Source organism: Cupressus sempervirens, chromosome 11 (assembly GCF_028749045.1).
Source record: "Cupressus sempervirens isolate cs-2001-9-10 chromosome 11, ASM2874904v1, whole genome shotgun sequence".
Taxonomy (NCBI): domain Eukaryota; kingdom Viridiplantae; phylum Streptophyta; class Pinopsida; order Cupressales; family Cupressaceae; genus Cupressus; species Cupressus sempervirens.
In genome coordinates, this window is record NC_143128.1 from 248058110 (window position 1) to 248130198 (window position 72089).

The window sequence follows — 72089 nt, forward strand, 5'->3', positions numbered from 1 at the left end:
GATAGTTGTTCCATCAGGTGTGTTCAACAATCCAAATGCAATTGCCAACTTCTCACTATGATGGCAGACAAATAAATATTTTTCCTCCTCCTCGACATCATTAAGTACTTGTCTTGAATCTGGAAAATAACCTGCCGCCTTCATCTCCGAAGACAATTCTTCTAATTTTGCATAGATCTCTCCTGTTTGTGGATGTGATTTGTCTCCTACACAAAATATATGCACCATTTTATCACTTTCAATCCAACTACATCCAGGCATCTTTTTAATTCCCCCGTCTTGCATCAATCTCCTTACCATTTGAACCTCAGCCCACATGCCCATTTCTGCAAACATATTTGACAGAAGAACGTAAGTTGCAGAGTTATTAGGATCAATCTCAAACAGTAGATTTGCAGTAAACATTCCTAACTGTACATTCTTATGTGATCTACAGGCACCAAGCAAACAGATCCATATGATAACAACAGGTTTAACTGGCATTTTGATGATAAAGTTTAGACTTTCCTCGAGATATCCAGCACGACCAAGAAGATCAACCATGCACATGTAATGATCGATTGTAGGCATAATTGGATATGAATTGCTCATGTCATCAAAGTATTTACAGCCATCGGCCACTAACCCTGCGTGGCTACATGCAGATAAAACACAAGCAAAGCTTACATGGTTGGGATGTGTTCCTGATTCTTTCATTAGTTCAAAGAGTTCGAAAACATCCTTGCACAAGCCATTTTGTGCATATCCAGCAACTATGGCATTCCATGAGATGACATCTCTTTCAGGCATTTTGATAAACAGTTCACGTGCCCTGTATATGCTTCCACATTTCGCATACATGTCTATTAGGGCATTTGCAACAACGACATCTGAAAACAATCCACTTTCAATTATTCTTTGATGGATGTCCACGCCCAATTCGAAAGCTCCCATTTTAGCACAGGCCGGGAGGATGCTGGCGAATGTTATGTAGTCTGCCTTTACATCTGCCAATCTCATTTCCTTAAAAGCTTCCAATGCCTTTTCAAACAGTCCATTTTGTGAATATCCTCCAATCATCGCATTCCATGAGATCACATTCCTTTGAGACATTCTGTCAAACAGTTCGCGTGCCTTCTCTATAATTCCACATTTTGCATACATGTCTATCAGTGAACTTGCAACTATGACATTTGATAAAACCCCACTTTCCATGATACTTTGATGGATACCCACACCTTGTTCCAAATCACCCGTTTTAGCACACGCTGGGAGTATACTAGCAAAGGTTGTGGAGTTTGGATTTACCCCTGCCAATTGCATTTGCTTATAATACCCCATTGCCTGTTCAACAAAACCATTCTGTGCATAGCCTGCAATCATTGCAGTCCATGAGACCACATTTTTCTGAGGCGATTCGCTGAAAACCCTTAAAGCCTCATTGAGCTCACCATTTTGTGCATATCCCGCAATCATCGCATTCCATGAAATCACACTCCTTTCAGGCATTTTGTCGAACAATTCGCGTGCCTTGTTTAAATTTCCACACTTGGCATACATGTCTAGCAGAGCACCTGTGACAACAATGTCTGATAAATATCCTCTCTCCATTACGATTTGATGGATGTTGATTCCCTGTTCCAAAGCTCTGATTTTGGCACAGGCTGGGAGTATGGTAGCAAAGGTAAACTGATTAGGTTGGACACTTGTTCTTTGCATTTTCTGAAAAAGTGCCAACGCTTCCTGAGCAAACCCATGTTTTCTGTAAGCTGCAAGTATGGTATTCCATGAGGAGACATCTCGCTCCGTCATATAGTCGAACACTTTGCGAGCATCAAACAAACAACCGCACTTGACATACATATTGATAATGTAATTCTTCAGAAAACGTGCTTGGTGCAAATGCAAATGCAAATCGCCTGCGTACAAAGAGGCAATGGATTTGTTTACCTTGTGAAAACACATTCTCGAGGTTGCAGAGAAAATATGTAGAAGATGCTCCAGGGGAGCTGTCTCTGGTAAGCAGAATGTCTAGTGCCTCCATTTACTGTAGATATCTATCCCTACATAATGCTGTGCAATGGAGATCGAGATTGACAGTAGATAGCATTGCATTGGGTTTATGTGATTTATGAGTGATCTAACTTCTCGAAAGACAAGAAGGCTCTGCCATGGAGAATTCATTAGCATGCCTTTTGTAAAACTGTTCAAAATGAAGTCAAAGAAGGTAAGATCTATATGGATCCACTATATTCTGTTTAATAGTATGTTGATGTGGCACTACATGAATGGTTGTTTTTTAAAATTTAAAGGTATCTTTTTGGAAATATGTATTGATGGGATATTTTTTAGTGTATCATTATAGATTTTTTTCTTTTTTGAAATAATGCAAATAATACAAAGGAATATTACAAGTAAGGCAATAAAGGCTTCCATAAAAATATATATTATTGTCACATGTATGTACTTATAAGAAGACAACAAGTATAAAGACTACCAACTAGCACTTGCACATTAATGTGTGTGCAATAATTAGTCGATAGGAGGTATTTTGGAAAGAATATGATAATGCATAATGCAACGAAGTCAGCACTAACTTAACTTACAACTATAAAATAATACAGTCATGCTATTTATTATTGATAGGAATTTTAATTATGTGTTTTAAATTAGGAGCAATTAATATGCTATCATAGCTATGATACATAGTGAGAAGTTGAAAATTTGCTCTGAGAAGTTGAAAGAACTTATTACCCACCACAATAATTTTAAGAAATGAAAACTCAAAGCCAAGATAAGGTAAACTTTAAAATTACACTTTTATAATAATATATACTTAATTTAAAGTAGGCTTTAGTGAAAAAAGAGATATGTAATTAGTAAGATGCATATGTATAATTATTCTTTATTGAGGAAATATATGGATGTGAATTTTGTTTGAGATGATTCAATGTCATGTTGGAACTAAGAGTTTGCTAGAGGGGCTAATTTGTAACTCTAAATTCATGGATAAAATAATTAAGTAGCTAAAAATAATTATGGTAAAATGTATGTAGCACTACTAATGTGAATAATACTTATAGTATTTTATTGGAGAAGAAGAATTACAAATAATCTTGATAGGAGGCTATGCAAAATTTAACAAAAAAGCATGTTGGTAGTGTTGAAGGTTGTGATGTTGTAGTACATGCAATCCTTTTTGAAATCCCATCATAGACAGTTGAAGTAGTATTCATTGTTCTACAAACAAACATTAGAATCGTATTATGTCAGTTGAATTTGTTTTCAATACAATTTGTCATAAAAAATTTGCTAGTGAAAAGTACACTTGGACAATGGAAATAAGAATTGTGTATTAAAAAGTTTGTTTTCAAAATAGTTTAGTGAAAGAAGAAAATTGGTAGTGGATATACTTACTTTTGCCATTGGTAGATTTTGTAGAATGATAGTTGTAATCTAGATATTTTGTGTTTGAATTGTGATCCATTGTGTGCTTGCATGTCAAAGTTATTTTTTGTTAGAAAGTAATGGGAATTAAATGTGTCTAGAATATTTTTTCTTGAGAATTAATTAAAATGACATGGATATAAGATTTAGCTCTTACCTTTTTTGGGTAACGTTTCATGTTGTAGGCTGTGTTATTTGTTGAAGTGGTGACAACAACTATAGACGTGCTTCTTCCTTCTTTATGGCAGCTATGTAAAAATAATTTTGCATTTCACAATATCTTTCAAAAGAGAATGGTGGTTGAATCCGAAGGTCGTCAATAGATTTCACTCTTGATAGTGTTGTAAATGTCAATCCTTGTCTTTCTCTTTTTCCAATGTCTATTGTAGCTTTTTCTAATGCGAGTCCTTGGGAATTGTGTGTTGTAATGGCCCAAGCCATAGCTAGTGGTAGTTTTGTATGGTTTCCTCTAGTAATTTGAGTAATGGGTACATTGTTTGGGTTATGTGTATCCTAGGCTAGCCCAATATAATTTTTGAAATTAACAACATTTTTTGGTAGATCTGGAGGGTTTGAATTTGCATCATAGATGGTTGATGTTACTTGTCCAAGTGATCCATTTACAAATCCATTTTGTATCCATAGGTTTGTTGTTAACATGATTTGTTGGCCAATGCATAGTAGGACCTCTTGTTGAAGTTGATTGTCTTCATTGTATTCATTTGATCTTTGTGCAGCAACTCTAGTAGAAGTAAGTACTATTGGATGGTTCAACTATTTTAGCAATTTTTTAAATGTAGTTTCACGAATTCATTAGTTGCAAATAGATGTGTGGCTTTATCAAAATCTTCTATTTGTTTGGAACTTAAGGAGTTTTTTGTTCGAGTCATGAGTGTGTCCTAATCATCTTGTAGTGGTTTTGCATTTTGAATATTTTGTAAGATTTTCCAAAATTGTTGTTGGGATTCACTTTGTCCTTGTTGCCAAAAAATTGTGTCCAATGTAATTGCAATAGTGAATGTTTGCCATAACATGATTGTTGTAGAGTTGGAGGCATATATTGGCTTATCGAGAACTGGCGCTAGCTGGCCTAAGTCACCAATGAGGATGATAGAAAGCCCACCAAAAGGTTCTTGTTTTTTATGTGGAAAAACCTCACGCAAGCAACTTTTAATTTTGATAAGAAGTTTTGGTCCTAAAAAAATCATTTCATTTATAAGAATGTATTTAATATGTTTGAAGTCTTCTTGAAGGTTTGTTAATGATTGGCCTTGTAAGGGATGCATTTCTTTAATAGGAATTCAGAGGCATGTGTCGATTGTCAATGCTTGAATATTATAAGTAGCAACTCCTATAGGTGCTAGAGCAAGCAATGGTTTCTTGTCATTATTTTCTGTAATGTTTATGTTTTTTCTAATGCAATCAATAAGGTATGATTTGTTAGTTCTTGTTGTTCCCTAGATAATCATGCATAGTGGCTTATTGGGGAATGGGTTTGTATGATGTTTGGGGGCTAGTTGGTAGTTTGGTTGGAAATTTGTTGAATGGAAAAAGTTTTCATTTGTTTGTAATTTTCTTTTAAGAATGAATTTTTTGCCAATTCATTTAGTTCATGGGAAATGGTGTTTGTATTTCATTCGTGATTAATATCAATATCTCATTTTCTTAGGAGATTGAGCTCGTTGATTGTAAAGTTTCTGCAGGCACCCATTTGGGATAGTAACTCACATTTGTATAGGTTTGTTTCTTGGTCAATTTCAAGCTCGTCAATGTCTGTGTTGTCATCTTCTTCATTTGTTGGTGTGTTTTGAATTCTCTTTACATGCCAAGGAGAGTAATTATTAGTCTGTATCATTTTCCAATTTGATATTATTTGTTCTTTTGTAATGCTAATGTTTATAGGAATATTTTGAAAGCTTTTGTATAGTAAGAGTTCACTCCAACAAAATGTTTCAAATTTTTTATTAGTTTCATCAAGAATACTCTTGAATAGGGGGTAGACACTAACAATTGCATTGCTTTTTCTTTTTTGCCATTGACCTTTTTTTTCAATTTTTAGAGAATGTGTACATTTGGGCTATTTCAGTGAGTGATAACAAATCTAGTTCTATGGGGCGTTCTATGTATGATTGGATATAAGTGTTGCCCAGTTCTTCTTCATTGTTTGAATTATTGATTCGATGGACTTTTTTTGTGACATTCAATGAAATGAATGAACAACTACAAATTACAAGGGGCAATTTTTGGAGCATATGGCATGTCTCTTGAGCCCCAATATCACGATTTGCAATGATTCCCATCATGAACTTTTCATATGTTAGCAATGCATCATCGTTTGTTTGGCTTGTATTTGCTATGTTTTGTAATAATGTATTGTAGCTCTCTAAATTTTTTTTCTACTTTAGAAGCATATTTTGAGATGTAGTTGAGAACTACTTTTCTAGATGTGATTAGTTGGCAATCAACATTAGCTCGCCAAATTGCAAGCATTTATGGATTGTGGATGTTTAGGCAATCATAATTTCTCGCTACATTGTAAATAATATTTTTTTCATCGTCACAAGTCAATGCAGATGTTGGTTGCTCTTTCCATGGAGCTTTGTAGCATTATTGTGTTTTGTTTCCTTGTTTTCGTAAACATGTTTGATATGTGCATTTTGTATTTCTTTGTACAGTATTTAGTATATGTGCATAATCGCAGAGAGGATCTAATGATAAGATTTATGGAGTGTTTAATGTACAAGGGTCATTGTGTGGCATGTGATGTGATCTATTTTGTCTTTCTTCCTGATCACGTGGATTCCAAGCTGAGACATAGATGTCGAAGAAATTTTTGGCTCAGTCTATATCATGTTTGTTATTCCAATCTAATGTGTCCATATTAGGTGCATTTGGAAGACATATAAATCCATGTACATGACTAGATCCTCAGTGTTTCCATTGATACCTATACCAATAATCTTTTGCTTGTAATAGTTTTTCTATCACTTCTTCACTAACGATTGTGAATCTTTGTTGTGTATAGTGATGTAACATGTGGGTTTTGAATAATTTTATCTATCAATTATTTTCTTGAATTTCATATTGTAGGGTTTTTATTTTGTGGGAACAATGTATGTAAATTTGCCCACTTTGTGTCAATCAAACTCAAGGTGAAGAATAGTGTAGGTGCTCCTAACTGGTCTATAATTGTTGTTAAGTCTAATTGACTTTTGTTCCAAAATGCTTTTATTCCTCATAATGAAGTTCCAAATCGCACTAGTTGATTGGCCAATTGATTGTCAAGGAGATTCTATATATTTTGGTGGAGAGTTTCAATTGTTTTTGGGACTTGTTTGTGAAAATTAGATTTAAGGAAAACAACTAATGTTTGTTGGCTTTGATGTCTCATAATTAAATTGTAAATGTAACAGCGAAATTGTACATGCTTTCCAAACCTGTTTTCATAGTACCTCAAAAAGTGCAAAGCATATTCATGTACGAAAACTTGTTTACTTCTAAGTTGAAGTGTTAGTGCGCATCTAGTTGGAAATAGTGTGGGGAAAGCCATGGTTAACAACCCCTTAGTGTTGTATTCATTTATTGGTGAGTTATAGATTTTTGGCCATGGTACAATTTGTAGTTCTTTCGTTGTGAAACCTAAGAGTGTCTTAATGGTATGTAACTCACATTCTCCATTGGGTAATTTTGGAAAATAATTTTGTCTATTGTAGTTTGATGTCATCGGTAAGGGTTGTCTCCTAGTCATTACTTGATTTAGAATCCTAACATTGGAAAGGTAAGTTTCAAATCATGTAAGATATGTCAGTGGTTGTTTCTGGCAATAAGTTGAGAGCATCATGATCAGTTTCAATATTTTTGTAGTATGGACCATTTCTTATTTTGTACGGTAATGCATTTAGAACATTGGTTTTGTTGACATAGCAATCATAATTGTTTCCCTATAGATTAATTCTGCATCTTATAAAAAGTTCGAGATCTTTTACTTTTCTTGGTAAAAGTTGTGCAATGCTTGAAATTTCTTGGGGGGGACATACTGTATGACTAGTATATTTATATTGTCCTCCTCTTGCATTTGTGACTTGTAATACTGGGTTCACACTAGCAATTAACATTTCTTCAATGTTGGTGAGTATTTTGAGCACATATAGTTGTATTCTAGGGTCCACATTGTTTCCTATAGAAAATCGATGTAATTCTTTCTCTGAGAAATATCGAGAGCATTTAGTGTCTACAATATTTTTTTTCATGGACATTCATGTGTCGTGTTTGTTACATATGGTGCATGTTGAATGTGTTCTCTAAATCACTTCATTGACTTGTAGAATGTTGTTGTCAATTGTGGTGGTCTCTGAAGAATATATATTGTTGGTTGTGTTGAGTTGATGAAGTTGTCATTGGTGTTTATATTTGATGCGAGTGGTATTGTTTCATTTTGCTTTTGTCTTTTTAGTTCATTTATTCTATCTTGGTTTATTGATGATGTAGAACAATGTCCAATGGTTGTCATTTGACACTGTGTGAAGGCTCTTTTATTATTTGTTGATGGTATAGATTGTGAGAATTGAAGTTGTATTTTTTTTTTTTTTGTAGTGGACTTTTCATGTATCCTTTGAAGGCTATGTCTTGCTGAAATTTCCTCTCTGTGTCAATTGTAATATTTTTTTATTTTTCTCACTTGTTTTCATTTTTTTCTTTCAATATTTGTAAGAGTGGGCTGCATGTTGGAAGACATGGTTAGATATTAAGAAATTCATTTTTTGTCACTAATTATGAAAGTAGTAATCTTGCAAACCATGGAAACTTTAAATATAGTAAACAAGTACTCAAAATCTACAAATTAAGGCATTGCAATTTTAAGAGATATGAAATCAACTTTAATTTGTACAAGTTAATGAAAAATAGTATATATAATTTAAATTAAAAAAATTATAAAATATAGGGATTTATACAATTGAATATTGACTATAAAACAATAGCAAATAGAGAACAATAATGACAAATTAATTACAAAAGACTAAAGATTGGGAACATACAATTTTAGATGAAGAATTTGAACTCAAGTGATAGTAATGAGAAAGAGATAACCATTTTCAAATGAGACAAAGTTAGGTAAATTGAAAAGCATTTGTACAATGTTATTATTTAAAACTAGCACAATTTGTAAACCAAGTGATACTAAGTTTCATATGGATTACATTATTCTGTGAAATATAAGTAAGGAAAAACATAATACAAGTGTACTTTATTTTTCATTTCTTTGAGGAGTTATTACTGCATGGTGATAGATGCTTCATAATATTCATTATTTTGAAGCACCAATATCTAAAATTTGAGAAAGCAAATATTCACTTTCAATCTTGAAGTCTAATTTTGTAGCCTTCAAGATTGTAGTTTCAAATCTTTGTTCAAAGTTGTAGATTTCAGTTGTAATTGTGTTAGTACCCAATATGGACATGGTTTTAAAACTTGTAATTTGTGCTTTCAAACCCCTTTGAACCTTAGTTCAAAGTAGTTCAAAATGGTTCAACAGTTCAGATGATCCATCCTGTAGGTTCAACACAAGCAAAGTTTAGACTCATGGTTCAAAGTGCAGAATGGTCGACTTAGAAAAGTTCACAATTCATGATCAATTTTCGTCAGTTTAGTAGTTTCAAAGGTTCAACAGTTCAAACTTCAAGTGCAGAGTCTTGAACCACTTCAAACTGAAGTTCGAAGCAGTTTAGACTAGTTCAAAATAGTTCAATTTGTTCATGCAGGTTTAATGATCTATTCTAAGAGGTTCACATGTACGATTCAGTGGCTTGGTTTCAATGATTCATTTCCCAGGTTAGAATTTTAGTTTGTTATTCCACAAAATTGGAGGCTCTGTGATACAAATTTCATATTAAGGTCAAGTTCAGAGGTTCAACATTCAGTTTAGTGGTTCAGTATGTTCAAAGAATACGTTCAACCAAAGAGCACTAGAGACAACTATTGGCATCATACATTTAAAATGTATATTGATATTCCATCTAATATACTCGATGAAGGTTCTAAACGCTCTTCTATTGCATGTTAAACAATGAGAACACAACATTAATGAGGTAACAATCAACCATATGTCAATGGGAAAACATGCATGCAAATGAAAAGATTGTACCACTCAGAGCTTGTGGTTGTAGAAGATAGATGCATTTATTTGGAGCCAAGGAAATATATATTTAACATAAATAGTCTAACATTTCTATATGTTATCAGATGGGCTATATTTTGAATAAAAAAAAGATCAAGATTTGTTGAAATTGAATGCTTGCTATTCTAGAAAAATAGTCTCAGTGCAGGAGGCATAACTTCCAATTGCATCGTTGGATTTAGCTCATCTTTGGATATGTTGTTTAGAGGCAAGTTATGCATGATTTGACTGAGCGATCTTCAAAATTATTCTTGGTTTACGAGTTATAGTTGACTAAGTAGAGCATTGTCAAAACTGTCAATGACAGTCACAAAATTATGACAGAGCCTCATCATTATTCTTGGTTTACGAGTTATAGTTGACTAAGTAGAGCATTGTCAAAACTATCAATGACAGTCACAAAATTATGACAGTCACAAAATTAGTAGTGATTTTGGTTGTAAATTGGTAAAAGAGTCTTTGTGGTCTTTTACAATCAAGGAAGGGAGACTGGAGGTTAATCACATCAGAACTTTGATTATGATGTATTTTCCTTCCACTGATCATGATCTTTGCCTCATTTTCAGTTTTCTCTGAAATACATTCTAATGTCATTGTTTTCTTGTTACACTATCATTTCAAAATATATTTTAAAGCTCTAATTTTTAATTCTCTCAAGAGGAGAGAAGATATATTTCCATTTTCATTATGTAATGCAGCATTTGGGTGAGTGAACTTTGTGTCATCTGTTGTCATTTGTTATTCTTTCCTTTTCAAATTCTTAAGTTTCTGCATCTACTTTGTGTCTACAGGTGGATGTTTGTAATCCTTTTGTGCTTTCTGGTTAAAAGCATCCATACTTAATTCATTGTATATCTTACATGGGGAGTTGTACCTGATAAAATTCAGAGGAAGGTTATCAATCCAATGATAACCTATCCAACTGTTAGTGCTGATTAGTCTTCTCACTTGGGCATTTAGGATTATATTTGTATGTACTTTCTTGGAGGAAAATTTTTTCACTAACAAATTGATATGGAAATATAAACTTGTTGAAAAATGGAGCTTTGATGATGTCTTTAGGATCTATAGTAGCTTGGGTGTCATATTGTAACATATATAGCTCTATGGCAGGCACGTGTAATAGAAATTCTTCTACTTAATCAAAGACAACACCCCAAATATTAGTTGTATGATGTTGAAGATTTATTTGCAAAAGGTATTTGTACTTGTAGTCTAGAATGTTCTATTGGCATTTAGAACAAAACCATGTGTTGTCATCACTTTCAACGCATTTTTTCTTGCATTCTTTGCCATTCACTTCTATTGGGCAAGATGGATAACAAAAATCATCTTGCCTCATGAATTTGATTGTTTCCTTTATCGTAGTGTGCAAGGGCTCCTTCATTACACTGCATTGTTGTAAGGTAGTCACAATTGTAAGGGAAGTACTTGTTGTATTAGTATTTGTAGAAAATGACAAGAATGAAAGAATGTCAATTTCTTTTCCTTCCATCATGGATCATAGTGCATCAACTTCGTGTATGGATGGTTCAATTGTTAATATTGTTGCTATTGTAGTATTGATGTGATGACCTTTCCTTTGAATTATGAAACACACCCATTCCTTATAGCAAGGACAAGATGTCATTTAGTAGCCTTCAATGTTTTGATGGGATCACCGTCTTTGACACAAATGGCCTCCCATAAGTTCACATCAATGGATGCTAGTGAAAAATCCATTAACTTAATTGTTCTACGGTCAACCTTCCTTGCACCCTTTCGTTGTACTATGCATATATCTCCATCATAAACTACAATGCTAATAATATCAATCAAAGTATTGTTGCTAATGTTGCTAATGTCATTTATTGTCTTAAAATTGTATTGAATTGTTCCAACAACTAATTCATCATTGGAACATTTCTGTATTGATGAATGGTCAAGAGTTATTTCCATCTTGCTATTCAACTTGTTGTATATATTGTTTACTTGTTTTACTGAACCTTTTGAAATAGTATACAAGCCACCAATGTGCACTCTATCATAGTGCAATTTTGCAATGTCATTGAAGCAAACAATTTGAGTTTTTGTGCCTTCATTGTCTAAAATGTCAAAATTAAAGACTTGGCCACTACCTCTTTGGTTGTTAAATTGTCTTATTTCTTTTTTTGTTGTGACCCACCCTTTGATTGTCCATCTTGTTTGATTTGGATTTAAATCCTTGATAGGGTTGATACTCTCAGGTACTAGTAGTTCTTTGTGAGATGTGCGGATGCCAAATTTGATTCTCTTGCTTGGTGAAATAATTGTTTTCTCTTCCACCATTTGCTGCTCTTGAGACTTGTATAGGTACTTGGGTTTCCCAATGATTTTCTAGTTTGAATGGATGATTTCAAGGCTAAAGATGATAATGGTCCTATGTGATCAAGTTTAAATGTCATAGAATTAGCAATTATTTTTTGATATAAACTAATGTAAATATGTATAGCATTGAAGTACAAAAATTGGAATGCCTGTCTGGAATCTTCTATGGCTTGGGAAATTTAATTTGTCAGTGCAACTATAGATTGTATTTTGAGCGTGTTTGAGAAGGAAAGGTCATTTGATTTCTCTGGCAAAATTGCTAATTGCATATGGTCACCATCCGATAAGACAATCTTGTATCAATCCCTATCATCAAAAATAGTGATCCTCTTGAATGATGAGATTTGAAGGATTGGATTTGAATCCAGATCTCCAATATTGATGGATCGGATAATATTGGTGGTCAATATTGCTTCCATTTTAATCTCCTAAAGCAATAATCTCGTGTCATTTGTTTTCAAAAGGTTTGAATAGTAATATAATTAGCTTAATAAGTGTACAACTAAATTGATCATTACACATAGTTAGATATACTTAATTGCATGTATAGTCATATCTATATATATTAAAAAATCATGATAAAAGTGAATACATTTCAAATTGATGCTTAAATATAGGTACCTAGAAATAGGTATTTGAGAATTTGAAGTAACTTTTTATTTAATTTGTAAATGCAATTTTGGAAAAGTGTAAATGGGAACTCATTGGAAATTTTGTCCCCCTTTCATTTGTAGGAGCGGATCTCACCTCATTTGACACCTCGTTTGACATTGTATCCTAGAAAGTTTTTTATATTGAAGACCAAAGACATGAAAACTTAGTGACATAGACATGCATATGGAGAATAATGTTACATAAAATAATATTAAAATGTAAAGGTAACGATTCAATGACATTACAATTGACATGCATATGAAGATTAAAATTTGAAAGATTGAATAATAGCTTATAGTAATTGTGGTTCCTTCATCACTCAAGTTTATGGTAGGTGCATGGTTGGAGTTTGTTGAGGTCATTGTTGTCGACATAGTAACCTGAATGTACATAGGAAAGCAACATAAAAACATGTCAATAAATATAATTAAAGCTGTCAACTTAAAAAAGTTTGATTTTGAAATAGTTTTTAAAAATGTCCTACCATAGTTTTTCCAAAATTTTGTCAATTACTTGAGATGATTTTTAGATTTTTCTAAATTAGAAAAACTCCAACTAAATAAGATAGAGGCTTGGATCGATATAGAATAAATTTCATACAAAGAAGAAGGTGTTGGAAATTTGTTTCATTTCTATGCGATTCTAAAAAATATGTGAATTTGAAATAATTTCTAAAAAATATGCAATTCTAAAAAATATGTGATTTTGAAATAGTTTCTAAAAATTAACTTTTCCAATTTTATTATCCCATTTTAGTGGCTTCTTTTTTTGCAAAAATATTGTAGGTGCATTTATTTGTTTTAGGTGTAGAATAATTAAATTAAAATGGTGTGATTTTTTTGTTCTTTATTTTGTGCAATATTATAGTATAATAATAATAAATATTACTTGAATCATTCTAATTTATGAAACTAACTTTTAGTGGTTTGTAAGTTATAATTTCATACTGTTTTGTAAGTAGGAGTACAACAGTTCCAAATTTAGCGAATACTATGATATTACAGTGAAAGGGCCATTTTTTAAGCGCATAAAATGGACTGACACCAAAAAAATTGAGAAACAGGGGGCTTCTCTTTGGCTGAAAATTTTGAGTGGATAGGGATGTGAACTATTAGGACCGTACTTGCGATTGATTATGAATATATAATTTATAGTGCACTATTAAATAACATTGAAAATGACACTTCACCAGAATAAAAGCAACAACAATGTGTAACTGGCTGAGAGGACAAACAATGTCGTACAAGAACTTAAAACATCTTCTAAATAGTTAATCAAGTCTTTGAAAAAAAATTTCAAGGATCCTATCATAAATTGTATTAAATTGGAAATTTGAATATATTCATGATACTAATTTGTGATATGGAAACCAGTGAACAATATGGATGAGTCCACAAAAAAGGACCCATTCCCTATTTAAATACAATATAGATGAATACCATGCACTGTAGTGGAAGACAATGTTATTGAAATACAGACGAGGGCAATGAGAATACATGCAGACTTTGTTAAAGGGCCCATTTCCACACCCTTAATATTTTCAAAGCACAAATTTTAGGTAATGATTACATAATATCTTTTTGCCTCATCATTCTCTACATAGATACATAAAACATAAAATATACGATGAACCTCCCAACAAAAGAATGTTCATTACATAATGAACACTTACTTATTAAAATAGTATAAACACCATCGAAGAGAAGCAAGAAAACTAATTTAGTGCAATAGTTAGCGTTAAATTTGGAGGCAATCATAGCACATAATGGTGTAATTGTAATCCCTTATGCAACATGTTTTAGAAGGATTGCAATACTGACAATTGACATATTTCTCAAGATGGCAATTCTTGCAATTATCTGCAAAAATATGACTTGCATATCAATTCAAAGATGAAATATTTCATATAAAAAATTTATAGTTGAAATGTTTTAACGTTTTTTTGAAACATACTATTACAAAACAATATTTGTAAAGAAGCATATTGTGATAAAATAATTTATGTTGCCATGCACTATAGTAGAAGACAATGTTATTGAAATACAAATCAGGGCAATGAGAATGCATGCATACTTTGCTAAAGGGCCCATTTCCACACCCTTAATATTTTCAAAGCACAAATTTTATGTAATGATTACATAATATCTTTTTGCCTCGTCATTCTCTACATAAATACATATAACATAAAATATAAGATGAACCTCCCAATAGAAGTATGTTCATTACATAATAAATACTTACTTATTCAAATAGTATAAACACTATCCAAAAGAAGCAAAAAAACTAATTTAGTGAAATAGTTAGGGTTTAAGTTGGAGGGCATTCACAACACATAATGGTGTAATCATAATCTCTTATGCAACATGTTTTAGAAGGATTGCAATCCTAACAATTGACATATTTTGCATGATGGTAATTCTTGTAATTATCTTCACAAATATGACTTGCATATCAATTCAAAGATGAAATATTTCATAGAAACAATTTAGAGTTGAAATGTTTTAATGTTTGTTTGAAACATGATATTACAAAAAAATATTTGTAAAGAAGCATAAATTATGATAAAATAATTTATGTTACCATGCACTGTAGTGGAAGATAGTGTTTTTGAAATACAAATGAGAGCAATGAGAATGCAAAGTCCAACAAAAGCATTTAATAAAATCTCTAAAACACCATTTAATAAAATGCTTGCAACAACATATCAATAGTAGATTAAATTTAGAGTAGTGAGGCAGAAGGAAAACAAACAAGAAGAGTGGGCAACGTAGGTGAAGGAGGAGGGAAGAAGGTGGTGCAAAAACACATGGAAGGAGGAGGGATGACTAAGAAAGAGGTGAAATGGAGGTTTCATCTACTAGAGTTGACATAAGAGGAGCAGCAAAGACAATGACATGAAAGTTCACGCAACAAAAAAAAAGGACAAAGGGCATGCTTTATATTTTGTCAACCTGTTTGAAATATTAAAATTCCTACAAAAGCACAAAAGAAAATACATCAATAAATAGAGCAGAAAAAAATGGGACTGTCAATCCCTTTCATAAAACAAAGTCTTCGTCACAAGATATGTATTATTAAAGGGAAAAGAATTACAAATCCATAATAAAAATGTTTACATGGTAATCATGCATGTAGGGCATAAATCTTCTCTACAATAATACAAACATGATTTCCATGGTGCAGAGATGCCCACTTTTGATTTAGGTGATCTGATTGACCATTCATACATTGCCAAACTAACATATGAATGACTAATTAGCCACCAAATCTATAAATAAATTATTAGCAAATTCATGACATGACAAAGGTCAATTAAATCTATAGAGAAAATTTGGTTCTGTTTAGAAAAAAAGCATTATCTTGAGCTAAAGATCATGGTCAACATCTACCACAATCAACAATATGATCTAAATCCTTTGTCATCTACTACTCAATAAATGAGCTTTGAATAGAGTCTTGTAAAATGTAAAAGTTATCATTGCAAAGGGGAAAAAAATGGTTTCTAAAAGCCCTTGCCATGTATTTCACTTTAGCTTGTAGATTGTAGTTGACACGTTGAAAAACAAATTTTAAGGCTATGGATGAACATTTATAGAAATTCACAAAAGACATTAGAGATTTAGCAAGTGCAAATAATACTTAATAGAAAAATAGAAAGTTTATATAAAAAGGATATGTATTTGAAAGAAAATAATAAAAACTATTGTTTATAGAAGAAATCTAAAAAATGATGTTTATTAGAAAAGCTACCATAAAATAGAAAAACGATTGGGCTAACAACTTTTCCATCAAAATTAATTTTTTTGGGAAGAAAATCTCCCACATAAAAGCTTATCGGCTTAAACATATAGCAACCCACAAAACAAAATTGAGTGTTATAATACATGAAATAAGAGTTGCTTACAAATTAAATTTGAGATAATATTGTAGTTACAGAAGAAGTCTTTCTTATAAAATAGGAGAAGCAGAAGTTTGATTGTGTACAATGAATTTATGATCTTGGGCTATTATTTAGTGACCCTTTACATTTGAAAAATATAGTGAGACAACTTGAAACAAGATGTCCTAGTAAAACTTTAGCATTTCAGTCCCCTTGTGAGCTAATTGATTATAGAAAACAACTGTACACCTACATTTCCTAATATTAAGTCAAATAAAATGTCTTATAATATTAGCAACCATGTTATCATGAATACCGAGCCCCTAAATAGTAGGTTTCCATCTTAAACCATGCTCCAAGATCATAAGGAAGTAAATGAGGACAATCTTCCATTTTATTTTGGAAAATGGACACTCCCAAAAATATGCTATAAGTTCTCAATCTTGTAGCAAAATGGACAAGTATTAGGTTGAATAATCAAACATTTCAACCTATCCCCTATTGGAAGTTTGAAATGAAGGATCTTCCAAATTTGTTCACTCTACCTCCATGTTTTTTCATGCAATCTATATTTCCATTTTTTATTAAGTATTGGATTCAAAGTCATACTGGGAAGGATACATAAGTAAATCTTCTTGAGAGGAAAATGATAGAAATGAAACTTAGAAAGTCACACCCAATCTTTGTAGAAGTTTCTTTGTAAAGGGGTACAAAGTTTGATAACTAGATCCGTTGGAACTAGAGAAATCAAAAAAATAAAAAATATCTTGTGCTTGATGTTCAACTGAAAAATAGTCTTCAACTGTTCAAAGGAAAATGAATCCAAAGAGTTAAAATCCCACATGTCACCAAAATTATCAACTCCCTTTTTGAATAGATAATGAGCCTGTCTAGGGAATGCAGTAGCAAGAGGTCATTCATGGTATTAAATTAGCATGGTCCACAAAATGGAAAAAGAAGCAAAGCTAAACCCATGTTGTAGTGAATTATATTTCCATTTAAAAAATTTAGATACTGTTTGCCAAGTTTTTAATATAGATTGAAGAGGGAAAGATGCCCTCAAATAGAAATATGGGGCAAGAAGTATTTTATCAACCCAACTAACAACAAACCATTTCCTTTTTATAGCAACATAAATGATGCAATGTCAAACCAAATATCTCCAAGGGTCCATTCATTGACAAGATAAATGCCTTGTGTCTTGGGGTCCGATAGGCCCAAGTCATCTTTGGCTTTGGGTTGAACATAATGAAGCCAAGATGTATACATGAAACATATTTTTCCATCCCAATTTGACCACAAGAAGTTCAACACGATTTTTATTATATCCTCATATCCCTTCTTGGAAGGCATCCAATAAGAAAAAAAAGTAGACATGGGATGCCACAAATATACAATCCACGAATTGAACTTCTCTAGTTAATGACAAAAATGTGTTTCCCCAATTCCAGAACTGATTTTGAAGCTGAAAAATAAAACAATTTGGCATACCTAAGAGGAAGACTCCCAAACTAAAGGGAATGCCCAAATAATAAGTAATTTGACCATGTTTAATATGATTATACTCTTTTAGAATCCAAAAAGGGACAAGATCAGACCTTATCACAAAAATAAGTATATTATGATGAGTAATCTTTGAACTAGAAACTGAGCAATATAAATTTAAAATTTCCAACACACTGTTTATCTCCAACTCATAATTTTGAAGGAAGAACATGTTGTCATTAGCAAAAAGGGAATGAAAATAATCATATTCTTCGGAATGAAAATACCATTTATCAAGTTCATTTGATGATAAGTATGCAAAAAATAACCCAAAGCATCTATGACAAGGACATAGAGAAATAGGGCTAAAGGACAACCATGTCTAATTGATCGTTGAAGAGAGAAGGATTATATAGGCAGGTTATTAATTACCAAATGAGCATTGGTATCTTGAAACAACATTTGAACAGTTTTACACAATTTAGGTTTGAAACCCAACCACTATGCAATGTTAAGAATAAACCTCCATTGTGTTATGTCATAAGATTTGTCAAAATCAAGGTTGACTATCACTGCATTCTATCCAGTTTTTTGGGCCCATTCAATAGTTTCCCAAGCCAGCCTAAGGTTATCAAGAATGAATCTTCCACTAAGGAAGCATTTTTTTTTCAGGTCTAGCATTTTCTTTTACTATTGGTCTTATCCTTGTAGCTAGAAGTGTAAAGTAACTTAATAGATCTCCAACCTACAACTGTGTCTTCATTTTTACCTCTAAGTAGAAACTTCATGAGACCTTTATTTTTATTATGCCCTAGAGAACTATATTGAAAGACCTCTAAATATAATAGATAGAAATCCTCTTTAATATAAGGCCACATGACTTGATAAAACTCAGCTGAGACCCCATCTATTCCAAGGATTTTGTGAGTGGCCATAGACAACACAACATGTTCCAACTCTTCAATGGCCAGAAAATGATCTAAGAAGTGACTATTCTCAATGTCCACTTTCTTAGTAATATATAGTTTAATAGTATCTTCTAGTATCAATTGAACATCCTACCAATGAGAATCTTTTCTAAACAAGTTCTCATAAAACTTATGAAAAATATTATCTATCTCATTAGGATTCGTGTGGATTTTTATTGAATGGCCCCTTTTTTTTTGTACTTATAATTTAGATAGTTAAAAAGTACTTGGAGTTCCTATTACCATCTTTGCACCAATGTAATATGCTCCAAATTTTAGCTCCTTGACTTTTATAATTGTTAAGCTTGCAAAGTTGAGTCTTAATCAAGGCAATGGCAGATTGATAGTTGGGATTACTTGGAATGAAATTAAGAATTTTTTTGGTATATTCCAATTTCTCTTGGAGAGATTTTTCAATATCCATCCGCTGCTAAGACATCCTTATACCAAAGGAACAAAGGAATTTAGCACACTAAGAGATAGTACTATAAGAATTTACCTCAGGGCAAAATGATGCCATGATCAAGAAGCTCAAGCACTAGCACAATATGGACCAATAATGGATGATAGCAATAATGAGAATATTGGATAATGGATGAATACATCATAGAGGGTGCTTGTATATAAGGGCAACCAATATGTCTAGAAGTCACACAAGAGATAAGGATTACAACTTAGCACATGTCCACCAAAGGTGGATTATCCTTCATTGAGCACAAGTGTTTGTGTGATGACGAGAGGAAAAGATTACATAGGTGTATCTCATAAAGATATGTTGTAGACACCATATGCTCTAATAAGCTGCTAACTCTTATGTTGTCAACAAGAAAACTCATATGACAATGCATATTCCTAAGTAAACTTTAGTAAAGTGTAATAATAATTAATTAAAACACTAACCCCCCCCCCCCCCCCCCCCTTAAGTACAACTTAGGGCAATGCACTTAAGCTCACAAAGCTAAATGCACGATGCAATGTGGGTCTCGGCTATTAGGCCATGTTAGGTACCCATGCACAAATGCAATGCTCTACATATAATATGATGTAATGCAATGCAATGCAACCTCTTTGAAAATGGAGAAAGAGGGAAAACCTCATGGGAAAAACCTCCTCCAAAAAAAGAGATAAGTACAAGAAAGAAGAGAAGAGTCATGTGACCCCCCTCGTGAAAAATCTTGTACCCCCAAGAGATCTCACAAATGAAGATACTTGATCTCAATGAAGGGCTTGGTGAAGATATCTGCAATCTACTATTTTGTAGGAAAATACTATAATGCAATGACCTACTCATGAATCAGCTCTCTGATGTAGTGCATATGAACCTCAATGTGTTTTTTGCATTGATGTTGCATTGGATGTTTTGAGATTTCAATGGCACTCTGATTATCACAATGTATGACTATGGGTCTAGGTATGTCAAAACCAAACTCCTTCAGAATATGTTGTAGCCAAATAGCTTTTGTAGCGGCAATGGTAGATCCTCAATGCTTAGCCTCAGTAGATGAAAGAGCAATAGTGTTTTTATTTTTACTTTGCCAAAAAATGGGGCTGAAACCAAGATGAAACATGTATCCTAAAGTGATTTTGTAAGAATTAAGATCCCCTGCATAGTTTGAGTTTGTATAACCCACTAACTATAGTCCAGTACCAACTGCATAGAATATCCCATATGTATGTGTACCTTGGATATAGTGTAAGATGCATTTGGTTGCCTTCTAGTGAAGTTCATGTGGCTCTTGCATGAAGTGAGAAACCATGCCAACTGCAAAGGATATGTCAGGGCATGAATGTGTCAAGTAGATGAGACTTCCAACCAACTATCTATACAAAGTAGCATCAACAAGTGGAGTGGAACACTTTGCTTCTAACTTAACACTTGAAAGAAATGGAATAGATGCAACCTTATAGTCACTCATGCAAAATCGAGCAAGTGGATCAAGAGCATACTTGGGTTAAGATAATGTGATCCCTGATGAAGACTATTGTATCTCAATACCAAGGAAATAATGAATTAAACCCAAGTCTATCATGGAAAATCTATCCTGCAAAGTAGACTTGACACTATCAATGATGGATGTTGTACTCCCTATAATGATTAAGTCATCAACATAAAGCACAAGTAGCAAGTGAGAATCATTCCACTAAAGAATGTAGACATTCAAATCTAAATGACATCTAGTGAACCCTGCTGAGAGAAGGAAGGAATCCATCTTGGCATACCAAGCTTTTGGAGCTTGTTTTGGTCCATAGACTTTTTCAACATGAAAACCAAAGTAGAATCTTGAATGAAACCCTATGGTTGTTCCATATAAATCTCCTCATAAAGATCTCCATTCAAGAATGCACTCTTCACATCCATATAATGAACAACCCATCTCTAAGTTGTAGCTATAGCTAGTGTCAAATGAATGGAGTTCATCTTAGCTACCGGTGCAAAGGTCATAGTATAGTCAATACTAGGAACTTGTGAGAAACCTTTGGCAACAAGTCTAGCCTTATACTTATCCACACTTCCATCTGCTACAAACTTGGTCCGGTATATCCACTTACACCAAACCAATTTTATTCCCTTACAAAGAGAGACTAAGTCCCATGAGTTGTTTCTCATAAGAGAATTCTATTCTTCCTCCATTGCTTTATCCCATTCTATAATTCTTGGAGCTTCTTTCAATGATTTAGGATCAAAAGAAACTACAATATAAGCATGAGAGAGTGAGTTATGTTGTGATCTTGTCCTCCTAGTATCTAAAGGATTCCCTACCGGTGGTCCTGCCGCATCCAAAGTCTTCAGGTACTACGGTAGGGAACCCTTCAGAAAGGAAATCCAAATTTTCTATGGTAGGGAATCCTTCAAAGTGTACACTCCTGATAGAAAATTTCATGTGTCTCTAGATCCATCAACTTGTAGGCTTTATGAGAGTCTCCATAACCAACACAGATGCAAGGTCTACTTTGAGGTTCCAATGCCTTGCGTTTCTGTGGAGGTATACGTGCCCATGCTAAACAACCAAAGACTCTAAAATTCTTTACAGTAGGTTTCCTTCCATTCCAAGCTTCAGAAGGAGTTAAACCATCCAAAGCTTTATGAGGACTCCTATTCTGGATGTAGTTTGCACAATTCATTGCTTCAGCCCAAAAAACTTGATCAAGAGACTTATGTAGTAGCATGCAAGTGGTAATCTCCTTGAGGCTTTTGTTCTTCCTTTCTATAACACCATTTTGTTATAGAGTGTATGATACTAAATGCTAAAGTTCAATTCCCTCTTGAGTACAAAAATCTATAAGCCTTGAGTGCACATACTCCCTTCCATTATTTATTCAAAGAACCTTGATGGATTTCTCTAACTACTTTTCTACTTGAGTCTTGAAGGTGAAAAATCATTCAAGCACTTCACTCTTATGAGCCATGATGAATACCCAAGTATAGCAAGAATAGTCATCAATGAAGGTGAGTGCATAGCAAGACTTTCTAAATGATGGCACTAGAAATGGCCCATGTGATGTGTGGCACCTGGGTCAATAATCCATTCCCCTTGACTAACAGTGCATGTGAGTAAAGCTTGCCCTTTGCTCTTAGAATATGAAGATGAAGACCCCTTTTCCTTATAAGAATTAGGCAATGGAACATTGTGCTTCTTCATGATGTTTTTCAATTCATCAATCTGCTTGTGATAACACTTATGTTCATCCTGACCAATTCTTTTATAATAGGCATACTTCTTCTTTTCCTTATTATTGTCCCTCTTTTTGTTGGTATTAGGAGAAGACTTGACTTTTTGTTGATTTGATTTAGATGGTGATTTTTTTGTGTCCCCGTGCTTGTTATCTTTCCTCTTTTTACCCTTGCCTTTGTTTGAACTTTCGCCATTTGGATTTTTGGAGCTCTCATTGTTAGCCACCAATGCCTTAGACTTTGAAGACTTGAGAATCACCATTGTTATCAACTTAGCTTGTTCATTTTCTAACAACTGGGCATATTCATCAAAAGTGAGTTTCTGTTAGAGGCCCCTAAGGTTTCCTTTAAGGTGTTGAAAGTAGAGACAAATGTGGAGTAGTTTGATGGCAACTTATTCTGAATTAGATAAATCAACCTGTCATCCTTAATGGGGCTACCACAATCATCAAGTTTTGTTCTCAACTCATTCACCTTAATGATAAAATACTAGATGGAATCAAAGTTCTTGGGATCTAGGGAGATAAGTTCATCTTCAATCTTGTAGACATCCTCCTCAATCACTTTCCCATATAGCTTTTTAAGTGCATCCCAAGTTTCATTTGATGTATCATATTTTATGATTTGATAAAGGATCTTGTCATCAACCCCTAACCTAAGGATTGCTAGGGCTTTTCTATCAGTCAAATCCCAAGCATGGATATCACTTTGAGTTACTTTATCACCTATGGGTTTAGGAAGAGATCCATCTACATATTGAGAAATTTCTTCATTCATTAATTCACACCATTTTTAACTGACCATGTGGCATAATTATGTGGTATTAATTTTGGAACCTTAATGTTTCCCATAATGAAAGGAAAGAAAGATAACAGGAAGAAGAAAGGAACATAACACCAAGAGACACCCCTCCTTTTTCACTCAACCAAAGAACTCCCCCCCCCCCCCCAAATGAATGCTTTAGGTACTTTATACTTAGTGTGATTACAATAGCCACTTGCCAATTTAGGGCATAAGTGGACTTCTTATTTTATTTTTTACAACCTCCTCTTGGAGTCAAATCTAGTACTTAGCAATGTTGCTCAAATATACAACAATTTTGAAGTTTGATCAAAGCAATACAATGCTAAAAAAGACCTATTTTTGAAAGTGGTATTTTTGTCCACACAAGACTATAATCTGATTATAGATCTAGAAAGTAGATGAAAAATTATGCACTCTCAAAAAAATAGAACCTAAATATGTGTCCAGATGAGCCCGTACAAAGCATTTGAAGTTGCAAAATGCAGGATTGGATAGGTATAGTCACCAAAAACTAATTTTTCTAACAAATCCGTGAACCAAAACTAGAAAATAATAGCACCACTAAAAAATTTAGTAAATTCTAGCTTAAAGAAAAAAAATTGCACCTGATTTGGGGTTCATATGACTGAGATATGGTTTCCCAAAGTTGAATTGTCAAATCAAAACTGCATATGGTGAGAGGTCTACCCTAATGATGTCATAAAACCACTGTGTTAACATTGACATCCAAACAACTATCTCAACAGTGCAATTGGGCCCTTCTATGATGGTCAAATGGTTGTCAAATTTAGGCTCGCCAAGATAATGATGTTAGTAATAACTCCACCCTAGGTAGGTGATGTGGTAGTCTTTACTATATGGTAACTAATGTGGCATGCAAACATGTATGATAGCTGATGTGGTGCCCTATGTGAGATGACATGTGCATGGCATGTGGCATCTGACTAGGCACTGAGTCACCTACTAACGTGTGATGATGTGGCCAAACACGTGGTGTTGTGGAATGACGTGGCAGTAGTGTTACGTTACAAAGTTGCATTTTCCATGTGGAGGACGTGTGGTAGCCAAAGTCAGTTGGTGGGTGCTGACTAGCAGACACATAGTAGAGGTGGTGAATGCAGCAACAATGGTCAGTGGTGGTGGAGAGCGTTGGTAGAGGAGGGGTGGCTGACGATGCGGAGGGAGTAGCAGGTGTGGGATTTTTAATCCCACATTCACCCTATTTGTATTTGTAAAAGTCTATAAAAGTGGAAGCCTACAAAAGTGAAATTGGCGTAGAAGCCACCGATTTCTGGTTGCCTTTCACTATTAGCGGTTGCAATGCCCAGTTAATGTTGACACTCTGTGACTTTTATGAGCAGTCTATGGTTTACCATGTGTGCTTGGAAGATGCAATGGTAACCTCTACAAACTATTACTAACCGCAGGTGGCTGTGGTTTGATCACCCAATTTGCCTACAAAAAACAAATGCTCTCCTACTAGCCAAATGGCCAAAAAAATTTGGAGAATTTTCTAGAAAAATAATACAAATTTGAAAAAAAATGTAGATCCAAAAGGAGACACAATGAGAATGTATAGATCTAAAAAATTAATTGCACAGATCTAAAAAGATCATATCAATTTCACAAATTGGGCCTTCAAGTTTTAGTTTGCAAAAAAAAATTGTCTTAGATTTGACTATGGCCTAGGGTAGGAAAATTTATAGTCAAAATTTTTTGAATCAATCCTCCAGATGCAATGGTGAGGTCAGATCTTGCTCAAGATGCCCCCAATATCTGTGGATACTTTGGATCTGAATCGTGGCCCTCCGAGAGGTAAAGCAAAAAAATGGTCTCCAATGGCTATGCGAAGAGATCTCTTATGGCTCTAATACCATGTAATAATTTTCCTTGGAGAAAAATGATGCTAAGATCAAGAAGCTCAAGCACTAGCACAATATGTACCAATAATGGATGATAACAATAATGAGAGTATTGGATAATGGATGAATACATCATTGAGGGTGCTTATATATAAGGGCAACCAATATGTCTAGAAGTCACACAAGAGATAAGGATTACAACTCAGCACATATCCACCAAAGGTAGATTATCCTTCATTAAGCATAGGAGTTTGTGTGATGATGAGAGGATAAGATTACATAGGTGTATCTCATAAAGATATGTTATAGACATGATGTGCTCTAATAAGTTGCTAATTCCTGTGTTGTCAATAAGACAACTCATATGACTATGCATATTCCTAAGTAAACTTAAGTAAAGTGTAATAATAATCAATTATTTATACTAACAAGTAGGTTGCCACCAATCACTATATCATTCACCATTTTTGGGCTTAGGAAAGGGATTCCAAATGTTCACTAGAGAAGTCAAGGAGGGGTTTTTAAGATGGGAAACATTAAGCTTATAAGGTAGCTGAGATTTCTTACTTCTTTGATCAATCCCCAAAATAGAAAAATTAATAGGAAAATGGTCAGAGAAGATGATAGAATAATCCATTTTAACTCAAATCCCATTGTTTTTCTAATTCAAATGCAAGTTGGGGGAAATATAATATATTTTTAATATACTCAACTTCATATCAATATAAATATGCAATTAGACCAAATATATCAATTTTGAATGTGGTTGAAAGATTTATTATGGATATGGTCAACAACCCCAATAGAATTATGATAATGTAACCATTTATCAAACTCATCATTACTCAACTAAATATGTCTAATATAGATACAATCACTAGAGTATTCCACCATTCAAAATCCCCTCCTATAACCTAGTCAACATTAGGCAATTCTTTCACCATCTAATCCCAAGTTCAAAACATTCTCTAGTTTTATTAGAGGCATAGATCGAGAAAAAACCAATAAGTTTCCTATTGATGAAAATAAATTCCTATACACAACTATGTGAAGGATGTTCACCTAGCAATCACAAACTTACTCATCCAAGAAGAAAACCCAAAATAACACTTCCCTTCCTTCACTATGTAAAGTATGAAAAAAGTGGCAGATTCCCATGCATTACATAAAGAAGTAGCAAGATGAGAACCACTCACTTTAACTTCTTGAAGAAAAATAATATTAGGTTTCCACTTTGTAATTAAGTCCACTCTATATTGTGTTGAGGGAGGGACATCTCTCTAACGTTCTAAGAAATAGCTTTTTAGTTCATGATTAAGATGCTTTGGGGTAATTTTTCACTATCAGTGACACATCAAAGAGATTACTAAGAGCAATTGATTATTTTAGAATTTTTGAACCAAATGGAGGAGATTCAGATTCATGACTTGAACTTTGAGGGGGAGACATGAAACATCATTATAAGGAACAAGGATTTTGAGGAAAATATGTTAAAGAAAATTATTGGGAAGCCTTGAATCTTGTATTAGGCACCCAAGGCTTAGGAATATCTTTCTTCTTCCTTACTATCATTCAATGATCTAGCTCCATTTTATCCTTATATAAAGCAAAAACATTTGTGGTTTCTTTATTTGAATCTTTCAGAACAACAAGTGGCATAACTTAACGATTTTTTTTAAAAAGAGGGGTAAACTCTTTGACCTGGAGCTATGAACCAGTGAGGCCACAAATGAGGGACCTCATCCCCATGAAATTTGAACCTTGATGACAAGGATAACAACTCAACAACTTAACCATCACAACATGCCACTATTGGCAACATAACTTAACAATTTGATGAAATGGAAGTCTTAGAATTAGAAAAGGATTAATGAGGAAGATGTACATGAAGAGACAAGGATGAGGAAAAGTTGGAAATTTGAGCAGTCCTATTTTTCTAGAGTGGACAATCTCTTTTCAGATGTCCATCTTGTTGGCAAAAAATGAGCATTGGGCATGTTCAAACAAATAATTGGTTGGTAGAATATAAAACTAGGGCCAATCAACTTATTATTTTCAAGTAGCTAGTTGTTCAATCTCAAAAAAAGCCTAGGGGCAAACCCTTAAACTAGAAAATATTTGGAGCTATTCTAACACCAGATCACATCACCAAGTTGGGACACAATATTCTTCAGAAAACGTTGACAGACTAGGTTTAAAAATAAAAGTTCAATCCACATTGGATATTGAGATCATGAGGGACCTTCTAGGTGGAAATCTAAAGTCCATGCTTGGAGATAGCATATTTGGACCCAAGTATCATACTGTAAAACAACTTGCAGATGCTCTAGGGATTTAAAAGTACATGACATGTAACAATTCCCTAAACATCTTAGATTTTCAATCTCCCATCCCATGTTGTTCCAATTTAGTTTATCCCATCTATAGAAATATGCTTCCATAGGAATCCCCTTAGAAAAAAAGACTAATAGATCTGTGTAGGCAATCATTTATAGAATCCATTCCTTCATCAAGGAAAGTAAATGCTAAATTTTTACCTTCATTTTTGCTAGTTGTATATTCTTTGGCCTTGTTGTCTATTTTATCCTTTCCTTTTTGCAAATAATATTCTACTTTTTTTCTATTTGCAAAACCATCTTCATTATTTGACATGTTTCCATTCAAAGCCTCACTACCATTGTTCTTCTTAGAACCTTTCTTGATTGATGTTATTTTTGTCCATAGAGACACTATCCATGTGATCCTTTTCATGGCCTTCCCCGGACTTTCGTGCCTCACATTTGAGCCACATGGCTCAAGATCCATTAAGTTAGATAAAAATAATTAAACTATACAAATTACATATAGACAATGACTAGACATCCTACTCAAAATATCAAATTTATATTAGATAAAAATAATAAAACTATAAAAATTTAATCACCACAAGGTAAACCAAAATAAAATGTACAAATTGCCAAAATCTCTAATATGCTCTATGTAGGGAAGGGGAAGTACCTTCCAAGTGAACCATGAGGTTCTCCACATGGAACGTTAGGAACCTAAATGCCCCTATCAAATAAAATCTCCTAAAATGTTGTCTAAATTCTTTAAAATTAGATATTATTAGTTTATAGGAAACTAAATTGGATAATGGGTATGTGCAGGATCATGGTCAACCAGTCTATGGCCTTAAGTGGCAGTGAGAAACCAACAAATTAGGGTTATGTTAACTTGACACATAATTTTAAAGTAATTATGGGCTTTATATCAAAAAAATTAAGAAAAGAATATGTAGGAAATTGAATGTAATTTCTAAACTACTAGGCTTCTTGTTTCTAACCACCTTAACTCATTGAAAACTTTACCAAATTTTATTCCTTATACTAGGCGAAGCATAGAATGTGACACAACTTTTGGATTTTAAAGATGTTATATTGTTTGAAAGTTATAGCTATTTTTCAATCAATATGTCAATCAGCACTTTATATACATCTTCATTAAAAATTAACTAACAAATACTTATCAAACTCAAAATTTGACAGCAATTATATCGATGGAATCTTGAGAGTGTTATAAAAAAACCCTTTTCATTTCACTGAATTTGGATGAAAATAATATTGTCAGATGGCTACTCGAAGTCTAAATGTCAATGAAACCTTTCTCAAACACATTTTTTGAGTTGACCAAATATGTTTGGTAAATACCAAGCCTAATAGGTTACCCAATACTAGATTGGATATCAGATATGAAATCCAGTACCCGAAAAGTGGCGGCCAAATTCTTTCAAACATTCATAACCCAACCCAAATATCATATAGTAATATATATGATAATAATAATAATTAAATATATATATAGTAATATTATATGATTATTATTATATATAGTAATATATATGATTATTATCGTTATATAATCTAGTAATATATTATTATTATATTAAAATACAGTATTATATTATTATTATTAAATATAATATTCTCATGAAATGCATTGAAAGGGGTCATAGGATAACCTATGACCCCTTTTGATGCATTCAAACCAACCAAATAGGCCCCTAGGGGTCCTAGGGCCCCTAAGGACATATGTTGTCATGAAATGCGTCGAAAGGGGTCATATGTTATCCTATGACCCCTTTCAATGCATTTGAACCAACCAAATAGGCCCCTAGGGGTCCTAGGGCCCCTATAGACGTATGTTGTCATGAAATGTGTTGAAAGAGATCATAGGTTATCCTATGACGCCTTTCGATGAATTCAAACCAACCAAATAGGTTCCTAGGGGTCCTGGGGCCCCTAGGGACATGTTTTGTCATGAAATGCATCGAAAGGGATCATAAGTTATTCCTATGACCCCTTTTGATACATTCAAACCAACCAAATAGGTCCCTAGGGGTCTAAGGCCACTAGGGACATATGTTGCCATCAAATATGTCAAAAGGGGTCATAGGTTATCCTATGACTCATTTTGACTCATTCAAACCAACCAAATAAGGCCCTAGGGGTCCTAGGGCCCCTAGGGACATATGTTGTCACTAATACATTAGGGGTCAATTTGCGACGGCAAGAAAAGATAATGTGGTTTTGGCTTTTTTTTTTTCAATTTTAGCCTGATGGCGTCACAATTGCGACGCCAGCGGGATATAAGAGAAAAAAAAAAAGCCAAAAACCCTCATTTGAATGAAATTGCACGACACAGGGTTCTTTTGAAAGGCGCGCGCGGAAGAATATCAGAACTCGTTTGCATCAGGCATCCTTAAAACTAGTTCCATGGAGTTCATTTTTTGAATGCAATGACCCATTCTATTCTCTATGTTTGGGTGGCAACTTGAGATCTCCATCACAAGTGAGTCCCAATGACTCAAAAAGATTTTAAGGCATCGGCATTTTGCGCACTTTGAGGCTGCATTTTTTCAAGGCAGGGCACCGTTTGCAACCTACGTGGATGTTTTATCAAATGGGAGCAACTGGTTGAAGGAAGGGTGATTAGCAGGAAGAAGGATCTCACTGCCAATGTCTGGTATGTACATGTAAATGTGATAAATTTGTTTATTATTTCTGTGTTTTTTGGATTACTGATTATACAATCTCCTTTAATCTATCCTAGAGACCTGACTGGCAGCCTAGTAGCCCAAAAACCTTTGTATGACTATTTTGGGCCAACACCAACATATTTCTATGGTAGATGCTCTATTTCAATTGCATAAATTCACCAGATTAACAAAGGAACTATATGTAAGACACTTCCTAACACCTTCAACTCTTGGAAAATGCCTACTTATACTATCAAATGGTCAATTCCAAAAGGAATTAGCCCCAAGAATTCTACAACACCTGAATCCCCAAATCTGGACTCCAAACCCCTATTTTAGGGCCTCCTTGATCTCTTGTCTGCACATACTCTTGTAACCAATTAAAGATGGGTTCACCATCTATTGGACATCGCATAATATTCCCAATCACCACCTATCTCCTTTGCTTGGCAGATTAGCCGCTGCTACACTTTGTCACACCTTTACAACACATGGTCGGACTGTTCTCAACAATAATCACCTCTGTCCCAATGAATTCTGCATATGCATGGTCAATATTATATAATACATGTTAAATTGATTCATTCCATGAATATCAGGCCTACATATTCATGGAATGATCACCATTTCTCTTAAAACCTGACTGTGGTAAAAAAATGGTTAAAGAAAATTACTGTTACTTCAACAGGCGCCGCAGCAGTGAATTCAAAACAATATGGAATTCATCAACTAGCAACTACAATAGTTAAAGAAACTCTTGTCAAATCCTATGAACTTCAATGAATCAATAAAGACTTCCAAAAACCAAAGAATAGTAGAAATCTCAGAGTTTTTTTATTCACCAATGTTACAAACCCGCACACCAGTCTCATTCACTGTCGCATAACAGAGACTCCACAAGATTAAATAAGTTAAGAAACTATCTCAACCAACTTTTTATTGAATTGAGAATAATTCATTAAACAAAGAACAACTAAACTCTAACTTCACTCCAATCCCAAACTAGCCGTTTATGTTTAAATATTTGAATATTTAACTAACAAAAGGTTTTATTTGAATATTCACCCTTAATTTTAATGTCTTGGGATTACCTCCTACCCAACCTAGACTTATCAAACATTATTAAACATTACATCCCAATACTTAGTCCTTTGTGGACATGACCAACATTACACAATGAAGAGTACTCCTTTAAGGACCTTGTAAATATGCCAATGTAGTGTACTACTTGAAGGTCATGATCGATGCTAGGTTCTTCCAACTGATCCTTGGACTCTGCTTATACATTCCACACCTTTGATTTGCTTGGAGAGTTTTGAAGGTCTTCATGATCCTTAAGCCTGACTTGAGTGTTTGAGGTGCTCTTGCACCAGTATATTTATTATTTCCACATATATATTAAATATACAAATATATATTCAAACTCATATCCATTCCAAATAATAACCAATATAGTTCATATAGAATTCAAGATTAATTCTATATTAATCCATTACTAATCTGACTGAAACTATAACACTGACAGCAATATCATAGATTCATGAATTCAAATACAATTGGCCACAAACAATACAGGCTTATAGAACATACAGGTATATACCTATGCTCCATAGTATAATGGCCTACCTAGGGCAAGACATGAAAAATATCAAACTGCATTTTTTCAACCCAAAAAAGATATAATACACTATACATTGAATACCCTCAAAAGGCTGTGAAACACTGTGGGAGTTCAAGAAAATGGCATGTTTATTCAAGAAACCCTAGTTCTGGCAGTGAACAGTCCAGTGGGTTTGGAATTTTATTACACTGTGCCAAACTATTCACAAAGATCTACCAAAACATATAGAGCAAGGAATCAAAGCAAACTAACTAAGAATAACAATAAATTGTGAATTTCAATTCATATTAAGGTAGTTTCTCGAGTTGCAAGCCAAATTGTGACAAAATTGCAATGTAAATGTTATTGCTTGCTATTAAGGTTTGAGAAAAACCTCAACCAATACATACACCAGGCCTTGGATGACCTTATATATCTCCATATGCCATGTTCCAACTATTGGAACTGACCCATAACCACCTTTGGAGATTTTGTAAAATCTTTCCCAAATGTTGAAGTTAAAATGACAACTTTACAACTTTTCAGCATCTTGACTCCTATTAACCTACCATCACCTCAAATCGATGTAGAATGCCTTCCTCAGCTACATGAACCATGTCTCCATCCTTTTCAAAAAATTATGCTAAAAGTGTTAGATGATACTCATCAATGGAAAATTAAAGCAATGTAATGTTCTTCTTTGCCTGCAACACATATAACAACAATGTAAACTTATCTTGAAACTTCTTCTTTTCCTGCAACACATATAACAACAATTATAAGTGCTTGCAAGGTATATACTTATGAATAAATATTACATCCTGATTTAAATGTATGAAAACAATTTTCATTCCTTTTAAGCTTCATTCATCTCGAGGTGCAATTCACAAACTCAAGAATAGTGGTTTTTGTTCTTCAGGATACCTTTAGGGGAAGAGTATGTGAATGCCCCCTCGTGTCTAGAGTCCAGTTTAGAGGAGATGGCTATTTACACTGCTAAGGTTTGTTGAATCTAATTCTAAATAACATTTCTTGTTATTGTATCATGATAGAAATGAAAGCAAATGATTTAAGAGTTAAAAGAACAAAATGGATTTTTTGAAAAGGCTTTAGAAACTTTCAAGTAAATACTATTGCTAATTATTTATTGCTACTCTATTTTAGTATTTGATGATTGTCCATGCTTAAACATTTAATGTCATTATGGTTATATGAATGGATTCTTTGCCTTAGAACACTATCATCTTCAAAATCCCATATGAAATCTATATGACCATATCATTTCTTCAATATGCCCTATGGATGTCCCTATCTAACTTTATATCTTTTAATTGCATATAATAACTAATTTATGTACTTTTTCATGACTATGTTTGACTCATATAATTGTGATCTCTCTAGCACTATGTTGTCATTTAATATTTCTTGCTAAAGCTTGTAAATTTTGTTCCTTTTGCCATGTCATGTAATATGTCTTGCCTTGTAGCTTATATGTTTTGAAATTTTTGTTAGGCCTTGTAGCTTGTATAATTTGATTGCTGGAGAGCTTCTACAACTAAGCAAGAAGGTCGTTGCACGAGTTATAGCCGCGCATTCGGGTATGAAAATTGTATATTTTTTAATCTAATGTATATTTTAACTAGACTTGTAGCTTATATGTTTTGAAATTGTTGTTAGGCCTTGTAGCATGTATAATTTGATTGCTGGAGAGCTTCTATAGCTAAGCAAGAAGGCTATTGCACGAGTTATAGTCGTGCGCTCAGGTATGAAAATTGTTTTTTTTTAATTCTAATGTATATTTTAACTAGAATTTTAGCTTATATGTTTTGAAATTGCTTTTAGTGGCTTAATGTTGTAAGGTCTCTTGAAATAAGACCTTCAGGCCGTTGGTCAAATTTTTACAAATAATCTTAGGAATAAAGTCAAAGAAAGTATTTTTAAAATATTAAAGTATTTAGTTAGGTCTAAGAAGATTTGTGTACTTTTGACGGTTTTGCTTAGTTTTTGAAAGTTATAGTAGACCGAAGTTTTCATAGCCCGATTTTTGCTTCCTGCAAAGAACGATCATGTCAGATAATATAAGTGAAGAACAAAACAGGGAGACAATCGCTAGATTGTGGTCTAACTTGAAAACAAAAGGTGATGGAAAATTTTATTTTCCTTGCAATATTTGTAAGGGCTTAAACCGTAGAAGACTGCTAATCAAAACAGTTAAGAGACATTGTAGGGAGAATGGTCACATTGAAGGGGGGCATGACTATCATCCACTGGTAAGTCATTCATTATATCATTTTAACAATTTATATACATATGAAATCACTTGATGATGAGTTGATGATCATGGTTTATTTATGTTAATCAATTTTATATAGGTTGATCTTCCCAGGGAAGTACATGATATGAACCACAACAATCTGAAGAATATGGTTTTTGAAGTGGAGGAACATGGAGGTTGAAATATCGAAGGTGAAGATAATGATCACATGGAAGATGACGATCATGCGCCAGAAAACACAATTGAAGAGGATGGTATAAATACATTGATCCATGACACATCTAGTCCAAGCGTATCTGATCATGATGATGATGATAGCCTCGATGTACCTCTACTTCAGAAGGCATACGAGCCCCTATACAAAGACTCCCAAACAACTCTTCTCTTTGCTGTATTGTTGTTGTTGAACTTGAAGGTTATGAATGGTTTATCCAACATAACAATGTCACATATGTTAAGGTATGTCATATATGTCTTTATAGTTAACAAAGGGTGAATAATGTACCACTAATATTGTTTATATTAACAACTTGTATTTTTTGTTGTAGATTGATAGGCGAGTTTCTGTTACCATCATCAAATATTCTACCTCGCTCATATCGAGAATTAACTGCTGTTATGAAAGATATTGGAATGGAGTATGAAGCAATACATGCTTGTCCCAATGATCATATTATATATTATAAAGAACATGAATTTGCAACACAATGCCCTGTATGTCATACGAGTAGATATCGAACAGATCGACTAACAAAAAAGGTGCCTCAAAAGGTTCTTCGTTACATCCCCATTATTCCACGGATGCGACAATTATTCAGGTGTAGTAGCTTGGCTCAATTTATGGATTATCATGCACGCAATAGAAGTCAAGATGGCATTATTCGAATCCCTGCGGATGGTTCAGAATTTATGCACATAGAGGAAAAGTGGCAACACTTCAAAGAAGAACCTCGTAATCTCAGGCTTTCATTGGCAGCGGACGGTGTCAATCCATTTGGAGAGATGAGATCTGTTTACTCGGTGTGGCCTATTTTTGTTATCAACAATAACATTCCTCTGTGGATGTCAATAAAGAGGGAGCACATAATGTTGTCAATGATTGTTCCAGGTATCTTATCATTTGATAGTTATTAATTTACACGTACTTACAAATCTTGCAGTAAAACGGTCACAATAACTATGTAATGTTACTGTTCATTCAAGTAGGTAAATATCAAGTAAAAGATATGAATGTATATATTGAGCCTCTTATCGACGAGTTGGTAGAGTTATGGAATGGTGTCACTATGTATGACGTGTCTAGACCAATACGACAAAGACAATTTCAATTCCATGCAATACTTGCATGGACAATACATGATGCCCCAGGGCTAACACATTTTTGTGGTATGTTATAGTGAATTCAAGTTGCGCACAATAATTCTAATTATAAAAATCAACATATTTAATAATCCAATTACATCATTATCTTGTAGGTCTTCAAACAAAGGGAAAATTTGCATGTCCAGTTTGTGGTCCAAAGATGAAATCTCATCATTCAAAAAGTTTAGGAAAGCAGGTGTTTGATGAGTGTAGACACTTCCTCCACAGGAATCATACGTATCGAAGTACAGAAAAACATCTTTTCAATGGGAAAGAAGAGACTACATCAAAGCCACGAAGAATGACACCTCGCCTATGGAAGTTGGAATATAATAGAATTAATCGTCGAGGTAATGTCGTTCCACCTAATGGTTTATGTTTGTAATTTATATATTTCTATTGTGATTTTTGTTGACTAATTGTGTAATTGATGATCGTGAAGGTCGTCAAGGCAATACTGACAACCTTCCAAAGGGACTAAAAAGCTATCCCAGACAATTTAGTAGGTTTCCCTACTACGAGCACTTACAAATTGTGCATTTGTTTGATACTATGCATATTGGAAAGAATACAATAGAGACATTGTGGAAAATATTGGATGGAAGGCGTGACAAAGAAAAAATTGTCAAAATTTGTAATTACATACATGAATCCAATCATATTGCATTGAAAAATTTCATTCACTCAAATAGCAACAGAGATCAGATTAATATAAGTTCCCTTCCATGGTTATTAACGGAGCAGTAAAGTGATGCCATAAAAGAAGTCATACAAAAAATTCGATTTCCCACAGGATTTGCTGCAAACATAAACAATCTCATATCAAAAAAAAGTGAATTTGGGCCAGGGCTCAAAACGCATGATTGGCATACTTTCGTCAAGGTAAGTTATGTTCTTCTGTATTTACAATATATTCATAAACTATGTGAATTGTTCGTTATGTTATGTTAGAAAACAATAAAATGATTGGTTTATAATTACTGCAGTATGTGCTTCCTTTATCTCTCCCAGAGCACTTCAACAATAACATCAAACAAGTGATATACGATCTTGGAAAATATATGAGGTAAGCAATAATATCTGTTCAATTTGTTGTATATATTTATTATATTCGTGATTTGTTTTTCTTGCTATGTAATCTATTGTATATTATTTTGTAAAGTCTCATATCTATATATTTTTTGTGACTTGAATCTCTTAATGTAGGTGGTTGTCATCTAAAGAAATCCATAAAGAAGATATAAACTATTGGAAGAGAAGAATTCCTTATTTACTGTGTGAAATGCAAAAGTGTCTACCTCCAACTTTTTTCAATGCACAGGAACACTACCTCATACACCTAGTTGAGGAGATTGAATTGTGTGGACCTGTACACACTAGGTCAATGTGGATGGTTGAGAGGCATTTGAAATCTTTGAAAGCTTTGGTTCGACAAAGAGCACATCCTGAGGGTTCTATGGTAGAGGGATATATGGTATACCAGACTATGGTGTACATTACTGAATATCTTCCTAAGTTTGCATCAAATATCCATGTAGATCGTATTTGGGATCTCGAGCCTTTTAAAAAATTAGAAGGGGAGTACTTGATGGGGAAAAGTACATTGAGGAAAGTGAGAGGTAATAAATTATAAGATGTTATTGTAATAAATTGAAATGTCCCTTTTCTAATTTTACATGATATTTCCAACCTTTAATCAGATCTTTAAGATCAAACAACTAATATCACAAAGATCCTCCAAATTTCTCAAGAAACCCCAAATCGGGTATGCCAGAAATTGTGCCAAAAGCTTCACAGCTTCACCAATTACTAATAAATCTGAAAATGGAAATTTTTACAGAACTTTCAGCAGCATAACAGCATACAAATTGACATTTCCAGATCCGTATAGCCTTTACACAACAGCTCAAAAATGTAGAACCAAAACTATGCTCATCGGGCTCCCGAAATAGCACAAAATATGCCCGGAAACACCACAAGAACACTAATAATCTATCTCAGAAGTTTAATCACGTCCCAATATATATATTCAGATCTATTTTAATAGCTTAAAGTATAAAATACAGCAGCAACCAAAACTGATATGAAATACTCAACCGGAAACACCAAACTCTTACAAAAATACACCCGGAAACTCACAAATCTGCACTGTTCAGCACAAAGGCAAACTCTGTATGAGCATGCACATGGAATGGCTTCAAACTCCCGTCCTTAGCCTTCCTGGAAACCTGCAAACTCCCGTTCTTGGGTCTCCCTGGAAACCTGCAAACTCCCGTTCTTGGGTCTCCTTCTCCACAGGTTTGGCAGCCTCTGAAGAATAACAAAGAATGAGCGAAAATCAAGTCTGGAATCCCCCCAAAATGCCTCCAAACCTCTTTAAAAAGGGCATAACTGTAACTCACGTCCAAGAGAGGTTAATGAAAAATATTTTAATAATAATTATCATTTATTAGTCCAACGGTTTCCAAAGATTAACTCCCTTTTTCCGAAACTTCACTTTCTTGGGCCTGCCTGCCTTAGCAAAGATTTTCTTTTTTTTAAATTATTTGAAAAGGGGACATGACAAGTCCTCCCCTCCCAATCATTGCTTGTCCTCAAGCAATGGCTGAACAATAAACCAATGAATCCACCTGGATCCCAAATGTAGTCATGAACTATACTACTACCAATTAACATAGGCTCCTGCAATATCCTTTGCAATATGACCAAGAGGAATCCATAATCAAATTGACAATTATAGCTCAACCAAACTCCGAAATCACCACTACCACAAACAAAAACCCATGAGGCACAAACTCTTAGAACATCAGAACCCAAGTAAAGTGGACAAATCAAACTACCAACACAGTAAATACCATCAACGCATCCCACTGGCCTATATGGAATGTACAATCCAACTCTGAAACAATGGTGAACCCTCTTGAATGAAACTGTACCAAGTATGGAGAATCCACACACTGTACAACTCCTGCAGTCAACACAACTCTGCAAATCATCGGCCACTATCTCATAACCATAACTCCCATACACTGCTGATGGTGAAAAGACATTACAAGATAAAGAGTAAGAAATGGAATCCAAACCAAATTTGTCTACCATCAACTCCTCAGCACAAGGATCAAATGCTAACTGATGTACATACCCTGCAATATAATGTTGATAAAAAAAACCAACCTCAGTCAACAGCTCACCATGAAGAAGTGATACAACCCACTGTGACTGATCACCAGCTAAGTCAAGAGATGTCATAGCCAAAGGAGTAGAATCAATAACAACACCTGCTGAAGCATCACTCTGAAACTCCTGCTCTAAGTCATGTATTATCAAGCTGTCAACTGTAGAACCTATCGCCATGTCATGCCCATCATAACTCTCATCTTGAGGCATCAAATTGTCCCATAACTGATGATAAGCACTAGGAACCAAAGTACATCTCTGTATCATCATCTCATCAACATGGTCATCAAAGGTAGATAGATGAGCATACCTCACAGTGTAATGCCGATAGAATGCACCAATCTCAGTCAGTGGCTCAGACTGCAATCCAGATGTAACTAACTGCAATCGATCATTAACCAAATTGGAACTGACTACTACCTCTGAAGACATTGCAAAGGGAGTAGTATTACTAGTAGGAACCATGCCAACTATTAGCTCACCAATGTCACACATGGTCTTTGATACAACATCTCTAGTCTTCGTGCCATTAGTACTAGAGGTCACCACCATGTCAGGCATACAACAATCTGCTACAACACCCAACTCAATTGAACCTAACTCTAGTGGGAATGAACCTGATATTCCAATGTTAGTATCAAGAATGGATGCATCCCCATCTCCACTGTCTCTGACAATCTCGGCCATGGACATCCTCGGATCACCAAACACCACTGCTTGTGACTGTATAGAATCAGGTGAAGACTGTAGTCGCTCTAACTCCATGGTCACCTTAGCCAAATGAAACTGTGACTCCTTGAAAGCCAACTGTGTACTCTCAAGAATCTCAGAAGTCACCACAAGCTGCTCAGTAATCTCACTCACCTCATCTTCCTTGGCCAACAATGCATCATATGCTGTACTGCCCCACTTCATAAGATAATCTCTGTCGGCTACCAACTGCATATAATCCTGTCTCAGAATCTGGATAGCCTCCCATAAAGAGTGGAACTCTGTCAAGGAAAGATAACTGCCTCCCTGCTCATCACTAGTAGGAGAACCCCATCCATAAACTGCTAACAACTGACGAGCAGCATCGAAATGTTGGCAAGTGATAGCAATGTCTTGGTCACTAACTCTCAACTGATTAGACACATGATGGCACTGGCTTGACTGTCTCCTACAAACCTCCTCTGATGCACTGTCTAAAGGAGTATCCTCAAAGTTACTAGTCTCTAGAGTATAACCATCCATATCCTGTGAATCAAATCTAAAACTCATATCAACATATAGAGTATCAAAAACATTAGCATTTCTGTCCAACTCCTCTATACCCAAGGAAACTAAGTCTTCAAAATTGCCCATTGCATCCTTCTGGATGTCATCAATGCCAATATGATCCTGGGACTCATCTATACACACTGCCAAATATGAAATATCATCAACACATTCCAACAAGTATGGCCGACTGGATATATGAACAAGGCCCAACATTGGTGTATAAAAACTAATACCAATATCAGACAAGATACTGGCACAAGAAAAGACAACACCATGTAATCTGCTAATCAAATCCATGATAGCACCCAAACAAACACTGCTACCAAAAAGTGTTAAAGATATCCAGTCAACTGAATCCCAAATGCCAATATAACAATCTCGAGTCCATATCCGTAAACTAGAATCAACTGGTAACTCAAGCAAACTCCTCACCTGAGTAATATGACCAATACCAACTAACTCCACATACCTGTCATGATGAGATAATGAAGTCACAATACTATCTTGGTTCACCTTCAGCTGGCTGGACAAATCATGTGAAGTACTACCAGCCTCAACCTCATGTGATGAAGCATCTAACTGTGCCTGGTACTCTTTCTCAGCAAAGTCATGAATGCTCAATGTCTGCTCATCTCTACCAGGTATCTCACCATCCTGCACAACAACATCCTCATAATCATCATCTGAACCCACTACACTGTTGTCACTGCCTGTTGTAACTATACCATCCTGAATACCTGTGGCATCACCCTTTGACAACCTGTAAACAATTGTCTCAATTTGAGTATCAAGTTGACCGTTACTATCAATCTGTGTAATATCCTTTCCCACCACCTCCTGTGGCAGAGTAGAATCTGAGACCTCTACCTGGCTATCAGCTAGTTTCTCAAACTCCTCATGCAAGTTCTTGGAAATTGTGTCATCTGTCCTGTGAGAAAATCTGCCAAATAGAAATCCAGTCAACTTATCCACCTTAGCTGGGTCAGATAACATGTCATTTATACGGTGGTGCTCAACCAACTGTTTAGACATGTCATGGCTTATTTTCATAAGTTTATCTCGAATGTCTAAATAACCATCCTTTCTATTATTTTGACTCTGGCTATCAATTGTCCAAGATTGTTCCCTCTGAGACTCTGTACTATACCTGTCCATTCTGGATAAAGTAGAGTGTAACCCCAATAGGATATAACTTCTTCAAACACCAAGAACTAACATGCAAATGATTAGAAGTAGCATGCAACCATAGATTTGGACATGCAACTGATTAGAAGCAACATGCAACCTCCAAATTATGACATGCAAGATCTGGGTAGTTGTCAAAACTGAAATGCAAACTTCTACAACCACCAAATTCACCAAGAACTAACATGCAAATGATTATAAGTAGCATGAAACTATAGATTTGGACATGCAACTGATTAGAAGCATGCAACCACCAAATTATGACATGCAAGATCTGGGTAGTTGTCAAAACTGATATGCAAGATCTGGGTACTTGTCAAAACTGAAATGCAAACTTCTACAACCACCAAATTCACCAAGAACTAACATGAAAATGATTAGAAGTAGCATGCAACCATAAATTTTGACATGCAACTGATTAGAAGCAACATGCAATCATAAATTATGACATGCAAGATTTGGGTAGTTCTCAAAACTGAAATGCAAGATCTGGGTAGTTGTCAAAACTGACCTGCAACTTCTACAAACCCTCAGGCTGGCAAGATCATGGCTCTAATACCACTGAAATGTCCCTTTTCTAATTTTACATGATATTTCCAACCTTTAATCAGATCTTTAAGATCAAACAACTAATATCACAAAGATCCTCCAAATTTCTCAAGAAACCCCAAATCGGGTATGCCAGAAATTGTGCCAAAAGCTTCACAGCTTCACCAATTACTAATAAATCTGAAAATGGAAATTTTTACAGAACTTTCAGCAGCATAACAGCATACAAATTGACATTTCCAGATCCGTATAGCCTTTACACAACAGCTCAAAAATGTAGAACCAAAACTATGCTCATCGGGCTCCCGAAATAGCACAAAATATGCCCGGAAACACCACAAGAACACTAATAATCTATCTCAGAAGTTTAATCACGTCCCAATATATATATTCAGATCTATTTTAATAGCTTAAAGTCTAAAATACAGCAGCAACCAAAACTGATATGAAATACTCAACCGGAAACACCAAACTCTTACAAAAATACACCCGGAAACTCACAAATCTGCACTGTTCAGCACAAAGGCAAACTCTGTATGAGCATGCACATGGAATGGCTTCAAACTCCCATCCTTAGCCTTTCTGGAAACCTGCAAACTCCCGTTCTTGGGTCTCCCTGGAAACCTGCAAACTCCCGTTCTTGGGTCTCCTTCTCCACAGGTTTGGCAGCCTCTGAAGAATAACAAAGAATGAGCGAAAATCAAGTCTGGAATCCCCCCAAAATGCCTCCAAACCTCTTTAAAAAGGGCATAACTGTAACTCACGTCCAAGAGAGGTTAATGAAACATATTTTAATAATAATTATCATTTATTAGTCCAACGGTTTCCAAAGATTAACTCCCTTTTTCCGAAACTTCACTTTCTTGGGCCTGCCTGCCTTAGCAAAGATTTTCTTTTTTTTAAATTATTTGAAAAGGGGACATGACATAAATTATCTCTTAATTTTCAAAATAAATCGGTTGTAAGTTGTCTATTTTTTTTTTGTACAGGTGCTCGAGAGTGGGATGCACTACATTTGTATATTGCAAACAATCTTGATTGGATGACGGTATGCATTGAACGATGTCAACATTCTGGTCGCACATTAACATGGGAAGGTGTATCTTCATTGGTTAAAGAAGCTCATCATAATGGAGATTCCAATGTTACGCAAAGGGAAATAGATTTAGCACGTGGTTCAAGAGATTTCTAGGTACGTACAAATTTATTAATCACCCGTATGTTTATCAACTCACGATACAATAATTTTGAAATGTTTCACATATTATTGCAAGTTAAACACCACAAGGCTATGTTCTGTACTGGTCAGAAATTTTGCATCAAAGTGTTGGATGACACGAAGAAAACTTGTGATTCAGGAATAACTGCAGTCTTTCAAGTGACTAATATTTCATCTAGAAATGACTTACATCCTCAAGAGTCTGAAAATCGATACTATGGCATTTTGGATGAGATAATTGAGTGTGACTTTAGTTCCTTCAAATTAGTACTCTTCGTTGTCAAATGGTATAGGCTATGACTTAATCCAAATGATCCTGATAGAACTATTATTGAACATGATAATGGATTTACAATGGTTAATACAAGGTCGTTTGAGCCAGTTGGGGATGACCCTTATGTTCTTCCAAGCCAATGTGAGCAGGTATTTTACTTAGAGGTTCCACATAAACCGGGTTGGTCATTTGTTGTTAGACATGAACCGAGAGGAAGGCCAATAAAGTATAATGCGATGGAAGAAGAAGATACCAAAGAAGTAGAAGATGATGTAGATGGTGATCATGATTGACAATTATTGGATGATGTTCCTGACACAAATTTTCATGAAGAAGAAGAAGAAGATGATGAAGATGATGCTGCTACTGATGATGATGATGTTGATGATGACGACGACGACAACAACGACGATGATGATGGTGAGGAGGATGATGATGACGACGACGACGAGGATGACGAGGATGATGATGATCATGATGATGATGATGACGACAACGAGGATGATGATGATGGAATTTAGAGGTATGCCATCAATCCTTAATCTATTTAATATTCATTTCTTGCTAGAAATATATTTGTCTTATATATATGGTTACATAGTTTATTCATTATCTATTTAAAAGCTACAAGTTTCAACTACAAATAGAATACTGCTAATCCATTTTAAAATTATTATAATGGGTTTTGGAAGAAATTACAGTTATCTTAATTAATATAAAATATCTAACTGAATTTCAAAATGTTATGCAAGTGGCTTTAGTCTAAGTGTTTCCTCCACCTCCACACACATCAAAAAACTTCAAATAGCATGTCCCCAAGGTGACTAAGCCCTCAACTCATCAACTGATACAAAAACCCAGTTTTAGCCCTTCACTAGGCCTACTTCCCTAGTAGGCTTATAATGTGAGTCTGATTTAAGTGTTTTATTGTGTACCTTTTAATGTTTTTAATTTTTATTTGATGCTAATGATGGATGTGATTATGATTATGATGTGATTATGCTCACAATAATTGAATTACATTTGCAGGAAATTGAACCCCTTTCAGGAGCATCCTGCACAGTCTCATGGATCGACAGGTATAAGTCAATACTCCTTATAGACAGTCTATTTAATACACTTATCAATAGTAAGATTGATGTCTTCTAAGATCTCTCCCATTTTCAAGTACCAGCGAATAGGTATTTGTCAGAAGTGTCTTCCTCGAGTGAGGGAAATATAGGAATAGAAGAGGAAAGTGAGACATGCAGTTTATCTAGAACAAGGAGATTAACTAGAGGTCAAAGGACTATAAGGAAATTCAATAAACACATGAAATTTTTCCTTGCTCAAGGGGGGTCATGTTCTTATGATGATGAGATGGAAGGCGACATCGAGGTGCCCTTGAGGTACCAACATCTACAGAAACATTGGGTACCCAAAGAACTTCCTCCAATAAACACTGATTTTTGTGTTAACGAGAGGATATATTGCATAGCACCATCATCACTACATGGTTTGGGCATGTTTTCTATGGACGGCATAAAGGTGTCTTACAACAAAGTTTCTGAATTGATGGAGTATGTTGGACCATGTTACGATTACAAAAGTTGGATGCATATTGTTAAATATAAAAAAAGTATGCGTAGGTATGCCCTCTCGGTAAATTATATACAATAGCAAGACAATAATCAAAGTAAAAGTTTGGCTATATGCATTGATGGAAGGCCAAAAGCAACAGGGAATATTGCGGGTTTTATAAATAGTACACGACCTGGGTCAACTATAAAGCAACCCAATTGCATATTTGAGGTGCGCGAGGGAAATTGTGTATTCATCTATGCGATAAAATCAATACGTGCAGGGGAAGAGCTTCTTATTGATTACAATTTGAACCGCATAGATACAAACGAGGCTACTATCAAGGGGGTGGTACATACTATTAAACCAACTTCTAATCAATGACTCCAACATACCATTTAGTCAATAAATTTTTGGCTAACATTTTTATACTTCATCTTTGACACAGGGGCACAATATGGAGCAACTACCCGGAGGGGATGTTGACAATGCTCCCGGCTCATCTACACATAAGCAGGTAAAACTCATTTGTAATTGTGCAAACTAGATAGAAGCAAAATGTTATTTTTTTAATGTTGTTTTCTTTATTGTTTTGGAGTAATTTTTATAATACTAATACTATTGTTGTCACAGAGGGCTAGTGGTCGGAGGGAGGGAAAGGAACCTGCAGTCCCTCAACAGGCCCCCCCTGAGGAGGACCCTTTCTATATCGATTTAGCAGAGACCGATGACGCGATCAGTTCGATTAAAATTAATTTAAAGAAAATTAGCAAAGAAATTCTACGTTCGGCAACCATAAAGCCTATGACTCAACAAATAAAAGATAGGGCATCTGAATTGTTGCACACCTCTGAGTCCTTAAAAGTAAGTATTAATGAAATTTTAAATTATAACAAGAGTTCAATAATGGTTTTTATGTTATGCTCTTTTATGGCATTAATTAAAATATGGATGCGTTGTCTTTACAGAGTTTTTTGCTTGATTTCGAGCCCTGTTCCCATGATGAGGGTGCTACAGGTGGTTCAAGTAGATCACATGTTCCATTCGCCACTTCTATTTTCCACTAAATATATATAGGAATGATCATAGTCATTGACAATACATGCTCGAACAATCATTTTTTTTAATGCTCTAACAATCTTGTCCATGCTAGTCCACGCGTTCTATATTTATGCATGCTCTAACAATTTTATTCTTCAGCTTCACATCAATTGAATCCTATGATGACACCGCCTCCATCCAGGACAACCACAAATCTCTTTTCGAATATTGAGTTAGCAACATGCAGCTTATATGCATCGACTGTTGCACCATCTGCTGGTACACAAATCCCTCTTTTTCTCTCTTATGACAGCAACAAACAGTTTCTTTTTTACAACTTTATAACAACAATTATCATTTGTTCTTTTATACTTCGATCGTGACAAAGACTTATGAAACTTTTTGCAATAGGACCTGCAACATCATTTCCTGGATGTTCCTATGTTCCTAGTACGGGAACGGTGAACGATGTCACATTGATCGCCAGCGACGATGAAGGCATTCCATTAAAAGTAGCCAAAGTTCTAGGTACTTTAAAGTTATTATTATTCTATAGTGATATAATAGTAATTTAGTTTTTGATCACTCTTCATCGACTAATGATCCCATGATTGTTTTGTAGGGAATGATCTTTTTTGGAGAAAACTTGGTGATGAGTGTTTGTGAATATTTGGGCCCACCATGCATACCTGGTGGAACATCATATCCTAAATAAAACCCCAAACCACTATTTTGATTTCATATCATTGCTATAATAGTTTTCCTTTTCGTCCATTTCTTGAACTATATTAAAGGTAGCTTCACTTCATTTATGAGTCTAACATGTTTTTTTTTACTTAAAAGGTGGAATCAGCAACACAAACCGTTGAAGGATGATCTTATAGAGAGCATGACCCAACTCTTTGGACCTCATGCATTCGAGAGAAACAAGCTCCTTGAAAAAGCTGGTTTATGTTTGAAGTATATTAGGGACCAGTACAGAAAAAATTTACGGGATAACCCCAGGTACGAGCGTTCGCCCTATGTTCCTGAGGCTGAGTGGCAGGCTCTGATTTTGGATGGAAAGTATAAAGCTGACAAGAAAAATAATATTACACCAGTGGAGAGTACAACAAGGTATGTGATACTGTTGAGAATCTAATTATGTACTAATTAACCTCCATATTTATACTATCTAACATATTTCAAACTTTTCATAGATTGCCTGACACATCAAAGGCAACAAAGGCAAGACTAGAAAAGCACGAGACACACAAGCTCGACTCTGGTGGTTTTTTGAAACTTCAACCAAGAGTTGTAAGTATTAGTAAATGAAAAATTGTATCAAATTTTTTATATAATGTGAAGGGAAATTCTAGGACTCCCTTATTTAGCTCATCAATTATAAATAGGTCAATAGAATATAATAACAGTAGTGGATTTTCATATTCAATATAAACAATTCAACAATTGAAGTCAAGACTCTGCAATCTAGATTAGTGAAGAAAACTTGTGATTCACTAATATGACATTATTTAAAATCTCACCCTTGACTGAATTTTCCTCCAATAGTTGAGAATAAAGGTAGTGATTGAAAGAATGAGGGAATGCAGCAGCACTTGCAGCCATTTTTATTTCCAAAGAGCTGAACTAACTCTTACCCAACTTAAGAATTTGGAAAAAATATGTTGGTACAAGCAAAGCATACAAACACACAACATTTATATAGTAGATTGCTCCATCAAAACTGCTCGATTTTTGTCCTATTATATTGTGATGGATATAGATGATTTGTTGTTGATATTTTAACTACCCTCCATTGGTTGATGAAACAATGCAAGTAAAATTCACCATACCACGCAAAAATGCAGGGCTTAGAGTTCAAGAGATGCCTCACAGAAGATGATAAGAGAATTGGCTTCCAACAAGGCTATAGAGCCGTGGCTGAATGGCTACGAGTTGAAATTAGTGTGGAAGGTTCTAATACTGATGCATCTCAGCTACAGGTAAATAAGCTAAATGAAATTTATTTCAAATTGAATACTTTACCAATTAGTCTATTTGATGTTAAGTTCCAATATAAAGTGAGTATATCGGTTTTAAGCAAGCAATGATAACAATGCGTAGGATGTTGGAATGCAGCCTGACAATCCTTCTACAAAATCTGTGGATGTCGAAGGTTCGCATGATGTGCATCCCAGTGGTGGAGGTATACATTTTCTATTAAATTTTTTATATGTAATTGCAATTGGTGTTTGGATTAACGTAACATTTTGTCTAGCAGCTGTAGAGGATCGAGGGGTCAATGTTCATGACCGTGTTGACGTTGAGTCCTTACAAAATGATGTGGTCAGATCAGGTAAAGAGACACAGTTATGTTATTTAAAATAATTAAATACTTGTAACAATTATAATAAATTATTTTTAATTTAACTCTTTTATTTGTTATTGCAGAGGACCCCCCTTTGCAACATCATAGGAATTTGAGATCATTAAGAACAGAGAACATAACAATTGATGAGGGGGGAATTGATGATGACACTGATGCTCCTCTTAGAGCTTACATAGAAAAAAGAAATAGAAAGAAAAAAAAGAAATGATTGTCACTACATACCTTAATTGATAATGACTGTATTTTATGTCTCAATGAATTTAATTATGTGCTAATGAATGTTCATGAATTATGTGTTAATGCAAAATATTGATGAATGTTGCATGTTAACGAATCTAATGTGTTAATGAATGTTATCATGTGATATTGATTGAATGTTATCATGTGATATTGATTGAATGTTACATTTTATTAATGGTTGAAAGAATGAATGAATGTTAGATGTTAACGGGGAATGTAGAGTGATGTTAGGAGGAGGGGGGTGGGGCCAAATGAGCTTCCACCTTCACGTGGTTGGCCCTGTTTAGTAGAGAATATTAAACTATTCTCGAAACAAAGTGAAGCTCAATAAGATGTAAGTGAAGCTCAAATTGGCACAAATAGGGAGTCTATATGATGTAAGGGGTCATTTGAAGTCCTAGGGTGTCCTAGGAAGAGTTATGGGTGGATGGTAGTGTTTACATGATGTAATAGGCTATTAAAGCCCCTAAATGATGTAAAATGCACTCAAAGTGCAAGATCCGTTATTTCCCGCTCCTTCCCCAATATCAAATGCTTTAATTTTGATCTCCCTGAAGTCATGTCGGAGGCTCCCAATTACACCAATACATGGATGCAAGAACACTGGCAACAACCTCATGTGTTAATAGGATATGGCATAAAGCTGCACAAGATAGATATTTTTGTTCTCAATAAGATATCACAGATAGACTTGAGACTTGATACATATTCCAAATTGAAATAAGTCACCATCTTTTCCTGAAGTAACCAAATTGCGTAAATATGTTACCTTGGATATTTTAGTCTTACAATTTATGTACATATTATTTTCTAGTATGATTAAGTATTGTTAACTGCATATATTTACTATTTAGTTGTATAGGATACTTAATGGAATAAATTAATGTAACTTTTTTTTTTTTTTTTTTTTTGTATGGAGTTACCCAGCCCCAAAAAACATTGTTGTATTGTTATGTTGTATGCAACTACCCATTCCCAATTATGATTCCAATTTGGCAACTTAGGAGTTGTGAGAGCAATTCAAATCACTCACTGGGGAAGATGGTTCATAATCATTTCCCCACTTGCTTCCTTGTATTTTCATAATTGGAACATAGGCATCTCTCTCTAATTAATGCTTACCTCTAATTTATTAACCATATTGTTACTATGGATATAACACAATTAAATTTAAATCTCTTGATATCTGGATCATCAATCCAAGCATGGTTGTAGAGAATCGTAGCTGTGTAGACACCAAATTTGAACAGTCCACTTACAATTGAGAAATAGATTATTGGTAGTGTCCTCATCTACTTGACAGATTGAGCATGCAGAAGCTTGGTAGGTGCCTCAAACCTAGCCCTAGTTTCATTTCCAACCATAAATTTGGTGTATACACGAAAGTTGTTTTGATCTTGTGAGCATTGAATATCAGGATCTCCATTTGACTTCTCGTTATTAATGCCTTGACTCACTACTGCTGGATAAACAACCTAGTTGAAGTCCAGTGCAAAGAGGTTGCTGGCTACCAAAGATTTGATAAGTGTTACGAAAATATTCACTATAACAATCTCCTTCTAAATTGAACTCCCGATGAATATTAATCTGGAATTCTTTTGGCACCATCTTTTTTGTTTGTTTTTTAATATTCTAAATTCCTACTCTAGCCTCATTGCTCTATTTTTGTTTTTATTATATTTAATTATATATGTAATATTACAATGTGAAATTCAATGTTCAAATGTTTGTGGATGAAGTAATGGAACTTGTGGAGCTCACTTCTTTGAGAGGTGCCTTGGTTGGGCTTCCTGGACTGAATGGCCTATCTACTGAATAGCATAAGCGGTTAACAATAGCAGTAGAGATTGTGGCTAATCCTTCAATTATATTCATGGATGAGCCAACTTCAGGCTTGGATGCTCGAGCAGCAGCTATAATTATGAGAATGGTAAGAAATATAGTTGACACGGGGAGAACTATTGTTTGCACAATCCATCAGCCTAGTATTGATATCTTCGAGGTATTTGACAAGGTAAAGATTTGGTTTTCTTAAAATAGCTTTGTGAAGCATTTGAAATTGGCATCTTCTTAAAGCTAAATGAAATATGTTGCAGCTATTCTTAATGAAGCGAGGAGGTCAGCTTATCTATGTAGGTCCACTTGGTCACAATTCTAACAAACTTATAGAATATTTTTCGGTAAGATGTCATCCACTACGGTTTTATTCTGTTGAGAGATTTAGATCTAAATTTGGTACCTTTTGATGAGCAGTTTGAATTTTGGAGTTGTAAGTAGTCATAGTTTATTGTACTAGAACCAATAGGAAGTTGATTTTATATACAAGGAATTGGTCATGCCGGATAGTGTTGACCACTAAGCTTTTAGCAAACATTCTCAATACGTTGAGCTTAAGAGTCAAGCACTAGCTGCAATCATCATATATGTTTCAGCTAATTGAAAATGACTCATGTAGGCCATTGAGGGGGTTCCACAGATCAAGGAAGGTTATAATCCAGCTACGTGGATGTTGGAAGTAACTTCTATGTCAAAAGAGCACCGTCTAAGTGTCAACTTTAGTGAAATCTATAAATCATCAGACCATCTTAAAGCACGAAATTTTTTTTTTTTTGTTTTACTCCTTCTACCGTCGCAATTGCGACGGTGTTTCCATTGCACCTATAGTAACCCCGTCACAATTGGAGGGGTTGGCATCGCAATTGCGATGGAAAACACGAGAATTGTGACGCAGTTGCCGTCACACCTACCCTCCAATTGTGATGGGGCAACTATAGGTGCGACGAAAATCTCGTCGCAATTGCGACGAAAAACACAAGAATTCTGACGACGATGACGGGACAACATGGTGACTGCATAGTGACGGATAGGCGTCGCAATTGCGACGGTGAGGGTAGACATCGTAAATTGTGACTAAATAACTACGACGTCTATGTCTGTCGCAGTGGCGACACATTGCTGTCGTAATTGCAACACATAGCCGTCGCAAATTGATGCCAAATCTATTAGTGTGTCATGAAATGCGTCATAACCTATGACCCCTTTCGATGCATTCAAACCAACCAAATAGGTCTCTAAGGGTCTTAGGGCCCCTAGGGACATTTGTTGTCATGAAATACATTGAAAGGGGTCATAGGTTATCCTATGACCCCTTTTGACGCATTCGACCAAATCATATGTAATATCTTATTAAATTTAATAATAATAATCATATATATATATATAATATCAATAGGTCACAATAATAATAATAATATTATTATTAACAATAATAATATATATTACTATATTATATTTAATAATTATTATTATATAAAAATATTATTTTTAATAAAATACTAATCTATAATAATGTACAAATTTGTTCACATTGCCCACACTTGCCAAATTTTGACTTTCCTCCAAAATTTGGGCATCCATTTTGAGTACTCGATATCATATCGGGTATCCAATTTGAGATCAGATGCCCAATATGGGATCGAGTACCCAAAATACTGGCATACTTTTTCCAAAATATTCTCTATCACTAGAGACCTAACAATCGCATTTTTTGGGGCCATTTTCACGAATTTAAAGAAAATAAATTTCTTGGGGCCCATACAATTGAAAAAGGTTTTATAATTTATGATTAGGTGTCCGATATTATTTTTTGAATGGGGAGCAGTAGTCGTCGAAAGGCTAAACGTAAAAGAAAGGTATCAAATGAAGACATTGCAACATATAGGAAAAGGGACAAGGCAAATCACCAAAGGAAGAGACAAGGTATGTTAAATGTGAGTCAACTTGATGATGTATTGATCAAAGGTGAAATCATAGAGTCAGATAATGAATATGTACACTTGGGGAATGAAAATATACCAATTGATAATGATAATGTTGGGATTGAAAATTTAGAGAATGAAATATTACTAGTTCATAATATAAATTGCATGATTGACCATGTTGAAAATGACAATGCACACGAATGTTACATATCTCCTAATTGTAAGTGACATGAAGGTTATAGAACACCAAAATGGATAATTAAAATTAATAAAACAATTATTACCAATTTGAAAGGGAAAAAATCACAAAGAACCATTCGGTTATGGGCTTCAAGACTATATAAGATTTTTTTCAATAAAAAAATAGTGGTAGAGCAATGTCAACTTTTTATGCACTTATTAAAGATGCAAAAGATGAGAGCTTTGCTTTCCAAATTGAAAATTTGTGTCAATAAAAAATTGAAAAGAAATGCCATTATTGTAAAAAAATATTTTCAGTGCTCTCAATAGCATTGGGAAAAATAGTAAGGAGAAGGATAAGAGAGCTACTTGAAAGATTATTACAACCTCTTTGGCTAGTCATCATTTGAGAAAGGGTAGATATATGAGACAAACTTGTATTGACTTGAACCTAAATTGTACTACTTTGAGAAGAACACTTAGTAGACGAGAGAGAATTGATGATCCTCTTCAAAATGAAACATGGAATTTTGGTGGGAGACTTCCACGCTTTAATAAGAAGCTATCTAATGATGTGAAGGAAGAAATTACATATTTTTGGCACTCTAGCTCAAGACTATCACCCAATGCTAAAGATGTGTTAAAGTTGAGAATTGACATTAAAAATCGTATGCCACATACTAAACATTATTTGAAAGTAAGTCAAACTATGTTGTTCAAAGCATTTAGAGAGAGTCATCCAAGAAAGCATATGTCACACAACTCTTTTGAATCTTTGAAGCAATTTTATTGTGTGCCACTTAAAATTTGAAATACATGTTGCAAATAACATGTTGAGTTTTCATTGGACCATGAACTATTATGCTCCATTCGTTCTACTTTGCATAGTAAAGAAATGTTGGAGAATTATGGTGCTATTGGGCTTCCAAAATCATCAAGAGATTTGCTAGATCAATTTTTATGTCTTAGAGTTGATGGTTGTTTCCTTTATAGAAATGTTTGCTTAAATGAGAAGTGTTCAAAATGTGGTGGCTTATCCAAGTTCAACACATGTTTCCATCAGGGGTGTGAACAAGATCTTGGGAAGACAATAGTAAAAAAATTGATATATGAAACAGTGAAATACACATTGAAGAGTGGGGGTGATGGCTCTAGATGTGAATTGGTTGCAAAATAAATCAGTGTGGCTAGTTTTATTTCAGATTTCAAGACAAATCTTTTTTACAAGTATGCAAGACATAGTCACAAGTCCCAGTGGTTGGATCAACAATTAAGAATGTGTAAGGAAACTTTTCCCATTGGCACCATTATATCAATTATTGACTTTGCTAAGAACTATACATTATAGCCTCAAAATGAGACACAATCTCAGTATTTCAACTCCATTCAAATTACTATTTTAGTCCACATAACATATAGACATGCTCTTGATAGTGCGAACGATAATCGAAAGATTATTAGAGAGTAACATTTTTATATGAGTGATGATAGATCTCACTCTCATGATTTTGTGCAACATTGTTTTGAGAATTATTTTGATTTCTTATAGGAGCATGACATTGCTATGGATAGACATATCATTTGGTCAAATAATTGCACAGGTCAATTCAAGAATACTCGCATGTTTTATTTGTTGTGTAGGATGTATGTAGAGAGGGATTGCCTCATATTTGGAGTTTTTTTTTTAGTCTAGCCATGGGAAAGGGGAATATAATGGAGCAGGGGCATGTGTGAAGAGAGCTCTAATTAAGGAGCAATTGAAGATTTTAAGAGCCATAGGGGATTCAAGAGTAGTACACGGGTTCTTTTGGTTGGATGAGGAAGGCTCCATAGGTGATAGATCAGATTATGCTACAGTGAGAGGCTCATCAAAAATGCATTCATTCCAGAGCTCTGATTCTAGTACATGGACCATTTGGACACAACAGCTAGCTTGTTTTTGTCCTAGTTGTTTTCAGTGTGATTGGGATCACTATGAGTTGAGTGAGTGGGTGGACACGTGGGCTCCACATTATCTTACTCCATTTTCTATCATACCCTCTATAAAAAATGATGACATGGAAAGTTCACTTAAGCATAATTATATATTAGATCTTCTTCAGCTAGGACATGTCTTTGCATTGGTTGCACCATAAGAGAATGATGAAAAATTAGATTATTGGTTAACATGTGTAAGAGGTAAACAAAAGCTTGCACAACTGATCATAGATGATGATGGATTCACATATCCTACTAATTTAGTGGTTGTTACTAGAACATGGCTACGAACATACATGCTTAGAAAGAATGGAATTACTACATTGGAAGACTATCAAAAGCACAAAATAATTCTCATATATTCACATCTTATTATAGCAACAAATGTAAAGTTGTTGAAGCATCAAGGAAGACCAAAAGTAAAAGAATTGTTACTATTACTAATGCTGATCATGAAGCCCTATTGGAGACCTTAAAACAGAAAGAGGACCCTATTGGAATACTCGACTAGGTATATTTACTTATGTTATTTTGTTCATAATAATTCGGTGAACCAATGATTATCTTATTTAATACAATAAGCTACTAATATTTTATGATATTGGAATGTAGGTACATCATGAAGAGTAGGCATGCATGAAGATAAAAAAATTAAATCAGGAGTAAAATTGTTGGTAAACAGATTGTTCTTTCCAATGTAACTCTTGAATGCCCAAACCTGTGAGAAATAATTTGATACCAACAATTGGATAATCTATCATGAGGTTGATAGATTTCCTCTGAATTGAAAGGTACAGCTCCCTTAATTCAATGAATTTTTTTGTTCCTAAACTAATTGGGTACGTTCTTAACACGAGAACGAAAGAGGAAAACCAAGCCAGCCCTAGATAGAACTAACTCAAATAGAGAATAAAGTTCTACACCTAGCCAACCTTAGGAATTCACGCTTCCTATGACTCCCTGACATTGGTAATGCGATGTAAATGCTATGTATGCAAATGCAGTGGAAAATGAAATGAAAGAGAGTGTTAAATAATCCCAATTCTTCTAGTAGGAACGTTTGCAAATACTCTGATCTACAACCCATTCACTATTCAACACAAGATGTGAGATGATGCCCAAAGTGAAAATAACAATACTCTAATTGATTATAATCAAAGGAAAAATAACTAAAAGCTCTGATTCAAAATAGAACCCCTCTTGCTTTGAACATCACAAATAAGAATACTCAGATTTTATTTGCTCACAACTTATGCTAAATCTATTACAACAAGTTGAACTCTTAACATGCATAATGAAAATGGAAAAAACTAAACTAAGTCCCTTCCCCCTACTCTAGCTCTTTGTCTCTTACAGAAAAAAAGAACCCTTTCAAATGAAAAGGTTTTACAATAAATACATTCTCCAACAATCGTTTGGTTTCTTCTAGAGACCTTTCAGTTCTGTAATCGATCTTGTCTCTTCAACTTCTCATATTTTTCCTTTTGAAAACTGATATGCTTATTAACTTTTAAAGTTAATAATGATATATATTAACATATTTAAATTATATTTTAACAATTGACATTTAAATATGTTAAATCAATATCAAAATCTTTCCTTTGTTGAGCGGACAACAAAATAAATATTGCTGCAAGGTAAAAATGGGTCATGTTTCGGGGGGCATATCTTTTGATTCCACTGTTGGATCGAGCTAATCTTTGGATATGTTTTTCCAAACCTAATTATCTTCATTCTGACTATAGTGATCAGAAAAATAATCACCGAGTCAAAATATATGAGCTACTGAATGCTGGTCTATATGACTGTTGCAAAATCAGAATTGATAAAATAAAGTTTCTAGCCACTCTTCTTTCACATGCTATGTAACCCAGATGTCTTCAATTTGCCACTATGTTATCTTCAATGCTTACCATGTTTATTCCTTGCTGAATTTTGAAAGTGGTTCTCTAGAATGCTTGTAGCAAAAAATCCCAAATGAAGGTTGAAAAGCGTACCAAGTTCTTAGTTTTCCACTTCTCTGTTGTAGGTGAAATTCACACATTCTAGTAACAGTTGCACTTTGAAAATAATTAACAAGAAATACTTCTTCTTTGCTATCAAGTCACTGGCTATGAAACACTCTAATTCACCTTTGTGGAAATTTGACTTTTGTCTTCTCCCTTTGTGGAAAAATCCAAACTAACTGCGAAAGGCATAGCAGAAAATGAGTTTTCCACTTCATATTTAATGTCATGTTGATGTCCAAATCTTCATGCAATAAATCATTATGAGATTACCATTCTTTGTTTAATCAATTAAGAGCTCTTTTCCATCTCTCTATTGTGCATTTGATGCTTGGTGGAAATTCCATTTTTGAGTGCGAAAAGCGCACCCAATCTTCAATTTTCCATTCTCATGTAGTGGGCACCATTTTGATGTAGATTGATTCCCAAATTATTTTTCTGGAGTGATCTTGATACTGGACCCCATATATCTTCATGTTGGATTGAGATTTTCCTTTTCTCTCCTCATGTGGAAAACTAAACTTTGACTGTGAAAGGCGTAGCAGAAAATGAGTTTTCCACTACACTTCTCCCTTTGGTGGAAAATGAAACATTTGCTTCTACAATGAAAAATTTGAAAATGACTGCGAAAGGCGTAGCGGAAAATGAATTTTCCACTCTATTTTTCCCTATGGTGGAAAATCCCAAGTTGACTACTCCATTGCAGAAAATTCAAAAAGTGCTTCTCCAATGGAAAATCTGAAAATGATTGTGAAAGGCATAGTGGAAAATGAGTTTTCCACTACACTTCACTTTTCCTTTGGTGGAAAATCCCAAGTTGACTACTCCAATGCGAAAAATTCAAAAAGTGCTTCTCTAATGGAAAATCTGAAAATGACTACGAAAGGCGTAGTAGAAAATGAGTTTTCCACTACACTTCATTTTTCCTTTGGTGGAAAATCCCAAGTTGACTACTCCATTGCAAAAATTTCAAAAAGTCCTTCTCCAATGGAAAATCTAAAAATGACTGCGAAGGGCACAATGAGAAATGAGTTTTCCACTACACTTCATTTTTCCTTTGGTGGAAAATCCCAAGTTGACTACTCCATTGCAAAAAATTCAAAAAAGTGCTTCTCCATGGTGGAAAAATGAACTTTGACTTCTATTTGCTTCCACATTTGCATATCTGGACTCAGAAATAATTCAATCCTTCATAGAAACTTTGTTAAGCATACTAGGAACAATTTTGAGAAATTCTTTATGGGAGGCAACTTTAAAAGTTTTTAAAATGGTGTACTGAAAGTGCACCTATAGCTGGCTTTGAATGGGGATTATGTGCTGCAAAGTGCATAAAGAATCCAAAATCTCTAGCAAAAGACAAGTGCCTATCCATTGGGTTACAAAGTCTAAGCACAAAGAAGACTATCAAAGAATTTCTTGTTGGGAGGGCAGAGGGGAGTAAGGCAAAGCCAAAACTAAGAAAGCAAGAAACAGTAAGCTATGCACACCAAAAATGTGAAAACAAAAGCTTATTTACAAATATAGGTGAGGAAACCTCACCAAAAGAAGAGCAAGCAGCAAGAAACTCACACATGGCCATTGACCAGCAAAGAAAAATATGAGCCCCTCTGGTGAAGTGTATTATGCTTTTCTAAGATGAACCAAAACAAAGCTCTCCTGGCAAAATCTTTGTTTCTGAAAACAAAATTACCATAGTGTAAGAAATTAGTGACCCAAAAATACTTTCCAAACAACCATGCCTCATCATAGATTTTTGATTTCTCTGTACCCTCATGTACATTATTTCTCCTACATCCAACCATCCTTTGCTAAAAATAAAAATGATCACACACTTTTGAAAATGGAACTACGACATTTTCACACTTGTAACTATCGATGTAATCACTCTTGAGAGGAATCCCAATACATAAATTGAGATTGTAAAAATTTGAATGTCCACACAATTCTAAAACATATGTTGCATCATACTCACATTCACTACAATCATCATTGATAGCAATTTTAGATTTCAAACCGAGATTGAAACAAAATGATTCTTCATCGCACATAGGGTCAAACTGAACCGGAATAACTTTATAACTTTTCATGGCTATCAATTATGAAAAAATTTCATTCAAATTTAAAATCTCAATACTCAAATCAGTGGTATAGGATGACTTACATTTGGCTGACATCAAGATTTGATTAGCTTCCATTTCGTGATAAGGAAAAATATAATCTAGTTCTGAATCATCTTCATGGTGCTGCAACATTTTGTTAGCCACTAAAGATCCCTGTACAAAACCTATTCTTGCATCTTTTTCTTCAACTAAAATTTCAGACTTAATTTGATAATCACTGAAACATGATCCAACCTTTTTGTTGATACATAGTTCGTTGGGAATGCTTAACTTTGCACTTTCATCAAAAGAAAATGATTCTAATACAGGATCATCGTAAACTCATGAAGATCGAAAATCATTTTTAATATCACCTTCTTCAAACTTAAAAGTTTCATATTCCGCTTGTGTACAAACCAAGGGATGACTTTCACAAGAAATATTATGCAAAGAGTGATCTTCATTATTCTCTTCAAATCTGAAACTTTCAACAACAGGAGAAAAGAAAAGCATGGGTAAATCCTCATTTTCTATTTTTCTTACCATTTTCTTGCCACTATTAAGAGTGTCTTTGTTCATTGAAATTTGTGCCTCTAGAAGTTGGGGTATATCTTGTTCTCCAAGAACCAAGTAATTCATTGGTATTGGTTCTTCTTGTATTGATTTTCCTACAAGTAAACCTGTTGAAATATACTTCCCTTTTCTTCAATCTTCAACATTAAAATATCCTTGGATCACACACTTTAACAATAGAGCAAATTGATGATCTTCTGAGGGATTTAATCCTTTTCTTTCAGCTTTAGTGATACTTTGTTTAAATGCAATCCAAAGGAATTGTAGGTTAGGATCACTCTCAGCATTTATTTCTTCAAATGTGGGTTTCCTTCTGATTTTCTTTCTTAGTTGAACTTCTTGCTCACCCAAGATTGAAAATTTATAAGAAACAAAATTAGGTGGGACTTCTGAAACCACTTCATCATCCACCTTTAATTCATTTCTTATCGACAACACCCTTTCCTCACAGTGTTGTAATAACTCTTCTAGCTCTTTCAATTTGTGATACCTGGCACAAACACCTTTCCATAACACAACTGGTGCATGATCTTCTTTGATACTCAGGTTCATTTTTCTTCCATGGGTAATGCTTTCTCTAAAAGCATCAAAAAGATTATGCAATACTAGATCATGCATTTGATGAAGTTCAATCAAAGAAGGATCTGTCCTTCTTCCTTTCACAACTTTAATGGGCATGGTCTTTTAATAATAGAGTCACCAATCTCCTACAAGTAAAGATAATAATAATACTGAAAATGAAAGCACTGGACTCTTCAACCAGAAATGATGAGAATCAAAACAAAGTCTCCAATCTCAAGTAGAGATAATAATAAAAATTGAGGAAATAAAACTTCAGCACTAATCTTCTTTTCCACTTCCCCAGAAGAGTCCCCAAAAATCTGTTGGTAAATAGATTGTTCTTTCCAACCTAACTCTTGAATGCTCAAACCTGTAAGAAACAATTTGATACCAACAGTTGGATAATTTATCATGAGGTTGATAGATTTCTTTTGAATTGAAAGGTACAACTCCCTTATCAATGATATTCAATGAATTTTTTTGTTCTTAAACTTATTGGGTACATTCTTAACCCGAGAACGGAAGAGGAAAACCAAGTCGTCCCTAGACAGAACTAACTCAGGTAGAGAATTCAGTTCTACACCTAGCCAACCTCGAGAATTTACACTTCCTATGACTCCTTGTCATTGGTAATACGATGTAAATGCTATGTATGCAAATGCAGTGGAAAATGAAATTAAAGAGAGTGTTAAATAATCCCAATTCTTGTAATAGGAATGTTTTCAAATCCTCTGATCTACAACCCATTCATTATTCAACACAAGATGTGAAATGATGCCCAAAGTGAAAATAACAATACTCTGATTGATTATAATCAAAGGAAAAATAACTAAAAGCTCTGATTCAGAATAGAACCCCTGTTGCTTTGAATATCACAAATAAGAATACTCAGATTTTATTTGCTCACAACTTATGCTAAATCTATTACAACAACTCGAACTCTTAACATGCATAATGAAAATGCAAAAAACTAAACTAAGTCCCTTCCCCCTACTCCAGCTCTTTGTCTCTTGCAAAAAAAAAAGAATCCTTTCAAATGAAAAGGTTTTACAATAAATACATTCTCCAGCAATCATTTGGTTTCTTCCAGTGACTTTTCAGTTCTGTAACCGATCTTGTCTCTTCGACTTCTCATATTTTTCCTTTTGAAAATTGATATGCTTATTAACTTTTAAAGTTAATAATGATATATATTAACATATTTAAATTATATTTTAACAATTGACATTTAAATATGTTAAACCAATATCAAAATCTTTCCTTTGTTTAGCGGATAGCAAAATAAATACTGCTGCTAGGTAAAAATGGGTCATGTTTCGGGGGGCATATCTTTTGATTCCACCATTGGATCGAGCTCATCTTTGGATATGTTTTTCCAAACCTAATTATCTTCATTCTGACTAGAGCGATCGGAAACATAATCACCGAATCAAAAGATATGAGCTACTGAATGCTGGTGTATATGACTGTTGCAAAATCAGAATTGATAAAATAAAGTTTCCAGCCACTCTTCTTTCACATGCTATGTAACCCAGATGTCTTCAATTTGCCACTATGTTATCTTCCATGCTTACCATGTTTATTCGTTACTAAAATTTGAAAGTGATTCTCTAGAATGCTCGTAGCATAAAATCCCAAATGAAGGTTGAAAAACATACCAAGTTCTCAATTTTTCACTTCTCTGTTGTAGGTGAAATTCACACATTCTAGTAACAGCTGCACTTTGAAAATAATTAACAAGAAATACTTCTACTTTGCTATCAAGTCACTGTCTATGAAACACTCTAATTCATCCTTCGTGGAAATTTGACTTTTGTCTTCTCCCTTTGTGGAAAACTCCAAACTGACTGCAAAAGGCGTAGCAGAAAATGAGTTTTCCACTTCATATTTAATGTCATGTTGATGTCCAAATCTTCATGCAATAAATCATTATGAGATTACCATTCTTTGTTTGATCAATTAAGAGCTCTTTTCCATCTCTCTATTGTGGATTTGATGCTTGGTGGAATTCTATTTTTGAGTGCGAAAAGCGCACCCAATCTTCAATTTTCCATTCTCATGTAGTGGGCACCATTTTGATGTAGATTGATTCCCGAATTATTTTTCTGGAGTGATCTTGATACTGGATCCCATATATCTTCATTTTGGATTGAGATTTGTCTTTTCTCTCCTCATGTGGAAAACTAAACTTTGACTACAAAAGGCGTAGCGGAAAATGAGTTTTCCACTATGTTTCTCCCTTTGGTGGAAAATGAAACATTTGCTTCTCCAATGGAAAATCTAAAAATGACTATGAAAGGCATAGCAGAAAATGAGTTTTCCACTCTGCTTTTCCCTTTGGTGAAAAATCCCAAGTTGACTACTCCATTGTGAAAAATTCAAAAAGTGCTTCTCCAATGGAAAATCTGAAAATGACTGTGAAAGGCACAGTGGAAAATGAGTTTTCCACTACACTTCATTTTTCCTTTGGTGGAAAATCCCAAGTTGACTACTCCATTGCGAAAAATTCAAAAAGTGCTTCTCCAATGGAAAATCTGAAAATGACTATGAAAGGCGCAATGGAAAATGATTTTTCCACTACACGTCATTTTTCTTATGGTGGAAAATCCCAAGTTGACTACTCCATTGTGAAAAATTCAAAAACTCCTTCTCCAATGGAAAATCTGAAAATGATTGCGAAAGGCATAGTGGAAAATGTGTTTTCCACTACACTTCATTTTTCCTTTGGTGGAAAATCCCAAGTTGACTACTCCATTGCGGAAAATTCAAAAAGTGCTTCTTCATGGTGGAAAAATGAACTTTGACTTCTATTTGCTTTCACATTTGCATATCTGGACTCATAAATAATTCAATCCTTCATAGAAACTTTGTTAAGAATACTGGGAACAATTTTGGGAAATTCTTTATGGGAGGCAACTTTAAAAGTTTTTAAAATGGTGTACTGAAAGTGCACCTACAAAAATGATGAAAAATCTATTTTATTTTTTACACTACTTTTTTGACACCACAATTTTTGACACTACTATTTTTGACACAATGATTTTTTATAGTTGTGTATTGATGTAATAATGATGAAACACTTGAGATATTGTAAATGTAAACATGTTGATTTAATGTAAGAAACAAAGATGATTTTACTTAATGCAATTTATGTGGAGGGACCTAAAAAATGATGATTTTAATACATACTAACACCAAACTTGCACTATGCCCAATACCAATATCTTGAGAGGTAAAAAATAATGTTTTTACTTAATACTAACCCTAGTGACACCCTTGTTCTAGACATGGACAGTTTCCATCGTTCGCGGCCACCCCGTACTAAAGAGTCTCCAATGTGCTCTAAGTGTGTTTCAAGGTCAATCTTCCAAGGGTCATAACTTGAAGTTCATGGGGGATATCAATGAAATGTTAAATGATATAGGATGGTCATAATGAGGCCTAAAATAACCTATCTCATTTTTTAGTGATCACATTTTGTTTAGATTTGGCATAGTGATCTCGCTCGATGCCAAAACTTGTAGTGTGCCTCAGTTCATAGGTGCATCACAGCATAACTTTAAAGCTACTGATCTTGGCATCAAATCATCAGTGCCATTAGCTCTAGATGGGTGGATGAACCCTAGTGAAACCCTTTTTTTGGCCATAGAGAGCTTCCATCATTCACGGCCACCCCATACCAAAGAGTCGCCAAGGTGCTCTAAGTGCATTTCAAGGTTGATCTTCTGAGGGTCATAAGTTAGAGCTTATGAGGGATATTGATGAAACATTGAATGCTAAAAGATAGTCATGTTGAGGCCTAAAATAACCTATCTCATTCTCAAGAGATCACATTTGGTTTGGATTTGGCACAATAATCTCGCTCAATGCCAAAACTCACAATGTACCTCAATTCATAGGTGCATCACATCGTAACTTTGAAACCACTAATCTTGGCATTGAATTATTAGTGCCATTAGCTCTAGATGGGTAGGTGAACCCTAGTGACACCAATTTTTTGGCCATGGAGAGCCACCATCGTTCGCAGCTACCTCGTACCGAAGAGTCTCCAAGGTGCTCTAAGTGCATTTTTAGGTCAATCTTCCAAGGGTCATAACTCAGATCACATGGGGGTTATCGATGAAATGTTGAATGCTACAAGATGGTCATATTGAGGCCTAAAATAATATATTTCATTTTTGAGAGATCACATTTTGTTTAGATTCGACACAACGATCTCACTTGATGTCAAAACTCACAATGTGCCTCAATTCATAGGTGCATTACATTGTGACTTTGAAACTACTAATCTTGGAATCAAATTGTCAATATTATTAGTTTCGTATGGGTGGGTGAACCCTAGTAACACCCTCATTCTAGCCGTAGAAAGCCTCTATCATTCACAACCACCCTATACCAAAGAGTCTCCAAGGTGCTCTAAGTGTGTTTCAAGGTCAATCTTCTAAGGGTCATAACTCGAAGCTCATGGGGGATATCAATGAAATGTCAAATGCTACAGGATGGTTATTCTAAGGCCTAAAGTAACCTATCTCATTTATAAGAGACCACATTTCATTTGGATTTAGCATAGCGATCTCGCTTGATGCCAAAACTTGCAGTTCATAGGTGCATCACAACATAACTTTGAAACCATTGATCTTGGCATCAAATTGTCAATTCTATTATCTCTAGATGAGTGGGTGAATTCTAGTGACACCCTTGTTACAATTGCAGAGAGCCTCCATCATTCATGGCCATCTTGTACTGAAGAGTCTCTGAGGTGCTCTAAGTACATTTTGAGGTTGATCTTTCGAGGGTCATAACTCGAAGCTTGTGGGAGCTATCAATGAAATGTTGAAAGTTACAAGATAGTCATGTAAAGGCCTAAAATAACCTATCTCATTTTTGAGAGATCACATTTTGTTTGGATTTGGCACAGTGATCTCGGTCAATGCCAAAACTCACAGTGTGCCTCAGTTCATAGGTGCATCATAGTGTAACTTTGAAAATATTGATTTTGGCATCAAATCGGCAACATCATTAGCTCTAGATGGGTAGGTGAACCCTAGTGACACCCTTGTTCCAGTTGCAGAGAGCCTCCATCATTTGCAGCCACCCTATACTGAAGAGTCTCCAAGGTGCTTTAAGTGTGTTTCAAAGTCGATCTTCCAAGGATCATAACTCAAAGATCATGAGGGCTATCAATGAAATGTTGAATTCCATAGGATATTCATGCTAAGGCCTAAAATAACCTATCTCATTTTTGAGAGATTACATTCCATTTGGATCAGCACAACAATCTCACTCGATGCCAAAACTCGTAGTGTGCCTCAGTTCATAGCTGCATCACAATGTAACTTTGAAACCATTGATCTTGGCATCGAATCATTATTGCCATTAGCTCTGGATGGGTGGGTGAACCCTAGTGATACCCTTGTTCCAACCATAGTGAGCCTCCATCATTCGCGGTCACCCCATACCAAAGAGTCTCCAAGGTGCTCTAAGTGTGTTTTGAGGTCGATCTTTCGAGGGTCATAACTCAGAGCTCATGGGGGCTCGATGAAACATAAAATGCTACAAGATGCTCATGTGGAGGCTTAAAATAAGCTATCTCATTTTTGAGAGATTACATTTCATTTGGATTTGGTACAATGATTTACCTCAATGCCAAAACTTGTAGTGTGTCTTAGTTCATAGGTGCATCGCAGCATAACTTTGAAACCACTGATCTTGGCATCAAATAATTAGTTCCATTAGCTCTAAATGGGTAGGTTAACCCTAGTAACACCCTTGTTCTAGCTACAGAAAGCCTCCATTGTTTATGACCACCCCATACCAAAGAGTCTCCAAGGTGCTTTAAGTGCATTTCGAGGTCGATCTTTGAAGGGTCATAACTTAGAGCTCGTGGGAGCTATCGATGAAACTTTGAATGCTACAAGAAGGTCATGTCAAGGCCTATAATAATCTATCTCATTTCCAAGGTTCTCTAAGTTCTTTTGGGTGGGTGAACCATAGCAAGATCTTAACGGATTGTAGAGATTATTTCAAATAAAACATATATGATAGCATTTCAAATTAAACATTGCATTAAGATTTTATAATAAAGGTTGTTAAAATGTTATTCATAAATTATTACATTTGAATCAAATATAACAAACATGATCAAAATGAATGATATTCCATAAACATGAACAATACACATGATCCACGATAAATTGACAATACTATACTAAATTAATATGTATATCATTATGGACATAAATGACAAAAATATATATCAAAATACATGTATCCATAGACAAATTACACAAACACACACACACACACATCAAATTTCATGTATCCATAGAAAAATTACGCATATATATATATATATATAAATATATAGATCCATATACAAAATGTTGCTGATCATGCCATCAGAATTTGTATAATATCAATGTTTCTATATACAATGTGGCATATGCCATCTCAAAATGTCTCATGACACATCCTATGACAACTATACTATCCTATGCTACTGGTGGATGATCAAAATGCAACCTCTTCATTGCAGTAGGTGGATCGGATGCCTCCTACATAAACAAAAAAGGAAAACCCAAAGTTAGACTACTAAATTTATATGATTCTAGACTACTAAATTTATATGATTCTATGTATCTAACATTGAATTACTCAAATGCATAATGATCCTTTTTTTAATGAATATTTATAGTATTAAACTTTCATCATAAATACCTCTCTCACCGACCTCCTGCGCCAATCAGGAGTCCTCTCATATGTCCTTAGAAATGCTTGAACATCATTGATTGTGGCCTATGTATGTTCAAGTATGTTTTTCAAATGAATCTATAACTTAAACTATAACATTATAATTCATAGGATGCTAAATTTATAACATATAATCAAGAATTCAATCTACAACTTACCTCTGTCAACTTCTCCTCTAGATATAATGGTTGTGTTAGCAAAGATACAAAACTATGGCATCCAACCTCCTATGCACTAGGTGTTTCCTATGAGATACAAAATACTAGCTATTAATATCACAAAAATCAATTTTGAATTTATTTATGAAAATAAGGAAAATAAATAATAAATAATACTTATACATACGATGGAGCTCTCACTACGAATGGAAATGCTAGAGGGTTTGCAACGTGGAATCTTCCTAGACTCATCACTAGTAGCCACACCCTATACAATAAAGAATGTAATTAAATTTCATTAGTAGAAACATTTTACAAGAATGCTTCAATATTTAATCACTTTAAAAGAACCTAATTAACTTTCCCTTGTCAATGGGTTGTGCCTCATCCCCCACACTTTGCCCCACTAACAAGTAATACCTACAAGAGAAAAGAAAGATTATAAACCATATATGCTCCAATATCAAACAGAAAAAATAATGAGAATACAACATAATGTACCGTAGATGTCTCAAGGACAAATGAAATAACCGAGAGTGTGACATTGTCAACCTATCTGAGCTCTTCCTCAGTCATCAACTAAACATGAATGAAGATCACATATATGTATAAGTCAATATGGGTTAAAAATTAAAATTACTCTATGATAATGATTAACTTTAAATTGCATATGTCGTAACAAAAAAATGTATACATGTACTGACACAAAAGGATTCCATGCCTCTATATGCCCCTCCTCTCTCAGATTAGGGTGTGTAGCCTTTGTACACACATTTGGCATATCCTCTTCAAATAAAAATTGATACTCAAAAAGATCACCTATGGGACCCAGATAAATATTCTTGCAGGTTATGCAAGTATGGGGCACACAGACATGTGATGAGCTTGTTGATGATGAACTTGTGCCATCATCATCAACATGGGGAGGAAACACTAACTTAGCCTGGGATATCAATATGCTACTCAATCTATGGATAGCTCTAATAGTTTGAGAGCTAGCCTCTACAATGATATCAGGATGTTGAACTGGAGGAGGGAGGAGACATTAATAGGGGGGAACAAAGTGTCAACTTTCTTCTGTTGGCCAAAGGGTATATTCTCAGGAGCTCCTCCTCCTACACCCATTTTGGGCCTCATGATCCAATAGTTCACCTTAAGGTGCAACACAAATTCGGCATACAATTTTTTAATAAAATAAAATGGCACCTCTAAATTGTTGTGTGGAGGGATGTCAAAAACGATTCACCAATGATCCCAAAAGTTCACGGACATAGCCTCATTTGTGCACCATTTAATTGATAGTTTGGGCTTTGTGTGTTCTACTTGTTTACTAGTTTTTGGGTCCACAAAAAGGCTAACTATATCATCTTTAGTTATATTTAGGGCCACAACCTCATCATAGTCCAACCCATCATCAAACATGGCATGCATTTGGTCATGCTAGTGAAGACCAACATTTTGTTCATTTGTAAGTGTTTCAATATTATCCATTATGGTGTTTAACATGGATAACATGGGAGCCAATGCGGGTATAGTGTTACATGTGGTTCACAAACCCTCAGTTTGATGAGATTTTCAAATATCAAATCTTCAATTCGAAGAGGGTTTTGAGGGGGTAGGGAATTGTTTGGTGGATAGTTTTTAGGTGGTACTGGATCATTTGGTGGAGGGTTATGAGGAACATTGTTTCTTGCCTTAGTATCATCATTTGTGTCAGCCATACCTATTAATTTGCAAAACATAATTTCTATTAAAAACAACCTAAATTTCAACAGTTTCTATTAAAAAAACCTAATTTTTAACAAATTCAATTTAAAATAACTAATTTATAATAATATGCATTCAAAAAAATTTATTTTATTTTTAAAAAAAATACCCTTATCTTATACTCGTTCAGAAATACAATACCCGAATGGAGGTCAACAACCAAAAAAAAATGCAATGTAAAAAGAGCTCATGGGTTTTTTTTTCAATATATGTTATAGATTTCGGGTATATCCAATTTCATATCGGATACCTAATATAATATCGAGTATCTGATATGAAATCGGATACCTGATGACTGATCGAATACCTAAAAAGGCTTGGTCCTAACTTTTTAGCCTTGGTATCAAGATGGATAGAAAAAGCCAAAGCAAATTTTGAAATGCTTTTACACATTTTCAAACTCCACTTTTTTCACATCACCAATTTTTGGCACACCATGATTCTACACATACTCTAACAATGAAATTAATAAATTAAGTGAAAAAACTTGGTATTTGGAAAATAGAAGGATTTAATTATAACATAGCCTTAGAAGGTTTAGCTATGTAATGGGTTCATAGGAAAATAAAACTAAAATTATCCATTAGGAATCCAAATTGGATGGGTGGGCAGGTTAGGAGGATACACAACTAGCTATCTTTCTATCTTATTAACATTTATGGCCTAGTAATAACCTCTTGTAGGGCCAATTTTTGGACTAAACTAGGTAATTTCCTTACACATAACAACAACTTAAATTATATAACAGGAGGAGATTTCAATGTAATTGGAAATTTAAGTGAAAAATAGGAGGTATCTAGTCCACCACTCAATCTATGGTAGATTTCAACCAATGGCTCATTATCAATAATTTGGTGAGTTTATCAATCACCAATGGGTTTTTTACTTGGAATACAAAAGAACAAGCTCAGAGAACATTGCAAAAAATTTAAAATATATTCTTATACTTAAAAATATAACCACCATCGATTATAATATCACTAGATCACTATCCCCTATATCAAGATCTGATTACTTTCTAGTTACATCAGAGATGGTTGAAGATTTTGAACCCAATAGGAGTTCTTTCAAGTTTGAGAATATGTGGTATCTTGATGATAACTTTATGACCTCCCTAGAAAATTGGTGATTGAAGAATTTGTTTGATGGATCAAAATTGAATTGTTTTGTGTCTAATTGAAATCAATAAAAATAATAATCCTAGAATGTAATAAGATCATTTTAAAAACATCTTTGAATAAAAAAGAAAAGATGGAAAGAGAAATAGATGCATTAAACAACAAAATCATTGTCCAATGGATGGATAACAAAAGATATCTAAAAGAAAAAGACTTACTAAGCAAGCAAGACTCCTTATTGTTTGAGGAATATTCTAGAAATATAAATCTAGAGAAGACTAGTTATAAGAAGGTGATAGAAACACCAAAGTCTTTCACGATAGCCTTAAAATGAGAAGAAATGTAAATCAAATTACTAAAATCAAAGATTCATAAGGCAATGTCCTTGAAGATCCTAAAGACATGACCAAGGAAGAAATAACTTTTTTTCCAAAATACAACCAACAACTAGGATTTTTTTGATTTGGAATATCAAAATTCCTTCCTTAATTGAATCCCTAAGACAATCAATTATGAAGACAACATGATGCTTAATCAACCCTTCACCTTGGAAGAAAACAAACCATCCTTATTTCCAATGAAGCCTGACAAGGCCCCCAATCTAGTTGGCTTCCCCCCATCTTTTTAAAGAAACATTGGCATTTTTTAGGTTTTGACTTATGGGAGGCCACAGAAAAATCAAGAAGATCTGGGAATATTGTAAGAGAAATCACCAATACACTTCTAACTCTTATTCTTAAGAAAACTGAAACATAGATCTTCAACAACTTTAGTCTAATAGCTTTGTGTAACACATTATATAAAATTATGTCTAAAGCTATGGCCAATAGATTAAAAATTCTTCTCCCTAATATCACCTCTAGGGAACAAATGGGTTTTCTTCCTAGAAAATCCATTTTTGATGGAATAATAATTGTTCAAGAACTCATACACTCGATACAAAAAACAAGGACCTAGCAATATTAATAAACTTAGATATCCAAAAGGATTAATACAAGGTTGATTGGATTTCTATGTAAATTCTTGGAAGCCTTCATATTGTCTCAAAGATGGATTAATTTTATCTTTAATCTCATTTTCACACCAAAAATGTTCATCCTCATAAATGGTTCTCCAAAAGATTTTTTTGATATCTCAAGGAGCTTGAGACAAGGGGGCCCAATCTCCCCTTCCCTTTTCATTATTATGACAAAATCATATGGTAGAATGGTTAAAAAACTTCACTCTTCAAATCAAATATTGGGAGTCAAATTTAGTGAAAATGTCCCAAACAGCATGCATCAACAATTTCCTCATGACAATATTTTACCAACTAAATCAACCACATATGAAGCCTCTAAGCATAAAGAGATCTTGGATTCATATATTAAGGCATATGGTCAACAAGTTAATGCAAACTAATAAAAAAACTCTTCATCAATACAGACGCTTCTATGGAATAGGATAGATGCTCTATTTTAGGATTCAAGAAAGGAAACTTCCCTTGTATATTTGTAGGCATCCCAATCAAAAAATATAGTAGATCAACAATGTTTTGGTATCCAACTATCAAAAAATTTGACAACAAAATGAAAATTTGGAAAGACAAGTGGCTTTCTAATCTGGGTTGTCGTACCATGATACAAAAATTTTCTTTCAGCTTTGCTCTCTTATCAAATGTCTTGAATGCCACTTTTGGTCAAGGCTAGGACAAATATTGAAAAAGGGATGAAAAAATTCTTTTGGCAAGGGGTATCAAAAAATAAAATAACAAACCTAATAACCCAAGAAAAAATTTGTAACTAGTTAGTAATGGAGGTCTTGGTATTTAAAAACTTAATTGGCAAAACAAAGCAATGGTTGCTAAAATAATTTAGAACATGTATCAATTCCTGAATAACAAATGGGCAAAAAATATTTTTCAAAAATACCTTGATCTGAGTGATAACATTAATATTTTCATAACCAAGCCCTTAAAGGTTCTAGGATCTAAAACTTCATATTAGAATGTGGAAATATTATCACAAATAAACTTTCTTGGGATATTGGTCAAGTTAACAAAGCACTTTTCTAAGAAGATTCATGGGGTAATTATCCTCCTTTTAACTAAAATCATATCCCCTAACACTAAAATCACACTCACCAATCTTTTGGGTAGACTCTAAGTAATTACTTAGAATTCCCATAAGGGCACCTTAATATAAAATGGGAATGGAAATCATTTGATAATAACCTGTTAATTCCAGCAACAAAGAATGTGTTAATAACCGCTCTTGCCTCCAGAAATATCAACCCCAAAAAATTTGAGGAACCACTAGTTTGGTTGGGATTTAAATTTGACTCCTATAAGGTCAAAGAAGGCTATCAATCAATTATGGGGGGAAAAAATTGGCATAAAATAGATTTAACCCTTCATCTTTGTTGGGATAAACTATGTCTCCCCAAAGATGACATGCTCACATAGCCCACTCTCCAAAAATGCATTCTCATGGCTAAATGGTTTTAAAAATTTGGGTTTGAAGATCCCCCTCATTTTGTCTTATGTGAATCCCAGAAGGAATTAGTGGATCACATCCTCATCAATTATCCTTGTGCCAAAAAATGTTGACATTGTCTGCTTGATAAACTAAACTTTTAGTTTCCTCTCCTAGATAATACCTTTAATATTTTTAAAAAATTTCCTTCACCTTACAAAACCAATACTTTCTATTCAATCTCCAAGATTTCCCCCTCAATATTGATATGGTAAGTTTGGAAAGA

The 72089-nt window shown here is 34.4% G+C and overlaps 1 protein-coding gene and 2 pseudogenes across 2 annotated transcripts in view; 2 read left to right on the top strand and 1 right to left on the bottom strand.

Annotated features, from left to right (window-relative positions):
• LOC149529080 (pentatricopeptide repeat-containing protein At1g11290, chloroplastic pseudogene) overlaps positions 1-2212 on the bottom strand; it is a 2958-nt pseudogene extending 746 nt beyond the window's left edge. Inside the window, exon 1 of the transcript XR_016358976.1 lies at positions 1-2212. This exon is cut by the window's left edge and continues 746 nt beyond it. The product of XR_016358976.1 is annotated as a pentatricopeptide repeat-containing protein At1g11290, chloroplastic pseudogene (transcript).
• Positions 2213-25149: 22937 nt separating this feature from the next.
• On the top strand, positions 25150-47103 carry LOC149529081 (uncharacterized). Its single transcript, XM_089808108.1, has 3 exons — positions 25150-25226; positions 46633-46905; positions 46989-47103. The coding sequence occupies exons 1-3, from the start codon at positions 25150-25152 to the stop codon at positions 47101-47103; spliced, it is 465 nt and encodes a 154-aa protein (XP_089664234.1).
• A 3020-nt stretch (positions 47104-50123) lies between these two features.
• LOC149529082 (ABC transporter G family member 32-like) lies at positions 50124-51224 on the top strand (annotated as a pseudogene).
• The last annotated feature ends 20865 nt before the right edge of the window (positions 51225-72089 follow it).

Coding starts and splice junctions, on each gene's coding strand:
- LOC149529081 (XM_089808108.1), top strand. CDS start 25,150: ATGGTGAGGTCAGATCTTGCTCAAGATGCCCCCAATATCTGTGGATAC. Junction 25,227..46,632: donor GAATCGTGGCCCTCCGAGAG/GTAAAGCAAAAA, acceptor TTTACTTAAAAG/GTGGAATCAGCAACACAAAC. Junction 46,906..46,988: donor CCAGTGGAGAGTACAACAAG/GTATGTGATACT, acceptor AACTTTTCATAG/ATTGCCTGACACATCAAAGG.